The sequence below is a fragment of the Neophocaena asiaeorientalis genome, unplaced genomic scaffold, assembly GCF_003031525.2.
Source record: "Neophocaena asiaeorientalis asiaeorientalis breed wild unplaced genomic scaffold, Neophocaena_asiaeorientalis_V1.1 scaffold236, whole genome shotgun sequence".
Classification (NCBI taxonomy): domain Eukaryota; kingdom Metazoa; phylum Chordata; class Mammalia; order Artiodactyla; family Phocoenidae; genus Neophocaena; species Neophocaena asiaeorientalis.
The window spans coordinates 228129-300217 of NW_020173418.1; the positions used below are offsets into that span (position 1 = coordinate 228129).

At 42.6% G+C, this 72089-nt stretch overlaps 2 protein-coding genes across 2 annotated transcripts; one reads left to right on the plus strand and one right to left on the minus strand.

The window, feature by feature from the left end:
• The first annotated feature begins 10066 nt into the window (after positions 1-10066).
• LOC112401201 (PRAME family member 27-like) lies at positions 10067-22797 on the plus strand. Its single transcript, XM_024747296.1, is given in 5 exon segments — positions 10067-10078; positions 20070-20209; positions 20648-20730; positions 22383-22412; positions 22415-22797. Coding segments are annotated over 5 exon segments (648 nt in total).
• A 21010-nt stretch (positions 22798-43807) lies between these two features.
• On the minus strand, positions 43808-45331 carry LOC112401202 (tripartite motif-containing protein 49C-like). Its single transcript, XM_024747297.1, has 3 exons — positions 45248-45331; positions 44759-44781; positions 43808-43916 (listed from the first exon to the last, which is right to left on the minus strand). Exons 1-3 carry the CDS (start codon positions 45329-45331, stop codon positions 43808-43810), a joined length of 216 nt encoding a protein of 71 aa, XP_024603065.1.
• Positions 45332-72089: the final 26758 nt, after the last annotated feature.

Here is a 72089-nt window from a genome sequence, read left to right on the forward strand (position 1 = left end):
TTATGACTTCAGAGTGGGGCAGCCTCCCTACCCCCAGCCAGGATGCTGGCTAAACCGAGGGGTTCAGAGCTGTGCTCACCCCAGCCCTGGACCGGGGGGTTGGGGAGGGAGGGCTCTTCTCTGTGTGATGCTCCCTCCTGCAGAGAGCACACAAGAGACCCCACAGACATATCATTCCTTCCTTATGACCTGAGCCTCCCACGTCTGCATCAGGAGGGCCCTGACCCGTGGGGACCGCAGCCCACAGGAGCACACATGGGCGGGTGTGCCCATGACTGAGAGGCCAGTACCCCCCAATTAAGGACCCCCAGTGCCCAGACAATCACATCCTGGAATTGAGGGGAGACCCGGGGTCAGGGAACCAATTCCGGCCTTAAAGGGCAAGCTGTTGTCATTCAGGGGCTGATGGGTGTTTTTTATTAAATTACACATTTGCAATCCCATACAGTAGTCAACCCCCTTTCTCAGCAGCCCTGTAGCCCTCAGCCTGGCAGCTTTTATTTCTCTCTGGGACCACGTTGTTAACCTCAAATTGAGTCCCATTGTGGACATAAATACTGTCCCTTTCCTGTCCCTTCAGTATGAGGCCACCCCAAACTCCCCCTCCCTTCCCCTTGTCAAGGCCTCCACACAGGTGAGCATGGCTCTTTTAATGCCGTTCTGCAGATTTGTGAGCGAAGGATTTAGAATAATAAGGCGAGGAATGGCTGCCCCACGTGGCAGGGCGAGTGGGCAGGTGGTGATAAGTCACCTGTAAAATCTCAGCCGACTGAAGCGTCAGCAGCAGCCGAACAGCAGCCAGGGGCTGAGCGTGTGCAGAAAAGTGGATTAAGTGTGTTCATCCAGCAGCCTCTGGGGTGGTGGGCCCTGGAGCACGACTCTAAGTGTGGAAGAGGGAGGGTCCCCAGTGCCTGGATCCCCACCTTCTAGAAACTGGGGTTGAGATGTGGCTTTGAAATCAGAACACTAGGGTTCAAAGCTGGCTCCACCCCTTAGTTATAAAAGCAAAACGAGCCTCCGTTTTTCTCATCTGTAAAATGGGAGTACTGAAGTCTCTCCCTCTCAGGGTGGGGAGGGGTTTAAATGAGGCGGCAGGTAGAGCACAGGGGCTGGCTGGGCCGAGCACGCACCCAGGCACGCTGTTACGACCACTGTATTCCGGGGCAGAGCCTGCACACTTTCCCCATAAAGGGCTGTTTTAGGCTTTAAGAGACCTGCGGCCTCTGTCACAACTACCGCTCTCTGCTGTTGTAGAGCAAACGCAGCTTCGGCAATAGGTCGTCCATGCTCCCACCCCTGCTTACTGAGATGCAGATTATTGGATATGATGGTCACATAACACTGTTGGTTTTAGGTGTCCAGCGTCATGGTTTGATACATGTACATATTGTGAAGTGATCACCCACAGTAAGTTTAGTCACCATCCATCACCACACACAGCTACGGATTTTCTTGTGATGAGAACTATGAAGGTCTACTCTCTGAGCAACCTTCATATACACAGCACAGTGTTAACCGCAGTCACCATGCTGTACATACAAGCCCAGGGCTTGTGTATCTCACAGCTGGAAGTTTGTACCTTTTGACCATCTTCACCCACTTCACCCGCTCCCCTCAAAACCCCGCCTCTGGTAATCACCACCCTGTTTTCTGTTTCTATGAGTTCAGTTTATGTCTTCGATTCCACATGTGAGGTAGTAAGTATCTGTCTCCCTCTGACTTATTTCACTGAGCATAACACCCTCAATGTCCATCCATGTTGTTGCAAATGACAAGATTTCCTTCTTTTTTATGGCTAAGATTCCATTTTATATGTATATATGCATATAACATATACGTCGCATTTCCTTTATCCATTCTTCTGTCGATGGACACATAGGTTGTTTCCATGTTACTGAACACAAGTTCATGTGCCCAATGCAGTGAGACCAAACAAACTGAACCAGCAGAGTTTGGAGCAGAGAAAGTTATTGCAGGGGCAGCAAGGAGATGGGTGGCTCATGCCTCCAAAACTCCAAACTCCCCGGAGTGTTTCAGCAAAGCATTTTTAAAGGCCAGGTGAGGGAAGAGATGGTCTCAGGTGTGTGATCAGCTTGCGCACGATTATCTGATTGGTTGATGGTGATGTCACAGGGGTTAACTTTATCAATGCTTAGGTGGGCGCCAGTAGGTCTGGAAGCTCATGATCAAGTAGTTAACTTTTTCCACTTGGTGCGGGATTTTAGCATCTGAAAAACTCAGGAAACATGCATGAGATACTATTATCTGTCTACTTCAGAGAGGAGTTACAGCAGGGGATATGGGGGAGGGGTCTGTCCCATAGGGTCCTTCTCAGTTACATTCATATCTTGGTTATTGTAAATAATGCTGCCGTGAACTGCTTTCCACATCCATTCCGGGCTTGCAGCCCTGCTGTCAGCATAGAGCTGGCAGCAAGGACACTGGCTGTGGGTCCTGGGTGGTAGCAGGGCATGCCTGCCCCTTCTCTGTGTCTCAGAATCCTCATCTGTAATGGAGAACTGGTAACAGGCCCCCCAGGAAAACTCACCAAGACCCTGCTGTGTGACCTTGGGTATTTTTCTCCATGGAGCATATCACCACCTGACTTTCCATGTATTTTACTTATTTTTCTGTCTCCCCCCACCCCAGGGTGTTTGCTGCGTGAGAATGGAGACCCCCTTGCTTCACTCCCCACTGTGCCCAGTGTCTGGAGCCTGCCCAGTACACAGTAGGGCCTCAGTGAAAGTGCACTGGCTGTGTGGATGCTGAGGTCACGGATAAGGACGTTCCAGGCAGCGATGGTAAGAGTCGTTGACTCACTACTTACTGAGCCTCCTGTGTGCCTAGCACTGACTTGGACGGCAGACCTGGCACTGAACGAGATGCACGGTGAGCACATGGCCTGTTAGGAGGACACGTGCTGTGAGGACACGCAGGGCTCGGGGAAGTCAGGAGTGCAGGGTGTGGGGGAGAGGGCTGAGGGGGGACAGTGGTGGGAGAGGAGACAGGAGAGTTGGGGGCCAAGGTCGTGCAGGGCCTGTGGCCCCTGTGAGGACTTTTCCTCTGGTGGTGGGAGCTATGGCTGGGTGCGCAGCACGGGGCTGGCCCTGAATGCTGTGCAGGAGTGAAGCGGGCGAGGGCGCTGGGGAGCCTGTCCCTGTAGACCATGCAGGCAGGGAAGGCTCCTCTGAGAAGGTGACATTTGAGCTGAGCCTTTTATGGATGCTGTTTCTACCTTCTGTAAACTTGGTTCTTTACATATGCAAGACACTCCCTGTTCTGAGTCACCTTGACTTGGCCTCCTGCTCCCAGGAGGAGTCCTTCTAGTGCCCAATTTTGTTTTGTTTGGTTTTTTTGCAAGTCACTCGGCTTGTGGGATCTTAGTTCCCGGACCAGGGATCGAACCCGGGCCCCTGGCAGTGAGTCCGCTGTGTCCTAACCACTGGACCACCAGGGAACTCGCCCAGGGCCCACTTTTCAAATACAAACCAACCACCTCCTCTGTTGGGGACTCGCATTCTGAGGCACTGTCCACCTGCCCTGCTCCCCCAGGGTCAGGTCCCAGGCTGCTTGGGACCACACAGCCCAGGGCCCATGAAGTCACTCAGCCCGGCCGGCCTTAAGCCTGCTCACCCAGCCTGCCGCTGCCTCCACAGAAACACGTTGAAGGCTCCCATCCATCCCCAGCTGCGGGCTTCGCCGCCTCCTGCCCTCCCCGTGTGCCCCCATGTGGGGAGGCCCTGCCTGCTGTTCCATCCCCTCTCCCGGGAGTGTGAGTACAGATGCTCTTTTCAGTGGCAGTTTTCTCCTGATCTGCTGGCCTTAGTGAATCTCAAATTTTCTACTAAACATTCTATTTTAAACCAGCCTAGGAGACACTTTGCAGACACAGAGTAAACAATTGAAGAACAAATAAACTGTATGCCTTTTTACAATATCGTCAACAAGTTTAATAATTTAATATGTATTAGAATTCCTTTTCCCATAAAATCGCAGACTGCATCAGGGTGGAGGGCGTATAAAAATCACATGAACAGGACCAGACACCTGTGAGGTCCTTACTTTCCATCTCCTCAGACTGAGGGCCCAAGGCCAAGCTTGACCAAGTCCCAGTCTCTGCCTTCACACTGTGAGTGAAATTTGGTTGGTTTTTCAAATTAAACTTTTACACTTGTCAGCATAGCAGGGAGATTGTTGGTTCAAAACTCATCTTTCCAGCAATAATCAAGTTATACCACACATGAGACAGCCTGTTCCCTGGGTTATTTGACTAGAATCTGCAGATATCAACAGGGATAGAGTCAGGGAAGCATATTTCAAAACGAGCTGCATCTCTGGGAGAGAGTGGGGCTGGTGCCCCTGGAAGGTAGCAGCTCCTCAGTCGGGAGCATCTGTCTTCCCACATTAGATTTCCAGAGAAACGCCCGGAGAGGACAGCGGGCTGGAACTGAGCTTTGCTGCCACCCATGGAAGGGAGGGCTGGAAATGTCAGTTAACTGCAGTCCTGGGAGCAGCCAGACCGAAGGGAACCACAAGAAATGTGCCTTCCAGGACTGCTGTCCTACTTAGGAAAAGGCTCCGCGGCTATAACAAAGGGCCCACTGCAGAGTGGCAAACAGAAGCTGGCATCCCTCATGCTGGGTCTGGAGGCAGACAGTCCAGGGGTGGTCCAGGGAGCTCCTGTCCCTGTCTCCGTGTCATCCCAGAGGAGTTGCCTCGTCCATATGGGCAGGACTGAGCTCCAACCTCAGAGCTCACATTCCCAGCGGCAGGACAGAGGGAGAAGAAGAAAGGGCCTGCTTCTCTCTCCTAGGACATATTCTAGAAGTTGTGCAAATCTCTTCCTTTCCCGTCCTGGAGGGAGAGTTTGGTCATACGAGCAGCCTCGCTGCAGGTGGGAACTCTATAGTCATGGGCGGCCGCGTGGCCAGCTAAAGGTCGGTGCTCTGGGAAATGGACAAGGCTATTGGGAGCCACCTGGACGCCTCAGCCCCACCCCTTCTAATGTTCCATCCCACCACCTGACCACTCTTGACCCTAAGGTCATGTTTTATGAGAGATTGTCCGTTAGACAAATTGCATTAAGCAATTCATAATTCAGGAACCAGTTGAAAATCATGGGCTGGTGGGTGTTTTCATGAGTTTTGCTGGCAAATTGCCGGTGGGGCTCCGACACCGACCCTGAAGCTCTCTCCCACCCAGAGCCCACTGGGCACCAGAAGCCAGAGGCATCTTGTCCGGTGGAAGGCGACCATGTCACTCCCTGCTCATGGATCCCCTGCTCTTCAGAACAAAACCCACAGCCCTCCCTGTGGGACTGAGCTTGGACTAATGAGGGCGACCAGAGGCAGCCGTGGCCCAGTCATCCCAGGCCCAAGGCTCACAGAAGAGGAGACAGTCTCGTGAACACAGAGTTCCATCATCGGAGCTGACTGCTTTCCAGGCCTGAGCTGGGGGATGTTTCAGTTTGGAGATGCAGAGCACAGTGCACCAATGGGGGTGGTCCTGGAAGCAGGGGTTGGGGGGCCGATCCAACCCCCCACTCCCCAGCCTCATTCCCGACCTCTGTCCTGTGTGTGCCTGACACTCCAGCTTCCTCCTGCCAGGGTGCCTGCCCTCTAGTCCCTGTGGTCAAACCCACGCATCAGGGCCCCACCCCACAGGGGAAAGGGAGAGCCTGACTCCTGCATGAGAGTCAGGAAACTCAGCTGCACAGGGACCTGACCACACCATACACAGGCTGGTTCACAGGACCTTGTTATCCTATTATGGGCATCTCGGTCATAATTCACACATGGCTCAGGACCAAAAGTTCTGCTCGGGCCGTCTAAAAATGTTCGGTAATGTTAGTGCAGGAAGGTAATACACACTTTCTGCATTTCTGCCCTGCAGTGCAGCAATTGTTGCTGTTGGAAGTCGTCGTGCTAATTCTCTTAGGTCATTTTTCCATTTAGTTGTTCTGAGTAACTCCAAGTACTACATGACTATGTGCGTCTCAAACTGGAAAATTCACAACCCCAATTCTGTGCAGGGAGGATGCAAAACAGAGTGTGATACATCTTTCTGGAGCATCAAGCTTAATAACAAGACTTGGAAGAACCAAGGAGTTGATGAGAACTATCCCCCTCCCCCACCAACATGGAAGACAGAAGAGTGGGGGAGGGGAGAAGTGCCCAGGAACGGCAGTCCAGTCTCTGAAGTTTCACCCAAGTCGGGGTCAAGGGGCAGACCTGCAGCCAGGGTGGCCTCTCTTCTGGTCTCCCAGGCCGCTCTAGACCATCCTCTGAGCTGGCCACGTGTTTGAATACAATGCTTCTGAAGGCCGTGGAGGTTCTTGATCCCAGGTCCCAGGTCCCAGGGAGCACGGCCTGACCTTCCTGCTTCAGTCATCCATGGGGTGTTACACTGGGCTCACTTTGTGGTGATGCTTCTTGCTGGGCAGCCTTCAACGCAGGTGTTTTAAAATAAAGTTACAGGTTCTCCCAGCCACCCACTGCTGTGCCTGGCTGTGGCCAGAGGGAGTGGCTGGGAACACACTCTCAGGCTGCCCAGCATGGGAGGAATTTCCAAGGTTGGACACACCTGGAGCGCAGCAGGTTCCCTCTGGGGCTCCAGTCCTGCTGCTGGTGCTGCTGGTAGAGGTGGAGGCTGCAGGGCCACACTGGGGGCTGGGCTGGAGGTAACGGTCCTCGCCTCCAGTCTGGTCGGGGATTGGCAGTCTTGCTGGTCTTCTGCCCTGGCTTCTGGTCCTCCTGCAGCTGCTCACTTTCTTCCTGGTAGAGCCACGTGGGGAGGAGTGGTTCACTCTGTGTGGACACCTCAGGGCTTGGGGAAGGCTCAACTTCATGGCTGTTGAGGTCAGCAGAAAGGGAGGGCCTCACACTGATGGTGCAGCCCCCCGCCTTGGGTTCCTCAGAGCTCACACTGTCGTGCCTCCTGCCTGCTCCTGAGTCTTGGATCTGGTTCCAGCTTGAGCCCAGAGTCCTTATCACAGGACAGCTCACAGTATGGCCTGAGTGGCTCCTCCTACCCCATGTTCACCCATGGATGCCTCATTAGGTCAGTGAATGTGCTTCTGTCACTAGGGTTGAGGGTCACCTTATCTTTTAAGAGATTTTTTTTTATCTCTGAGGAGAAATACAGTGGGATGGGGTATTGCCCTTTTAGGATTCACTGCCACAGCTCCCAGAAGTCCCAACACCCAAAAGGCAGGGATCCGGTGACCATAGAGTAGATAACTATTCCCAGACTCCGTACATCCATTGCAGGGCCGTCATAGCTCTGCCCCAGGAAGAGTTCCAGGGCAGCGTAAGCGGGGCTGCTGCAGAAGGTATCAAGTTTGCCACTCTCTTTACATTCATTGCTGAAGGCCAAAGTACATAATTTTGATGTTTATCTCGGCATCAGAGAGGAGGTTCCTTGGCTTCAGGTCCCGGAAAATGACGCCCCTCTGGTGACAGGGCTGCAGGGCGGAGACCACCTGCTGGAATGGGCCTCAGGCCTCCACCTCTGTCATGTGGCCGTGGTCCTCCAAATGGCTGGACATGTCCCCCCCATTGAGGTACTCCATCACCAGGAACATTGTCTCCTCCGTGTCAATCACCTCCAGTAGCTTTACAATATTGGGGTGATTCAGAGCCTTCATACTGTTCACTTCCCGGAAAAGTTCCTGGAGGCTGGAGGAGCTCTGCTACCTTTTCTTAATGACCTTGACAGCCACCTCCCAGTCAGAATGTGCCAGGCCAGCTTCACCTTGGCGAACCTACATTCGTCGATGGTGTGGAGGATCTCATAGTTGTCAATATGAGTCTCCTTGTCAGTAGAGAGGGTCGTGAGGCCCTGCATCATGGTGACCTGCTGACTACACTGACAGATAGCACTAACTAGCACTGTTAATTATGCTAACTAACAATGCTAACTATACTAACAGTGCTAAGTACGCTGACTATACTAGCAGTGATGACTAATACGAATGATACTAACTAGGCTAGTAACCTGTTAACTTTACCAGTTACACTAACTATACCAACGGTACAAACAATGCTAACTTTATTAATACTAGCAATACTAACTAAAAAAATAATTTAAGATAAAATGAGAGAAAGAACAAAGGAAAAAAAGAAAGCAGAATGAAAAAATTTAAAAATTGAGAAGAAACAATTTTTAAATAAAAGAAAAAATGATAAAAAAGACAAAAATAAAAATGAGAAAAAGGCAAGAAAAAAGAAAAATGAGAAAAATAAAAAGAGTAGAGAGAAAAGGAAAATATCAACAAAATGAAAAAAACATGGAAAAAGCAAGCTAACTGTGGGTCCAAGTCCGTCAGGTCACCAAAAGCAGCTTCCTGGGCTCTAAGGACCAAAAACCTGGGCCCAGCTGGGGACATATATAGGTACTTTTGTGAATTTAATCGCAGTGGTGCCCTGTGAGTTCAGAGCAAGTAACACCAATCACAGCTGGGGACAAACCACCGTGGTTTTCTCACTTTTTGGGTTCAAGACTCCTTTACACTAGGAAAAAGGATGCCAAAGAGATTTTTCTTCATGTGCATTATTAGAGATTGGTATTCACTTTGTTAGGATTTAGAATCTGTAGGATGCTTCCATGACATTTTCATTTCTAGTTTGAAAATCTGTAATAATTTTAAAGACCTCATAATGTCTACACTTGAAATAGACAATTCCTTTTCCTTAAACTCTGGTCTCAAAATAATGTTACCACTTAACTGACTTCACGATACTATAGGAAAATGCTCTGTTGCATAAGACATGATAAGGTACATTATGAATGTCTATGAAGCTGAGAGAAGATTTGCCAGGAAGATCATGAGCAGATGTCTTATCAGGACCCTCAGAGGCCAGATGGCATGGGTTGATGTATTTGAAGTGTTGAAGGAAAGAAGCTGTCAACGAATCATCTTATATCTAGCAAAACTGGCCTTCAAAAATGAGGGAGAAATTAAGACATTCCCAGTTAATCGAGAGTTGAGAGAGTTCTTAACTACCAGACCTGCCTGCAGCAGGGAGTCCTTCAGGTTTGAGTGAAGGACCCTGGACAGTAACTCAAAGTTTTATGAAGAAATAAAGATCTCTGGTAAAAGTAGATAGTTGGGTGATTAGAAAAGCTAGTACCATTGTAGCTCCACTTTTTGTTTTCTATTTGATTTAAGAGACTAATCTATAATAAAAAAAACTCCACAATTATTAGTCTGGTTTTGGACACACAGTGCATAAAGATGCAATTTTATGACATCAGTAACTGAAAGGGGGTGGAGTCAGAGCTGTATACGAGCAGGGGTTTTATATGTTATTGAAATTAAGCTGGTTTAGAAATTGAGCTATTTGTAATGAGGTGGATAGACCTAGAGGCTGTCATACAAGAAATTAAGCTGGTTTAAATTGGCATTAGAGTGTTATAACTTTAGGATGTTATTTGTAATCTCATGGTAACCACAAAGAAAATAGCTATAGAACATCCACAAAAGGAAATGAGAAGGGAATTAAAATGTTTCACTACAAAAAATCAACTAAATGTAAAAGAAGATGGTCATGAAGGAAATGAGGGACAAAAAAGTCATAAAGCATATAGAAAACAAAGAGCAAAATGACAGAGGTACCTCTTTCCTTATCAGTCATTACTTTAAATGTAAATGGGTTAAACTCTTCAGGTGAAAGATTGACAGAATGGATAAAAACATATAATGCAACTGTTTGCTACCTATAAGAGACTCACTTTAGATCCAAAAAATGGAGAAAAGTTGAACTCGAAAGGATAGAAAAAGATAGTCCATGCAAATAGTAACCAAAAGAGAGCGGGGGTGGCTGTACTAATATCAGACAAAATAGACTTTAAATCAGAAAAGGTTACAAGGGACAAAGAAGGGCATTATATGTTAATAAGAAGTTCAATACAGCAAGAAGATAAAATCATAAACATTTACACACCTAATGACACCACCAAAACACATGAAGCAAAAGCGGACACAACTGAGGGGAGAAATAGTTCTACATAATAGTTGGAACCCTCAATACCTCACTCTCAATGATGGATAGAACAACTAGACAAGATGAGTGAGGAGGTAGGGAATTTGAACAACACGATCAACCAGTTAGGTCTAACAGACACACACACCAACACAACACACATTCTTCTCAAGGGCACATGAGGCTTTCTCCAGGACAGACCATGTGTTAGGCCACAATTAAGTCTCAGTAGATTTTACAAGATATCATACAAAGTATCTTCTCCAAGCACAATGGGATAAAGTTAGAAGTCAGCAAGAGAAGGAAAAGTGGAAAATTCACAAATTTGTGGAAATTAAACACACCTTAAAGAAACTTTGTGTCAAAGAAGAAAGCACAAAAGGAATTAGAAAATATTTAGAGATGAAGGAAAAGGAAACACAAACTTATGAGAAACAACAAAGCAGTGCTAAGGGTAATATTATAGCCATAAACACACTACAATAATCTCAAACCAATAACCTAACCTCATGCAACTTAGGAAACTAGAAAGGGAAGAACAAACTAAACCCAAAGCTAGAAGAAGGAAGTTAATAAAGATTAGAGCAAAGACAAAGTAGAGAATAGAAAAACAGAGAAAATCAACGAAACCCAAAGTTGGTTTTCTGGAAAAATTAACAAAGCTGACAAGCTGTTAGCTAGACTAACTAAGAAAAAAAAAGGAAGACAAATTATTAAAATCAGAAGTAAACATGGGGCAAAAAAAAAAAAAAATGATTATAGAGAGTACTATAAATAATTGTTCTCTAACAAATTGGACAACTAGATAACATGGACAAAGTCCTAGAACTACAAACCCTCCCAAGACTGAGTCACAAAGAACAGAGAATCTGAATAGATTCATAACTAGTAAGGTAATTGGATCAGTAATCAAAAACGCCTCTACAGAAAAAGCTCTGTGCCCAATTGATGGCTTCACTGGTGAATCCTACCAGACATTTAGTGAAGAACTAACACCAATCCTTCTCCAAATTATCCAAAAAATTCAGGAGAAAGAACACTTCCTAACTCCTTCTATGAGTTATAAAAAAACTGGTTCCCTGAGCTCTGTTAGCTGCTCTAGAAAATTAATCAAACCCAAGGAGAGGGCTGTGGGAACCTCTGATTTATAGCCTGTTGGTCAGAAGTACAGGTAAGAACCTAGGCTTGCAGTTGGCATCTCAAGTGGAGGCCATCTCATGGGACAGAGCCCTTAACTATCTCCAGGTAGACAGTGTCAGGACTGAGCTGAATTGTAGGCACCCAGCTGGTGTGGAAGAGTCACTTGGTGGTGTAGCAAACATCTGCCACCACACACACACACACACACACACACGCACACACACGTTGGAATTGGGTACTAGAATCATTACCAGGTGAACTCACCTTGTGAAACAGATCCTGCCACACACTTAGTACACAAGCACTTTTCAGTACGTGTGCTGGTCTATAAAAAATTTGAAAAAAATATGAAAGTGGGGAAGGTGGAAGTGGGATAGTATTATGAGACCAGCTATGAGCTGATAACTGTTGAAGTTGGGTACGTTGGGATGGGGGTCATTATACTGATTTGCCTACTTTTGTGTATGTTCAAAGTTGTCCACAAGAAAAAGTCGAAGAAACAAAACACAAGAGTAAAGTGAATGTGTTGCCTGCATCACTGGACGCCTGCTAATTTAGGTGGTGAGTGGGGCGTGTGATAAACCGTGGCTTCTCTGAGGTGGGCTCACAGGGCTGGACACACTGTCCACCCTCCACAGCCACAACACAGAGAGGGGTTCACATCAGATCCATCGTCATGGTCATGCACCCTCTCCTGGGTGAGAGACCTCTCAGAGAATCTGATCATAGCCAAGCACCTCACTCGTGGTCAGCAGGCACACACTCAACTGCAGCTCCAGTCATGGAGCCCGTGTGCACTGGCCACAAAGGAACCGGCCACAGATGAGGGCATTTGGGAAAGCTGGCTCTGACTTTACAGCTCTTGTGTTCTCCAGCCTGGTGTCTTTTAACCATCTGGGGCTGTGCTGGCTTGGGGAAAGAGCTGGCCAACGTGCACTTCAAGGCCAAGAAGATAGGGCTTCCCTGGTGGGGCAGCGGTTGAGAGTCCGCCTGCCGATGCAAGGGACATGAGTTCGTGCCCCGGTCTGGGAAGATCCCACATGCCGCGGAGCGGCTGGGCCCGTGAGCCATGGCCGCTGAGCCTGCACGTCCGGAGCCTGTGCTCCACAACGGGAGAGGCCACAACAGTGAGAGGCCCACGTACCGAAAAAAAAAAAAAAAGAAGATAAATAGGCCAGGAGATGTGCTGTGTTTCCTGCAGCGCATGGCTGAGAGAAGACGAGGTCCATGTGTCACTGAGGGTGGTGTGGGAGAAATGGGGAGAGGTTGGTCAAAGGGTGAAAGTCACAGTTCTGTAGGCTGAGTGAATCTAGAGATGCAACGCACAGCACGTTGACAGCAGTTAATGACACCACGTCATGTAGGGAAAACTTGCCGGGAGAGTAGACTTGAGGTGCTCAGACCACACCAAAAAGGGACAGTTATCTGAGGAGATGGACATATTAATTAGCTCGCCTGTGGTATCATTCCACTGTGTACATAGACATCAAAACGTCATGTTGTACACCTGAAATTCATGCAAGTTTTATTAACAGTGAGGTCTGTGACATGAGTGGCCAGCAGCTGTACCTGGACACTGTGACTTCACCAATGGCAGAAATGACATTCCTGCCAGGGTGGGCCCAACCTGCAAAGGGACAGGTGGGTGTTGCTTCCTGGCTCTAGGAAACCAGCCCCCAAGCTGTGAAGAAGCCCGGCAGCCACACAGAGGAGGACGAGGCCCAGCCACCAGCCCAGCTGAGCCCCGGATAGCGGCCACTGTGAGTGAGGCCTCAGCAGCACTCACATGTGGCAGAGAGGAGCCGTCCCCCGGGCCATGCCCAAAGCATGAAATCCCGTGAGAATAAATGATGATTATTTTAAACCACTGCGTTTAGGGGCAGTTGGTTTCACAGCGGAAGGTACCAAAACGCTGCCTCCCCCTACCCCACGCCCGCTCCAGGCCCTCCACCTCCTCTCACCCCTGTTACAGACGGACTGTTCCTGGCCCCCAGTTTCATATGTTGGGGTCCCAACCCCCACAGTGTGGCAGTGTTTGTAGATGGGGCCTGTGCAGAGGCGCACCCTTGAACACAGTTCTAAGGGTGGAACATAAGCCAGTAGAGCCAAGGTCCTGACATAAGGGGAAGGGGCTGCAGGGCTCCCCCCACCACACGAGGATACAATGAGGAGGCCGCCGTCTGCTGGCCACGTGGAGAGTCCACACCAGACACTGACCCCGCCAGACTGCGATCTGGGACTTCCAACCTCCAGAGCTGTGGGAAGACACACTTCTGTTCAAGCTGCTCAGGCTGTGACCCGTGTCGTGGCAGCCACAGCACATTAATCATACACCCTCCAGCCTCGAAGCCTCTGCACACACCCTCCCTCCTGCCTGGATGCTTCACGCAGCTCACACCTCCTGGCCACGGTCGCTCTCAGCAACTGTGCTCCTAACTCAGGGATGGGCTGGGAGGCGGGGGTCATCAGCCAGGCCTCCGTCCCTGTTCACCCCTCTCAAAGCAGCCTGCCCTCCCCTCCAGCATGGGTCGGTCTGCAGCTACAGCTTCGATTTCTTTGAATAATGGTTTGATGGATGTTCCCCCTCCTCCCAGGTCTGCACAGGGTCTGTCACACATACCTGCCCCATATTTAGAAAAGATACTGGCCTTGACCGAGAAGGTAAAGCACCCTTTGACCCAGCCGTTCTGGTCCTGGATGTAAATGCTAGTGAAACGTGGGACATGGCTGGGAGGTGTGTCTCAGGGCCCTGGGCCAGAACAGGCCTTGCCTGTCCCATCAGGAGAGTGGATGCATGTGGCCCATCCAGATGAGTGACACTGGGCAGCCATGGGAACGCTCAAGCCCGGCCACCCTGAGCAGCAGGGGAGAGTTGCCCAGACAACCAGTCCCCAAAGAGGGCACGTGTCACAGTCCATCTGAATGAAATAACACAGAAAATACCAGTGCAGCCTGGGAGTCAGACAATGAGGCCGAGCAGGGACAACATAGTCACAAATGTCAGGGCACCAGTCACCCCAGGGAGAGGGTTGTTTTCAAGGCGGGATGCGATGGAAACACCCATTTACTGACTTGGGTGGTGAATACCCTTGTCTAAACTACAGTGGAGCTTTAAACTATATGCAACACACACGTACACGTGTGTGTAGATAAGTTTTGTATGTCTTCTGTGTGTACACCAACAAGTTTTTGTGTTTTTTTAATAAATTTATTTATTTTATTTTTGGCTGCATTTGGTCTTCATTGTTGCATGTGGGCTTTCTCTAGTTGCTGCGAGCGGGGGCTACTCTTCGTTGCGGTGCATGGGCTTCTCATTGCGGTGGCTTCTCTTGTTGCAGAGCACAGGCTCTAGGTGTGCGGGCTTCAGTAGTTGTGGCACATAGGCTCAGCAGTTGTGGCTCATGGGCTCTAGAGCGTGGGCTCAGTAGTTGTGGTGTACGGGCATAGTTACTCCATGGCATGTGGGATCTTCCCGGACCAGGGCTTGAACCCATGTCCCCTGCATTAGCAGGTGGATTCTTAACCACTGTGCCACCAGGGAAGTCCCACACCAACAAGTGTTAATGGAAAAAATGAACAATTGTTTGACAAAGTGGCGAACTGTTATTTTTAAAAGGGGGCAGAGTTCCCAATTGCTCCTCAAACACCCAGGTCCAATGTCACAGGTGGATGAACCTGGGCTCCCCTGGCAGCACCCACCCACCTCGATCTCACCAGTAGCAAATGAGTGACCAGTTGCCTAAGTGTAAACCCATTTTCCAGAAAGACTCTGGACTCCCTGCCCAGCATTGCCAGGTGGGCCTCTGTGCCCACCAGCACAGCATCAGCGCCTGGACGCTGGCAGGTGACAAAGACCAGATGACCAGCAGATCCTGTGCTCTCTGCCTGGGGCAGCAACAAGGCCAGACCAGCCCCCTGTCAGCTGGAGACTCTCTACAGCCATTCTCAGGACAGCTTCCCCACCCCTCAGGGTCTTGGAAGTGACCCTGTCTATGTCTGTTTACTGCCCTGTCTTCTTCCATGAGGACAAGAGGTGTGTTAGGTGCACTGCAAGGTCTCTGGTGCTAAGACTGGCAGAGGCTCCCGACTAAATGGCTGAGGGGCAGTGACAGAGCAATGCCAGGAGTCCCGTGGTCCTGGGATATCCTGTGTCTGAGAGGCAGGGACACACCAGGAAACAAGAAGGGACCCTGAGCAGATCTTCCTGGTCCCTTCCCAGCCCCACCTCTTACTGTCTGCCAAGCGCCCCCAGAATGTCACTCAACCTCCAGGAGCCTCATCTGTGGATTAGAGATGTCAGGAATGATTAGCCCCAAGAATGTGGAAGGAGATAAGGCAGACACCCAGCCTGGGGGTGCTGATGGGTAAAGCTGCTTCTCTCACCAGCTGCCTGAAGGTGTAGCTGAGGATGTGAGCTCTGTGCCACGGGGTGTTGCTCATGGGCAGCCCTGAGGGCCATGGAGGGAAGGGTGACTTCTGTGGTGGGTGATGCAGGGCCTGGTGCCACGTTGGCTCCAGGGAAGTGTTTGTTGCCTGAATCTATGAAGGAGATGGACAAACCTCACATGCTAACAGCAGAGTCACATTTAAAACAAGGACTGCATGTTCAGAGGCCACTCTTGCCGGTCCTAGGGCAGAAGGAACAATGCATGACATGGAGAGGGGGTGGGCAGAACTCGAGCGGTTGACGCCTGCATGTGCATGGACAGGGCAGCAGGTGGTGGGAGCATCCCAGAGCCCTCTGCTTTCCTGCCCATGAGGATGAAAACCAGAAGAGGGTGACTTCAAACTGGTATGAATGGATGCGGGGTCACAGAAGCAGCCTCACAGGCCTTAACCCACCCCCAGGGGACTGTCCCCAGAAGGTCTTTCAGAGCCAGGATGCGGCTTTACATGTGCATGTGCACAGGCCAGAGATGTTTTAGTTTGAGCTGCCCAGACACACCTGGAGATAAGGATTCTGGCACAAGGAGTTTATTTGGGAGGTGAAGGCAAGGGTGTAGGGAAGTGAGAAGAGGAAGGGAAGGTGACAAATTATACCTGTTATCAAGCTGTTTCCACTGCGGAGCCCCCATTACAGGATTCCCCCTAATACATGATGCCCCCCACTACAGGATCCTCCCACTGCAGAATGCCCTGATTACAGGATGCCCCCATTGTGAGCAACAGGAATCGGCACACCAGGGAGCCTGGGAGCCAGCGCAGAGAGGTGGCTGGGGTCCTGGCTGAGTCTGCTCCTGGGGACGCTAAGCCTGCCCCAAGGAGGCCAAGGGGTCTCCGGCAGCAGGGTAAGCCCCAGGCAGAGAGGTGCTGGCATTTGGAAGTGAGAGGAGGCCAGGGTGAGGGGCTCTGGCCTCCAGCCCTCACTGGACTGAGAGAGTCTCCTGCTGTCCTTATCAGAAGACCATGGGTAACTGAGCCGCCATGTGGACTTCAGAAGGTCAAGGGTACGTGTTATAGTTTTGTCACCCTTGTCTCACGTCTGTGGTGGATCCTGCAGACTGACTCACTCAGCATGTATGCCATCCCCTCTTTCCATGCCTTGTATCTCTAGAAAACCTGAAATCTACGTTTCCTAGACACCTGTGCTGTTAGGCTTCTGCAGGTGGCTTCAGCTCCTCTGCACAGGTGCCTGCCTGAGATCTAAAAGGTGGAAGTGAGCAACACAGGGAGGTGGAGAGATGGGGCTGCAGGCTGGCAGGAAACAGAGGGGTCTGGTTCTTTGACAGCAGCAGCATCACAGACAGTGGGGTTTCCATGGCAACAGTCTTGGGTGGAGTCAGGTGATTGTCTAGGCTGTGTTGTCCCTGGCTATGGGGCCTCTACTCTTGGTTCCCTTGTGGTCCTGGAATCTCAGTCTTAACACCCAGGAATAAGACCCCTCTGCCCAAACCACAAAAGAGTGGATTCTGCCACCTGCATCTAATCACTGTGACCAGTACAAATTCAGATTCTGAAATCACCTCCATTGTTTTTCCTGTGCAGAAGAAATACAGAAAACTTAAGAAAAACAAGTAAGAATCATCTGTAATCCCACCATCTGGAGGTAATCTCTGGAGTCTTTTTGCATGTTTTCTATTTTTTTCTATAGTCAAAATGACACAGTTTGTATTATTCTCTGCCAGCCTTGCTCACTTAATGTGGATTATAAATGTGTCCCAGTGGCTTTGTCCATGAGGCCTTCAGCTCCCTAGACCAAATCAGGTTCTATTCACTTTTATAAACCACTGTATTGATGTACAATTGACACAGAAAAAGCTGTACCTATTTAGTGTATACAACCCGATGACTTTGGATATAAGTATACATCTGTGAAACCATCACCAGTCTATGCCGTAAATCCATCCATCACGACCAAGTTTCCTCAACCCTCTTTATTTACTATTGTGATAAGAACACTTAACAGAAGATCTACCCTCTTAGCCAAGTTCTAAGTACATAATATGGCTTTATGAACTATAGGCACGATGCCGTGCAGATCTCTAGAACTTACTCATCTTGCATACCTGACACTTTGTACCCTTTGACCATCACCTCCCCATTTCCCTCTCCCCAGGCCCTGATGACTACCCTTCTACTCTCTTCTAAGGGTTTCGCTATCTTAGATTCCTCATATAAGTGGTATTATGTAGCATTTGTCCTGTGTCTGGCTTACTTGACTTAGCATAATGTCCTCCAGGTTCATCCATGTTGTTGCAAATGGCAGGATTTCCTTCCTTTTTTAAAAGCTGAGTAATATCCTATTTTGTGTATATACCACGTTTTCTTTAGCCATTAATCAGGCAATGTGCATTTAGGTTGCTTCCATGTTTTGACTATTGTGAACAATGCTGCAGTGAACAGGGAGTGCAGATACCTCTTTGAGGTCCTGATTTCAACTCCTTTGTGTATGTAGGTAAGATTGCTGGATCATATGGTAGCTCTATTTCTGACTTTTTTGTCTGGCTTTGGTGTCAGGGTAATGCTAGCTTCATAAAATGAGTTTGGAAGTGTTCTTTCTTTCATTTTTGGAAGAGTTTAAGAAGGATTGGTACTAATTCTTCTTTAAATGTTTAGTAGAATGGTAGAATTGCCTGTGAAGACCTGGCCCTAAGTTTTTCTTTGTTTAGAGGTGTTTGGTTAATGATTCAATCTCCTTATTTATTATTGGCCTGTTCAAACTTTCAAAATCTTTTTGGTTCGGTCTTGGTAGGTTATATGTTTCTAAGAATTTATCCGTTTCTTCTCAGTTGTCCAGTTTATTGGTATATAATTGTTCATAACAGTTTCTAATAATTTTTTTTATTTCTGTGGCATCTGCTGTAATGTCTTGTCTTTCATTTATGATTTTATTTATTTGAGTCTTCTTTTCTTCCTTAATCTTGCTAAGGGTTTGTCGATTTTGTTTTATCTTTTCGAAAACCACCTCTTAGTTGCATCTATGTTTTCTGTTTTTCTATTTTTTAATTTTATTTATGATCTGATCTTTTTTTTTTTTTTTTCCTTCTGCTAACTTGTGCCTTAGCTTGTTCTTTTTCTAGTTCCTTGGGGTATAAATTTAGGTTATTTGGGATTTTTCTTTTATGATGTAGATATTTATTGGTATCTCTTGGTACTTTCCATTTGTCTCAAAATATTTCTAATTTCCCTTTAAGTTTCTTCTTTGATCCAACATTATATTGTTTAATTTCTATGTATTTATGAATGTCTCCATTTTCCTTCTGTTATTGATTTGTAATTTCATTCTATTGTGGTCAGAAAAGACATTTGGGATGATTTCAATCTCCTTAAATTTGTTAAGACTTGTTTAGTGATCTGGTGATCTATAAGGTGATTTATCCTGGAGAATCCACCTGTGCTTGAGAAGAAGGTGCATTCTGCTGCTGTTGGATGTTCACTACATATCTGTTTGGTCCATTAGTTTATAGTGATGTTCAATTCTGCTGTTTCCTTACTGATTTTTGTCTGGATGTTCCATCCAGTATCGAAATTAGAGTATTCAAGTCTCCTACTATCATTTTATGGCCATCTATTTCCCCTGTTATATCTGTAGATGTTTGCTTTATATATTTAGGAGTTCTGATGTTGGATACATATATTTTTTATTTATTTATTTTTATATACATTAAAAAAATTGAAGTATAGTTAATTTACAATGTTGTGTTAGTTTCAGGTTTACAGCAAAGTGATACATATATCACATATACATATGTATAGGTGCTATATGTATATATACACATATATGTATATGTATATATACATATATATATGCTTTTTCAGATTCTTTTCCATTATAGGTTATTACAAGATATTGAATATAGTTACCCATGCTATACAGTAAGTCCTTGTTGTTTATCTATTTTATATATGGTACTATGTATATGTTAATCCCAAACTTCTTATTTTATTTGTTTGTATTAAAATTTTTTAAAGGTTACTTTACATTTTTAGTTGTTACAAAATATTGACTATATTCCCCATATTGTACAATACATCCTTGAACATATCTTACAACCAGTAGTTTGTACCTCCCACAGTCCTACCCCAATATTTCCCCTCCCCCCAATGGTAACCACTAGTTTGTTCTCTGTAACTGTGAGTCTGCTCCTTTTTTGTTATATTCACTAGTATGTTGTATTTTATAGATTCCACATATAAGTGATTTCTTACAGTATTTGCCTTTATCTGTCTGACTTATTTCTCTTAGCATAATGGCCTCCAAGTTCATCCATGTAGCTGTTGCAAATTTCATTTTTTTGGCAGAGTAGTAGTTCATTGTGTGTATACACACACACACACACACACACACACACATACATATATATACCACACTTTCTTTATCCACTCATCTGTTAATGAATACTTAGGTTGCTTCCATATCTTGGCAATAATAATGCTGCTATGAACACTGGGGTGCATGTATCTTTTTGAATTAGTGTTTTAGCTTTTTTTCAGGCATACACCTAGGAGTGGAATGGGTGTACAGATAATTGGTATATCTTTGTCCACCTGCCTCTGGGGAGCCTGATAGACATGCCTCATGTGGGGCCCCTACAAGCAGAACTGGAAACACTTGATATCCTTTTTGCTCAGAAGCTTTGCCCCAGGTTAGTCAGACTCACGTAGCCTGGTAAAATCCTTGGCATCCTGGAGGAGACAGCTGTGGTGAGGGAAAATGGATGGAAAAAGGATGGATCAGAGGATTCTGAAGATGGCAGCGAAGAAGCTCAGAGGACGTGGCTCACTATGGGAAATGCTTTCCAAAGCTTATGAGTGCTTACGATGCAGGGGAACCTGAAAAAAAAAAATCATGCCCCACCTCCTCTCAGTGATGCTTAAAGTTACCAGAAGTGGAGAATCAGAAAGGAGGGGTGGGGAAAGGGAGATGGAGGAAAGTGAGGTGGAGAGGAAAGGAGACAAGGCAGCAGTTGATATCAGGAGTCTGAAGTTCAGTATAGATGGGCAGTCTGTTGTCACATTTTGAGGCTGTTGCTTCATTCTGTGTTGATTTTAATGCATTCCCACCAATCTCCTTTTCCCCATAGGAAGTGCAAACTTCAGGTGCAGGATTTACAGGATACTGGCCAGAACTTCTGGAGCATGTGGTCTGGAGCCAACACTCATGGATGCTGAAGCTCAGGAATAGCACCAATGGCTGAGCACAGTTCGAGGACAAAGCAGCCTTTGGCTCCCTTGAAAGCATTCATAAACTTTTGCAAAGAAAAGGACCCTGGTTAACTTCTTCACCTACCTCATGTGATGGGTGGAGCAGAGAAAAGTTTCCATACACCTGTGCTGTAAGAAACTGAAGTTCATTTCAATGCCCGTGAGAATATTATGAAGGTCCTGAATATGGTGCACCTGGACTGTATCCAGGAGGTGCAAGTGGACTGCACTTGACATCTCTCCACCCTGGCCATGTTTGCTCCTTTCTTGGGCCAGATGAGTAATTTGCAGAGACTCCTTCTTTCCCACATCCACATGCCTGGCTTTGAAGAGCAGGAACAGCATTAACTTGTCCAAATCACGTCTCAGTTTCTCAGGCTGCACCACCTCTGGGATCTTTATCTGGAATCTCCCTCCCTCCTTGAAGGCTGCCTAGACCAAATGCTCAGGTGAGAGTGCACCAGTGGCCAAGTACTTGTGAACACAACACTAGAATGTCACCTGGACCGCCTCCCTTGCTGCTCTATCCTGAGTGGTGGTACCCCACAGCCATACAAAACAAGGTAGGGGCTAAACTGGTACAGTGGCTCTTGAAAGGGACACCCTACTAGAGAGGTACAGATTACACACTCTGATGTTTGGATCTAGAAATGGAGGGTTTGTGATTTCTTCCTTTGGAAGAGGTGTATATGTTTGAATGACTTAAAAAAATAGGTAAGTAAAGAGGACATTGAAGTGGGGAAACCACATCAGACCAGAGCATTTCTGAAGAGAACCTCTATGCTCACAAGGTTTGTGACCACAGTGAGCCTGTCTTAAATTCCCTGTGTGTAATAGTTGTTGCGCCAGGTAAGGTAATTAATATATGGGAAAAGCATGATTCTGGAGATGGTGGTAATGGAGCAGAGCCCAAAGGACAATAAACAGTGATAGAAGGTTTGTAGATCATGCAGGGAAATAAGTGAGCCCCTGCAGACTGGCAACCCCCATTGATGTTGCAGGACCTTGTGCACATTGGTTCTTTATGCATATCTCCCTAGAGTCTCACCTGGCCAGGGATATAGGCATCTGGAGCCCAAGCAAGGACTGAAGGAGTCTGAGTTGAAATCATTTTTTATCTCATCTCTCGATACCAAAATTTAGTGATGTCCACACTTGATTGAGACTGTCTCAGGCTCTCCTCTTAACATGTTCTAGTACATTCCATTATCTTTGTTCATCCTCATAAGGAAGTGGAATATGTTGTACTCAGCTTGATGATGGAAAAGAGAAATTTCAAGGTATTGTGAAGTGACTCAGTCGCCAGGACTCAGCCTAGAATGAGACGGGGCAATCAGTATGTTGACCCTCATCAGATGGTCAGATTAACCTTGGCCCTGTAGAAATCATTCGTCTCTCACCTGGAGCTCACCCGCCACCTGAGTTTCCAAGAACTAATTGCTCGGTTTCTCTCCAGGTACCTGAGGGCCACCTTGGACAACCTCTCAAAAACGAACTGAAGGCTTACAGAATCAGATTTGACCCATCTGTCCCTATGCCCAAACATCAGTCAGCTAAAACGCCTGGATCTGAGGGGTGTCACTCTGACAAACGTTAGTCCTGAGCTTCTCCAAGTTCTGCTGGAGAAAGTTGCAACCGTGCTCCAGGATTGGACTTAGATTAGTGTGGGATCATGGACTTCCAATTTGAGGCCATCCTGCCTGCCCTGAGCCATTGCTCCCAGCTCAGTTCCTTCAGCCTGTGTGGGAGTCTCCTCTCCATGGCTGTCATGGAGAAGATGCTGCTACACACCACTGGGCTGCCCTGTTTAAGTCAAGAGTTTTATCCTGTCCCTCAGGAGAATGATAGCCCTCAGGGTGTTCTGCTCAAAGGGAGACTTGCGCAGCTTGGGGCTGAGCTGTTTGAGATTCTGAGAGACTTATCACAGCCCAGGACCATCTGCCTTAGCCTCAGCCCCTGTCCTCACTATGATGGTGACATATGCAATCGCATGGTGCCCATTATATACTGCTGTAATACTCATGTCTAGTTGGCTGCCTCTATCAAAAGCTTTCTTCTGGGCACACGGAAACTGAAATCTAGGACATAAGTACATTATGAAGGGAAACACACTCAAGGTTTCTGATACCTGCTCAGTGTGAATAGGTAAAGGAATGGTGATCCAGGATGGGTGCAGGATTGCACTGGAAATGTAGGCCCTGGGAGGTGATGGGACTTTCAGGAATATGTGCTTTTACAGTCAAATATGAACCTAAATTTTTGGAGGCGGGTATGGGGTTGAGACCTACATGTTAGAGTTACCCCTGGGTGGCTAGCTGTAAAGGAATAGTCAGAAATAAAGAGATCCACAGTGAAAACTGACTGCTGCCCTCCATAGTATATTATTCTGTTTTCTCAGTGTGTACCTCAGGAATCTCCAGTTATTGATGAAAAAATAAAAGGCACTGAGTTGTCTATGATCAACAACCTTACCATTGTTACAAGTTCCTTATTTTGTCTGGGGCATCTTACATCTTTGCTTATTTCTTCGGCTATTCAGAAGGTTAATACAAACAAAGGAGAACATATTCAGTGTCCAATGAACCACTGGAGTGAAGAGCTCTTGGCAAGGCTCTCATTGCTGACTCAGGCTATGACCCTGGCCATGAGTATTTTTCATGGTTCTACCAGTGGGTCTATACACTTCAGTTCCTGGCCTTTGCATGTGCTGAGAAAGGCTTCACTGCACAGAGCAAGGAGCCAGTTCTGGAAGGTGTCAACACTGCTAATAAGACCCTGGTCCTCACCATTCCATGACTGTCATGGGTGAGTAGAGGTCCTTATTGATTTAATGTAGTTTTGGCCAGACATCCAAATTCCTTTTAGCAAAATACTAAAAGAATACATGCATTTAACATGATTTTATTATTTCCATTCCACATTAAAAATTGTATCCTTTTGTGGGGTTGTTCACTTCAATAAGAGATGATATTATTCCCATTACAACTCCTGTTTCTCCATATCAGGGAAGACAAGGATAGCATGTTTGACATCAGTATTTCAAAATATATAACAAAATATCTGTTATGTATTGATTACATATAACTCATAGTTGGCCCTTATCATCATCCGTTCAGGTTCCTCAGATTCAACCAAGTACAGATGGTGTGGAACTATATTTACTATCGAAAAATATCCATGTGTAAGTGAACCTGAGCAGTTCAACCACATGTTGTTCAGTATTCACCTGTATATATAGACACACACGTATTATGAGAAGAGGCTTACAAGGTTACAGAGGCTGAGAAGTCCCACAGTCTACTGTTTGTTTGCTAGAGAACTAGGAAAGTCTGTGGTATAATTCAGACCTAAGCTTAAGGCTGAAAAGCAGTGGAACTGATGGTGTAGCTCCAAGTCAAGGCTCAAGGCCTGAGAACCAGGGAACCACTGGTGTATGTCCTGGAATTTCAAGGCTCAAGAGCCAGTAGCTCCAATATTCATGGCCAAGAAGATAGAGAGGGAGACAACTTGCCCTTGTTGTTACATTCAGGACCCCAAAAGATAGTATGATGGCCACCCACATTGGTGAGGGCTGATCTCTTCACTCAGTCTACTGATTCCAATGCTAATCTCTTTCCAGAATGCGCTTACAGATCCTCCCAGAATTAATGTTTGACCTGCACTCTGGGCATCTCTTCTCACAGTGAAATTGACACATAAATTTAATCATCACAGTGGGTCTAAAAAAAGTGCACTCAAATGAAGGCTCCCTGCTAAGGATTCAGATGATAGTATTGTTGACTCTGGGGAGGAAGGGGATATAGGGCTGGGCAGACATTAGGCAAGAGCTTCATTTTCCCCCTAAAATGAAGATAATGATGCATACCCAACTTATGGAATTTTTAGTAAGATCCAGTGAGATGGTGCTTGTTGAGGACTTCGCCCTGGAGCTGCTGAGTAAGAGCTCATTATTGACTAAGAGGTTATTTTTCCCTTCTAGTGGACATCACAAGTATCTCATCCCTCTAGCTTAGCCTCTATTCCTTACAACAGTGAGAACAGCAATACCCAGGGCCTGAAAGGGAGTCAGATTTTACATATGGCCACCAACGATTCATGATTCACCAAAGCTGCTGTAGCAGCCAGTGCAGGGAGAGGGAAGATGAGAGCATTGGAGAGATTAGATTCATCTCTACTGATAGACATTCTGAGCCTCAGGTCTCCTAGGCCACTCACTGGTCCATCAGACCAGAGGATATAAAGTAATTTTGTAAGCAGAACTGAACACTTCAGAATTTCAAAAACTTTTTCTGTCCTGCAAATGCTAGTTGAGCATATTTTCAGAGTGATTTATATAATATCAAATATACAAATTATAGAGGTAATTTAGTACTTTTAAAGAATACAAGTGGGTAATTTAAAAAATGTCTTACTTGGTTTGGAGCCTCAAAACAAAAGAAATTTTAAAACTTCTTTTAAAGATCAATGAACAAAAATTGTTTCTTTTTCTTTTTTTTCTTTTTAATGTTTATTTTTTATTTACTTTTCTTATTAGTCATCCATTTTATACACATCAGTGTATACATGTCTATCCCAAACTCCCAATTCATCCCACCACCACCACCACCCCTGCCGCTTTCACCCCTTAGTGTCCACATGTTTTTTTCTCCACTTCTTTGTCTCAATTTCTGCTCTGCAAACTGGTTCATCTGTACCATTTACTAGGTTCCACATATATGCATTAATAGATGATGTTTGTTTTTCTCTTTCTGGCTTACTTCACTCTGTATGACAGTCTCTAGATGCATCCATGTACCTACAAATGACCCAATTTCACTCCTGTTATGGCTGAGTAATATTCCATTGTATATGTGTACCGCATCTTCTTTATCCATTTGTCAGTCGATGGGCATTTAGGTTGCTCCCACGACCTGGCTATTGTAAATAGTGCTGCAATGAACATCGGGTTGCATGTGTCTTTTTGAATTACGGTTTTCTCTGGGTATACGCCAGGTAGTGGGACTGCTGGGTCATATGGTAATTACTTTGTTGTGCAAAAGCTTTTAAGTTTCATTAGGTCCCATTTGTTTATTTTTGTTTTTATTACCATTACCCTAGGAGGTGGATAAAAAAAGATTTTGCTGTGATTTATGTCAGACTGTTCTTCCCGTTTTCCTCTAAGAGTTTTATGGTGTCTGGTCTTACATTTAGGTCTCTAATCCATTTTGAGTTTATTTTTGTGTATGGTGTTAGAGAGTGTTCTAATTTAATTCTTTTACATGTAGCTGTCCAGTTTTCCGAGCACCACTTACTGAAGAGACTGTCTTTTCTCCATTGTATATTCTTGCCTGTTTGTCATAGATTAGGTGACCATATGTGCCTGGGTTTATCTCTGGGCTTTCTATCCTGTTCCATTGATCTATATTTCTGTTTTTGTGCCAGCACCATACTGTCTTGATTACTGTAACTTTGTAGTATAGTCTGAAGTCAGAGAGTCTGATTCCTCCAGCTCCATTTTTTCCCCTCAATATTATTTTAGCTATTCGGGGTCTTTTGTGTCTCTATACAAATTTTTAAGATATTTTTCTTCTAGTTCTGTAAAAATGCCATTGGTAGTTTGATAGGGATTGCATTGAATCTGTAGATTGCTTTGGGTAGTATAATCATTTTCACAATATTGTTTCTTCCATTCCAGGAACATGGTATATCTCTCCATCTGTTGGTATCATCTTTAATTTCTTTCATCAGTGTCTTATAGTTTTCTGCATACAGGTTTTTTTCTCCCTAGGTAGGTTTATTCCTAGGTACTTTATTATTTTTCTTGCAATGGTAAATGGGAGTGCTTCGTTAGTTTCTCTCAGATATTTCATCATTAGTGTATAGGAATGCAAGAGATTTCTGTGCATTAATTTTGTATCCTGCAACTTTAACAAATTCATTGATTAGCTCTAGTAGTTTTCTGGTAGCATCTTTAGGATTCTCTATGTATAGTATCATGTCATCTGCAAACAGTGACAGTTTTACTTCTTCTTTTCCAATTTCTATTCATTTAATTTCTTTTTCTTCTCTGATTGCCATGGCTGGAATTTCCAAAACTATGTTGAAAAAGACTGGCGAGAGTGGACATCCTTGTCTCGTTCCTGATCTTAGAGGAAATGCTTTCAGTTTTTCACCATTGAGAATGATGTTTGCTGTGGATTTGTCATATATGGCCTTTATTATGTTGAAGTAGGCTCCCTCTATGCCCAATTTCTGGAGAGTTTTATCATAAATCAGTGTTGAGTTTTGTCAAAAGCTTTTTCTGCATGTATTGAGATGATCATATGATTTTTCTTCTTAAGTTTGTTAATATGGTGTATCACATTGATTGATTTGCATATATTTAAGAATCCTTGCATCCCTGGGATAAATCCCACTTGATCATGGTATATGATCCTTTTAATGTGATGTTTTGTTCTGTTTCCTTGTAGTTTGTTGCAGATTTTTGCATTTTTATTCATCAGTGGTATTGGTTTGTAATTTTAAAAGTAGACTTTATTTTTTAGAGCAGATTTAGTGTAAGAGTAATACTAAATAGAATGTACAGAGTTTCCATCTAACTCCTCGAAATCAGGTGAGTGATAAAAAAGGCACAATCTAAAATTTGAGAAATATTTTATTTGGTGGTCTTACTGAGTATTATAGCCCAGGAATATGGCCTCTGAGATAGCTCTGAGGAACTGTTCCAAAGGGATATGGGAAGAGCCAGAGGATATAAGATCAGTTGCTGAAAAAAATTTAGGAAAACATCAAAAGGTTACTGCTTATGTCAAAAATGACACATCTTGAGTTAATGATTTTTATGCTTTACTATGTATGGAAAGATGCAAGAGTCTGGGCTTATCGAATTTATTCATTTGATATGCATCTTAACTAACTAGGGCCTCTAACTTGTTTTCTCCACCCATGAATTCCAGTCAGGGCACATTGTCTTGGGGGCCTGCAGTGACTGATGGCTTTTTGGCTGCAATATCGTTTGTTTAATGAAATGGCAGGCAGTGTACTTTGTCCACAGGCAAAAGCTTAGGAGAAGAACACAAGAGTAACTGAGAGAGAGAAAGTCTGTTGAGTCCCATCTGAGATGAACCTGCTCCCTGGATTGTGGAAATGAATCTGGGACTGGAGAGCAGTTGGCATCAGGATTGGTCTAAAGCTCTTCTCCAGGGCCTCTCATCAGACTGGCATATGTATCTATACAGGAGAGGATTCTGGGCCTGGTCTGGTCAGTTGTCAATGAATGTCCTGAGTGCTGGACTCTGAGTTACCTCCTTCCTGCAGGATCGTCTTGTCCATGGGCAGAGGCTGGGTATGAGGGGCTCCTGGAAAGGGGTGACCTCAGAATACCACACAGGGGCTTAGTGACACTAAGAGGACTGGGGGATGGGTGTGTGAGGCTGACTCAGTCCTCAGGACACATCACAGTGTCTCAGCCCACCCAACGTGTCCGCTTTTCCAAGGTCTAAAGAACTGTTTCCTGAAAACATGGAAATTCTGTAATAGGAAAAAAACCTTTGTATTATTCTGTTTCATAATAGCCCACGTCTGGAAGTTTTAATGAGCATTAAGCTAAAATACCTTTGTTTAGCTCACAGGAAACATCCTGACCAGGCCCACTGGTGAATGGCTGTAGGAAGGAAGAAATTAACACATCTTCTCTGGAGTCTGGCCAGAGCCAGAACTTTACCTCTTCCCCATTTATTATAAAAGAAGCCTGAATTCTAACTCAGGGAAGTTAGTTTTTAGAGACACTAGTCCACCATCTTATTGGTCTGCTGACTTTCCAAATAAACTCGCGATTCTTTTCCCCAGCAACTCGTCTCTCAATTTATTGGCATGCTGTGCAGTGAGCAGAACAAAGCTTGGGCTCAATATCAATTCCAGTTATAGAGTCAGGTGTGCTTCTATATATACATTCAGGGGACATCATTTGCTTTCCAAGACCACTATGACTTTTGTTGACTCTTTTTTTTTTTTTTTTTTGGTGGCTTTCCTGGAGGCAGTGTGTTGCAAGTATAAACCACAATAATGAAACTGCAGCACAGGTGACCATCAGAGGAACCACTAGGCTGGGTGTGCTGGCCTGGTTTGCAAAAAGTGATGGAATGCATTCTCTTGTGTTCCATGATTGAGAAGCTTCCAGGCAGAGCTACACATCCATCCCACCCTTGATATGTGACCACCCCAAATATCTGATCAAAATTCCTCACTTCATGCTCTTGGTATCTAGTCATCATTGGCTGCCTTCAGTTGGAATCCTGTTAAGTTGATTAAGCCAGAATCACCCACCCCCATCAGTCCCGATGTCCCCTCTTAGTAATATGCCAACCACAAATACCCCTGTTCTCTGGCTGTAAATCCCCACTTGTCCCTATTTTATTTGGAATGCAGCCCTGTTCCATACTGGGGTCTCTCTTACACTATTGCAACTGTCCTTCATAAAATTTGCCTTCACCACTTTACCACTGTCCATTTCGTGATTTCTTTGATAATTCTTTCATAGCTGGTTTCTCCTCAAGCAGACAGGCACCTCTGAATATCCCAAATAAAGAGAGTGACCAAACTTGGAGCCTTTCCAAAGGGGTTCCTTCATTTTCCTAAGAGAATTAGTAACAACTTGCCACTTTAAAAACTGATTCTTCCTGTTTGCTGTTTTAAATCTACAGCCTATGAGCTGTAGATCATCAATCACTGGGGTCTGTGTTACTGCATCAGCAGCCACTCAAGGAAAAATGCTTGTTGAATGTGTTAAGGCTGCAGCTCCCAGGTGAGAAAAATGGAGGGTTTGACCAGATCTTCCATGTGATAACCCAGGTGCAATGGGGCTGACCTCATTTGTGTGTTAGAATGTATGTAGACACACTTAGAAGTAGTCATGACCCTCTAGGATGGAATGCACTACATGACAGAGAAAACCAAACAGTCCTCAAATCCCTGCCTGGCCAATGCTAGGAAGGAGTGCAGGAAAAAAGGATTGGGATAGGAGAATATGACACAATTGGGTGAGAGCAGCCCTCATTTAGAGACTTGTTAAAAGTTGAAATTGACACATGGAAGACCTGCAACCCTCCCCCTCCACATAAGACCTTGGCTGAGCCTGGCCTGATTTCCTGGTGTGAGAATCCCTAAAGATCCTGGAGGGAAGGAAACCTGTTACAACTTCAGTGAATGGGGAAGGGGGAAGGGGGAAGTTCTTGTGGACATATCACCCCCATTCACAAGTTCCAGTGTCCCCCTTTATAAATCTTGGATCCAGGTGGATTCTGGGGCCCTCTCCTGCACAGCGTCAGGGCCAGGTGTCCTGCAGGTGAATCTTCTCCAGAGCAGGAACCAAAGAATATGTGAGGACCCCTAAGCCATCTGGTTCCTTACTCTGCACTTGATAATGGGAAATGGGTGACCTGCACTAGTGCACATGTGGTGTTTCCTAGTCTCACCTCCTCACCTTCCCTGAGTTCCAGAGTCCAGTGAGTGTGGCCTCAAACCTGCCCCAACCCCGTGGCTTCCCAGCTCAGAGATGAAGCTCCTTCCAACTCCCTGGTCCACCTGATTGCTGATCAATAGAGCCCTGTGAGTTTCTGCCCGGAAATAAAGAACAGTTCTCATCAGACACACCATACTAATACTGGTAGAAATGTCTCCCTCCTGCTCTTCCAGCCACTCGATTATCTGCACACTTTCTCCTTCAATGGAACTAACCTGCAAGGGGAGCCAATGTGGTGAGGAACCTCATGTGATTACAAATCATGTTAGGACTTCCCTGGTGGTGCAGTTGTTGGGAGTCCGCCTGCCGATGCAGGGGATGCGGGTTTGTGCCCTGGTCCAGGAGGATCCCACATGCCGTGGAGCGGCTGAGCCCGTGAGTCATGGCCGCTGAGCCTGTGTGTCCGGAGCCTGTGCTCCGCAACGGGAGAGGCCACAGCGGTGAGAGGCCCACGTACCGCAAAAAAAATAAAAAATAAAGCATGTCAATCCAGACTGTTCTTCCTCCATTTTCTTGCATGTGATCTTGAACTAGTCAAGGGTGACCTTCTCTCCATAGTCTCTGTTCCTCTCAGGCTCACATCCCTCTTCTCCCTGAAGTGCAGGAAGGAGGAAAGTGTGTGAAGAAAAGAATAAAGAAGCCCTAGAGGAAGTGACACAGTCTGGAAATTTCTGACTAACGAAACTCTGAGGGAACTTCATGACATCTGAAAGACAAAGGATCCAATACAGAAGGCTGATCCAAACTTAGAAAGGAGGATGACAATTTACAAAGCATAAAAAGATGTTGACTCTCTGTCATCAGTTATGCCATGAAAAGGCAGTCACTGTTCACACTACTCTTGATACGTTTACTGCAAAGAAATAAAATGATTGAATTCTCAATGTTTTAAAGCACACCTTTCTAAATAAATATTCCTTTTACTGTTTTTACATTTACCTATATATGTATAACCATGGCAAGGGAGTTCTTAACTGTTCAAAAAGTCACAGGATAATTATAGTTTTTTCCTTTAGATTATTAAGATTGTGTTTTAGTTTCATCTTGCACATTCATTTTTATCTGTCTTAGGGAGGAAAAAGTTTTCCTCTACCCTTCTATGATCTTCAACTAGCCTAATAATCAAATTGATATGAGACAGGGTAACAGGAGAAAAACAAATTTAAATGCAAGCATATGGGAATCCCACAAGTACGGTGAAACTCAAGGAGAAGCCAATTAATTGAAGCTTCCATGAGATCTCAGGACACGGAGATAAGGATAGGGGCTGCAGTCTTCAAAGAGGAAGAGGTGATTCACAGAAGAGCAAGTGTTTGGTAATAAGATGTTTGTCCTGCCACACAGATACATAATTCAGATAAAGTTATCTCTTGGTAATAGCTCTCTTTCAGGGTCAAGGTCCCATCTAAATTCTTTAAGGTAGTTCATGAAGAGGTAAAGGTTTCTTTTTGATTCTGCAGGGTCTTGATTGCCTTCAGCTAGAAATAGTTTGCAGCCAAAATTGTACACTCTGGGGAGGCTAGTTCTTAACGCATTGAGCTCCCTGCACCACTGTGGCCTAGAAAGACAAATACTATACGGTATCACTTATACACAGAAATTTAAAAAACAGTTTTATAGAATCAGAGAATATAATAGTGGTTGCTAGGGGTTGGAGAAGGGGGAAATGGGATGAGACAGTTTACAGGGTAGAAATTTTCAGTTATAAAAAAATAACTGTTCTTAAATGACCCAAGGAAAGAGGAGTGAGGGGGCCTTATTGGGTTTTGTGTATTGTGGGAATGTCATGTGTGCTGGAGACATCTAAGTGAACGTATCCACAGAGTCCCCACCCCCAAAGACTCCTGATGGTTCTCAGCCATGCATGTTAGAGGATTTCTACCACAAGGGGGAGACCAGTGCCCCCAAGGCCATGTGTGTCCCTGGGTTCCTCCTTCACTTGTGCCAGGCAGTCAGTGTGTCATGATTTGACTTTCACCTCCCATGACCATTCTTTGGCTTAAAATATCAATTTGGCATCTCTTGGGTGACAGGAACATGGTGCTAGACCTCATTCTTTCTCGTTTCCTCCTTAAAAAGACAATTATCAGAGTCTGGAGGCTATGATGAATTAGGAGACTAAACTGCAAAACTTGCAAAAAGCATCCCTTTTCTTGGGCTAAATGCCAAGGTGGGGACCTGTTCCTTCCCTCTTTACCTGCCCGTCATCTTTGCACCCAGAATGGATGCTCTCAACTCTCTCTCTCTCTCTAGAGTATCCATTGGCCAGACTTTGTGCCCTTCAGGTAGGAAGAATTCAACACTATGCTCACCAGGACCACGTAGATTCCAAGTTTCCATATCAAATATGGAGATCACTTTTGGACATCCTTCAGGCAAAATGACCCATGGTTTACAATTCTGTTATCAAAACCTCCAATTAGCGAATCTATCAATGAAAGCACAATAGGCGGAATTACCTCTGCTCCCTCAGATTTTTTTCTTCATATGTAGTATGGGAACCTACCCACCTTCCCAAGGGTAGGCACATGTATTTCTTAATAGATGGCAAGTAGAAGGTTTATGCTTATTGTGACATTATGTTACTTCATCATCTATGTATAAAAAGAGAGATGGACCTCCTTTTTCTCCCCATTACAGAGTCAAGGGATCCATGCTAACAGGATACTAAGATACCAGGTGGAAAATTCTTTTGGGTTTCTATGCTCTGAGCACATGAGTATATGTAAACAAGGATATGCTTAGAAATCTATCAGCCACCATTCTTCAAATGGCTGAAGAAACCACAAGAAGCATTGCAGCACAACAGAAATCCCTAAATTCCTTAGCTCAGGTAATATTAGATAATAGAATTGATTTATCTACTGGTCAAAAAAAAAGGCATTTGTAGGGGCTTCCCTGGTGGTGCACTGGTTGAGAGTCCACCTGCTGATGCAGGGGACACGGGTTCATGCCCCGGTCCGGGAGGATTCCACATGCTGTGGAGCAGCTGGGCCCATGAGCCATGGCTACTGGGCCTGCGCTTCCAGAGCCTGTGCTTTGCAATGGGAGAGGCCATAATGGTGAGAGGCCCGGGTACCGCAAAAAAAAAAAAAAAGGCGTTTGTAATGTCAGTCACAATACTTTTTGCATTTACATCAACACATCTGAAGAAGTTGAGACACACCTAGGAAAATTTTTCCTAAAGGTAAAATGGTTACAACATATAAGGAAACCTGGGGCTTCCCTGGTGGTGTAGTGGTTGAGAGTCTGCCTGCCGATGCAGGGGACATGGGTTCGTGCCCTGGTCCGGGAAGATCCCACATGCCGTGGAGAGGCTCGGCCTGTGAGCCATGGCCACTGAGCCTGCACATCCGGAGCCTGTGCTCCACAACAGGAGAGGCCACAACAGTGAGAGGCCCACGTACTGCAAAAATAAAACAGAAAAAGAAAACCTGGCCCTTTGAATGACTTGTTTAGTTGGTACCCCTTAGGACCAGGCATTTTCTGTGCTGCTTTAGACAATTGTTATTTTTATAATATGTGTTATTATCCATTTCTCATCTATCAACTTATTCATGATACGTACCCCTGCTTGTTTTAAGTCTGCTGCCAAAAGTACACATACAGTGATCCTATAGCAATCCAAGATGATTGAACTAATGTATAATCTATAAAACTTCTCTCTCTCTCACTAAATATATATAGTTTTTTCTATGCCTGCTTACTGCATTTAATTAATTGACTCATTCTAAGGTTCTGTGATGAGAAAAATAGTAATCCTTAAATAAATTGTAACTACTGATCACATCTATAGTTTTACAGAAGGTAAAGGACATGCATAACACACATAAATGTTAATATTAAATTAAATGCTGTTGGACATCCTAGAATTGACTATAAGCCTTTGCCAATCACTCTACTAGCATAACCTACTAAAAGGAAAGGAATAACTGGGCTATGAAGACCCAGCAACGAGGGACATAATGGATCCAAAGCAGATACACAACCACCCTGGCATTGAAGGACCAAATATATGATCACCTAATGCTTTTATCCACAGATTTATGATCAGAAGTGTGAAGGTGATGAAGAAAAATCATACGGCGGGACAATCAAACAAACACAGACAGAAAAATAATTAAATAACATGCCCCTTTTGTGGTAGACCTTTCCCAATGTGCAATGTGCATCTGCAGTATACATAAACCAGGCCTTCTGAAAACAGGAGGATATAATCAATGTTTAAGAAAAATGGACCCTTTCTTCAGATGCTAGTATTGTAATCTTAAGATTAATATTTCTTTTTCATGCCATATAGGGGGTCACATTGACCAGACTCTTACTCTGTATATGCATAAATTATCCAAAACATCTTTGATGAACTTTATATACAATGCTACTTTGGTAAATATGATACATAAATTCTCTGTCTCAAAAATGTATAAAACTGCATCTTTATCTCCTAACCAATGGAAGAGTTCTCAGAGCTTCTGAGAATCTCTTTTCCAGGTAGTAATCCTCAGTTTGTCTTGAATACAATATTCTTTTCTTTCTTCTTACCTTGATTGCTATTTGATTTTCTATTGACAACACCTAAAATGAATACAATATTACATGTCAATTATACCTCCACAAAACTGGAAAAAAAAGTATTCTGGCAAAACATGCCAAATAGAAAATGGAAAATAGTAGTAAACAGGACAAGATTTTTACAATGGAAATGACAGATACAAATATTTGCACTTTGCCAGCTGAGAAGGAGTAGAGTGACTGTGGCTGTTGCCCTGTGCTAATCCTCACCACTCAGAACATACCAGTCTTGCTTGAATGGTGTGTACAGGATTAAAACAAGATAAGGAGGAAAGTGCTGTCACCTAACTTTCTCACCAGTAGGGAAAAACCACTCCTCTTATTTTTGGTAAACTTTCTTCCTAGATCAGCATTCTCAAATTTGTGCTCTCAAAACTCCTTTGTAGGGCTTCCCTGGTGGCGCAGTGGTTGGGAGTCCGCCTGCCGATGCAGGGGACACGGGTTCGTGCCCCGGTCCGGGAAGATCCCACATGCCGCGGAGCGGCTGGGCCCGTGAGCCGTGGCCGCTGAGCCTGCGCGTCCAGAGCCTGTGCTCCGCAACGGGAGAGGCCACAACAGTGAGAGGCCCGCGTACTGCAAAAAAAAAAAAAAAAAAACTCCTTTGTATTTCTAAAATAAATCAAAGATCCTAAAGCACTTTTGTGTATGTGGGTTATGTATCTTAATATTTACCATTATAATTAATCTTTAAAATGAAAATGAGTATAAGTAATATATTTTTACCAAAAGTAGTTATGTTTCCAAAATTAAAAAACATTTTATGAAGTGTGTCATTAAAAATATAACAGCTCTGCAGAAGACATGATACTATTCATAGAAAATCCTAAAGATGCTAACAGAAAACTACTAGAGCTTGTCAATGAATTTGGTAAAATTGCAATATACAAAATTAACCCACAGAAATCTGTTGCACTTCTATACACTAAAAAAGAAAGATCAGAAAGAGAAATAAAGCAAACAGTCCTGTTTACCATCATGTCAAAAAGAATCAAATACCTAGGTATAAACTGACCTAAGAAGGCAAAAGACTTGTACTCTGAAAACTATAACACACTGATGAAAGAAATTGAAGAGGACACAAACGGGTGGAAAGCTATACTTTTTCTTGGATTGGAAGAACCAATATTGTTAAACAACTATACAATGCAAGGCTACTTCAGATTCAATGAAACCCCTATCAAATTACCAATGGCATTTTTCACAGAACTAGAACTAAAAAATTTTAAATAACTAAAACAACTTTGAGAAAGAAGAATGAAGCTGGAGGAATCAAGCTCCCTGACTTCAGACTATACTACAAAGCTACAGTGATCAAAATAGTATGGTACTGGCACAAAAACAGAAGTAGAGATCAATGGAACAGGATAGAAAACCCAGAGACAAACCCAGGCACCTATGGTCACCTAATCTATGACAAACAGGCAAGAATATACAATGGGTAAAAGACAGTCTCTTCAGTAAGTGGTGCTGGGGAAAAGTTGAGAGCTACATGTAAAAGAATAAAATTAGAACATTCTGTAACACAATATACAAAAATAAACACAAACTAGATTAAAGAACTAAACATAAGACCAGATATTCTAAAACTCCTAGAGGAAAACATAGGCAGAGCACTCTTTAGCATAAATTGCAGGAATGATTGTTTTGATCTATTTCATAGAGTAATGGAAATAAAAAAACAAAAATAAAGAAATGTTACCTAATTAAACTCAAAAGCTTTTGCACAGCAAAGGAAATCATAAACAAAATGAAAACACACCTTACAGACTGGGAGAAAATATTTGTAAACAATACAACCAATAAGAGATTAATTTCCAAAATATGCATACAGCTCAATAAAAAAATTTTTTAATGGGCAGAAGATCTAAATAGACATTTCTCCAAAAAAGACACACAAATGGCCAACAGGTACACGGAAAAAAGCTCAACATCACTAATTATTAGAGAAATGTAATTCAAAACTGTGATTAGGTATAACCTCAAACTGGTGAGAATGGCCATTGCTAAAAAGTATACAAATTATAAGTGCTGGAGAGGGAGTGGAGAAAGAGAGACCCTCCTACACTGCTGGTGGGAATGCAAATTGGTATAGTCCCTATGAAGAATGATATGGAGGTTCCTCAGGAAACTAAAAGCAGAGTTACCATATGATCCTGCAATCCCATTCCTGGGCATATATCCAGAGAAAACCACAATTTGAAAAGATACATGCACTCCAGTGTTCATTGCAGCACTATTTACAGTAGCCAAGATATGGAAGCAACTTAAATGTCCACAGACAGATGAATGAATAAAGATGTTGTATATAGAGAGACAATGAAATATTACTCAGCCTTCAGAAGAATGAAATAATGCCATTTGCAGCAACATGGCTGGGCCTGAAGATTATCATACTAAGTGATGTAAGCCAGACAAAGAAAGATAAATATCATATGATATCACTTATATGTGGAATCTTTAAAAAAAGATACAAATGAACTTATTTATAAAACAGAACTAGACCTACAGACATAGAAAATAAACTTATGGTTACCAAAGAGGAAACGGGAAGGAAAGATAGAATCCTATATGCTGGATTCCTTTCTAGTTATTCTGCCAGGTCTGTCCAGGAGTCGAGTGGATCTGAGTCCTCTGGGATTGCAGGCACTGGAGGTGAGGGGTGTAGACTCTGTGTGTAAAAAAAAGGGAAGAGGAGCAGCTCTGGGACCCACTAGCCCCTCCCTCCTGAACATCCACCAAGGGTGACTTCTGGGTTGAGCAGAGAATTGCTCCGTGCTTTCCCTGCCAATTCTCCAAGTATGGGAGCTGGCATGTGTCCTCATAGAAAAGCTTCCTCTCTGGAGAAAAACCATGTGGAGTTCTCAAAGTCTGAGCACCTGCAGAGGCAGGGAAGGGAATAGGGATCCAAGGGTCACCACTGGGAAGGTCTGCAGGGTCACCACCTACTCAGAAAGAAGGTCCTACAGGCACCCTTGAGTCCAGGGCTGAGGCTCCAGGGCTGTGCACCCACTGCAGACAGATTGTCTTTATGTGGACACTCAGCTCACCTACCTCCTGTGTCCAGTCCCTTAAGAAACTGTCAGGATTCCTTTGTACAGCCAGGTACTTCTGCAGCCTGGGGCGTTTTGTGAGCTCATGGAGAACCACACATTTTAAGCCACAAATTCCCTTCTGGTACCCGCGTCTTGGCTACTCGTGTGGTTTTTCCAGAGCTAATGGAGCAGAAGGTTTTCCTCAGGCCCTGTTGAGATCCAGTCCTTGGGAAATTGGAGCTTTCTCTTACAACCAGTCCCTGTAAGCACATGTCTGAGGCACTGCAGCTAAAAGAGCTGGGTTCCCAGTCCCATGGTTCCTCCTACCTGTAACCCTGTGCTGTCCAGGCTGCTTCAGTAAAATGGGAGTCTCCACTGTTTGCCCCAGGAAGACAGAGGGTCCTTATTACCATTGAGCCTAGAGCTGGAATTTTTGGAACTAGGCTCCCTCAGGTAGCTGGATAATGGAACCAGGAACAGAACTTAACCTTCCTTGGAAGTTGGCCTTCACCTGCCCTGGACCTGCATGACACTTACTTCTGTGTCAGATTATGGAGGTGCATTTTCCCTTGCATGGTTCCTGTTAGTTCCAGGGACCAACTCTAAATATACTCAATGTTTTTCTATAGATTGGCTTGTAAATGTAGTTAAGTATTTTTCCAAAGAAAATGTCATAAAGCTCAATGAGGTCAATATGATTTACAGTTTTCAACCTAACACATAAAATCAGTGAAATCCGTGTGTCTAAATAAACAATACCATAAAAATGAGACAATAAAATACAAATACATTTAATAAAATTTTGACAATGAATATCAGACTACAAAATTTTGAAAAGGGTTGGAGGTATTTTGACTCAGGCCATATAATAATTTATTTTAGATATATATTTATTTCTGTTATTTCTTATTTCTTTAAACAACAGCTACTGCATTGGATGCAGAAATAAGCTCTTGTTAAGCAACCAATTGTCAATTTTCTCACAGGTAGATACTAATGCATTTTTGAAGAAGAGGTCAAATTTTTATGCCAAAGATAAACAACTTGAAATATTAACATTCTCATGAGATATGCAATAAAAAAACAATTAACTTTATTCTACAAGATATAGAATAATATAAATAATAATTCTAAGTAATAAAAATACAATAATACAGATTAACTTCCTTTTTTAACTGAGTGACAATTTACATATTATCTGTAAATTCTGCTGACAGCCATTAAAACTCTCCAGCCACAGACAGTGTCAGCCCCCTAACAGCTTTTCAGTAACCTCCAGGGTCTCTGTTTGTTCTCAGGTTAGGCTGATGGGACCCTAAGAGAGCATACAAGTAGCAGATGACAATGCAGGAAAGTCCAGGCCACAGACTAGGTCACAAGAATTTTTTGTGGCTCCATTGGCCTCAGAAGCCAAGACCCTGCAGGTTCACTTACCACATGGTTCCATGCTTCTGCTGCAACCAGGAGAAGAATCTAGAATCACATCCATAAAAATGCTCTGTGTGTGTGGGGGGGTGGGGGGAGTCAAGCACACTGGGGAAGACTGATTGGAATCACCACAAAACTATTAATACACTGGATATAAAATTAAAGGTTAAAAGCACTGATATCTGTCAAGCTCTCATAAGGTGATTTGAAATAACAAAATTTCAGTATTATCATTATTAGTGTTACCATATTATTAGCACTGCAATAAGAAATGTTTACTAAAATGATGCATTTATTGAGAAACAGAGTGAATATTCAGGTCATTCTCTGGGTAGGTAATCCTGTGTAGTAAGCCTAAAATGAGAGAGCTTTTTTTTTGCGGTACGCGGGCCTCTCACTGCTGTGGCCCCTCCCGTGGTGCACAGGCTCCGGACGCGCAGGCTCAGTGGCCATGGCTCAGGGGTCCAGCCGCTCTGCGGCATGTGGGATCCTCCCGGACCGGGGCACGAGCCCACGTCCCCTGAATCGACAGGCGGACTCTCAACCACTGCGCCACCAGGGAAGCCCGAGAGAACTTTTATATTTTTTATACTTTTTAATGCTAAATGGCATATGTCCTTGTAATGGATTTCTAGTGTGTCAACATGGCTAGGCTGAACTACAGGGATTTAAGGGAGTGCACCAGCCACTTTCTAGCACGCTCACATCTCTTGCAGTTATTTAAGCAAATATTAATCTAGGTGCTGTTGTAAAGAGATTGTATCCATGTAGCTTTTCCAGTTTGTCCTTTTGATTTCTTCTAATAAATATCCAGAAGTGAAATTAATGGATCATGTGGTAGTTATGGATCATATGAATCATGGTAGGAATGTACTATTACATTGACTTTTAAGATTTTATTAACTTTAGAAACCTTTTAAATGCAATTTTTTTCTTGAATATTCTTCATTTTACACAGCAAAAACGTTACTGTCCTTTGAGATAGGTGAGAATTCAAGATTTGTGACCACAGGTTTCTTCATTAAAATTTCTGAAACTTCTGAGGTATGCAGTCTTATTTTTTCTATCAATTTCATTCTGTTAAGATATGTGTGCATTTATATTTAGTGTGTCTGTAATAGAGAATTTATCTAGCCTATTTTTACAGGTAGCCTATTTTGTATACTCGGTAAATTACAGCCTCCATTTTTCCATCTGATTTTTGTTACATTTAACAAGATTTTAAATAGTCGTAGATCACGTTTTCATTTATGACCTTGTACCTCTATTAACTTACTCAGACAGATGTATTTAAGGCAGGTAGGTGTGTTCTACTTGCCTGTAACTTATCCGTACATATTGCAGACGTAAACCTTCTTCTAGCAGGTAAATTAGAGGGGAAAGCCAGTATTAGGCTGTGAGTTTTATGAAGAAAAATATAAGATTTGCAGAGTCTTTCCAACAAGATGCTCTCATTTAGTCTGGAAGCTTTAAAAATAAATCCCTGAGGGCTTCCCTGGTGGCGCAGTGGTTGAGAGTCTGCCTGCCGATGCAAGGGACATGGGTTCGTGGCCCGGTCCAGAAAGATTCCACATGCCGTGGAGCGGCTGCACCTGTGAGCCATGGCTACTGAGCCTGTGCGTCCGGAGCCTCTGCTCCCCGGCGGGAGAGGCCGCAACAGTGAGAGGCCCGCCTACTGCAAAAAAAAAAATAAATAAATAAATCCCTGAAAAAAATATTTAAAAACTGAGATTTGATGAAGGAACATGATTTAGCAGATGCATAGCAGGGAGAAGAGAATTCCAAGTCTGCCAGTGAGAAGAACACTGTGCTCTTGCTTTAACCTACTAAACTGGATAAACAGGCCAAGTATTGTTGACCTCCGCTACCTTAGAAATCAAGTGAACAGACCAAGACATAGAATAATGAATGCACAGCATTCCAAGAGAGATTATTTTTATTTAAAGAAAACAGAAACAAATGTATACCCTTAACATATCCAACCTTTTAAGAAAATCAATTAATACATTTCATAATGGAAGAAGTTACAGAAAATCAAGTGGGCACTAAATTAACAATCTCAGTTATTGATATTCTTGACACCTGTGGTCAGATTTTTGATCTGTTGATGATCAGGGGTGTCCAGAGCAAAGAAAAGGTTTGAGAGGAGAAGAGAAGGAGCAGGAGAGGAAACGACAAATGAGGGAACTATTGGCTACATTGAAAAAGCTCAGGAAACCACCATCATAATCCAGGAACAACCCCACCCGGCCTAGAGGCCTTTTGACGTATTGAGGTGATAGTGGGGAGGAGGTAAAGAGACTGCACTGGTTGTTCTCTTTGATACAAAGAAGTAGAAAAATTCCCTCCGAGTCAAGTACCATGTCATTCTTTCTTGCCCAAGAATCATTACAAAATCCAATTGCCCAGCTGCAACAGCCCGCTACATCCACCTCCCAGTAATGTTGACCGGAAGTGAATGACTCAGCTCCCCAGGCAAGAAGATATTTAGATCCTGGTGGAGTGTTGTTGACAACAGGATGATCAGGACCAGCCAGCAGACATCTCAGATCTTCAAACACAGGGACATGACCAGTGACTATTTCATTATCCAAGGCAATGTGCACTGCAGGAAGAAGGAAAAAAATTATATTAACAAACAGTGTTATAAATTCCTGATGGGGGCTTCCCCGGTGGCGCAGTGGTTGAGAGTCCGCCTGCTGATGCAGGGGACACGGGTTCGTGCCCCGGTCCGGGAGGATCCCACATGCCGCGGAGCGGCTGGGCCCGTGAGCCATGGCCGCTGAGCCTGCCTGTCCGGAGCCTGTGCTCCGCAACGGGAGAGGCCACAACAGTGAGAGGCCCACGTACAGCAAAAAATAAAATAAATAAATAAATAAATAAATTCCTGATGGACAAGAGCTTTATATAGTGTCTGGGTTTCCCAGCTTATTATTAGAAATAGGTGGCAAGACAGAAGAGAGCTTTAGAAATCTTTTGCAGTCCAAGGTCTACTGGTCTGTCTTCATAATAAGATTTTAGCCAGACAAAAATGGAAGAAATCATAATTTAAAAATAAATATATATGACATATTGCTAAGTTTTAGCCATTATTTTACCTGGAACATTTGAAATTTGCAATTAACTGTCAGAAATAAAAGTAGCTTGCCCATCTCCTAGAAAATGTACAATAATAAAATTAATAGGGCTTCCCTGGTGGCGCAATGGTTGAGAATTTGCCTGCTAATGCAGGGGACATGGGCTCGAGCCCTGGTCTGGGAGGATCCCACATGCCGTGGAGCAACTAGGCCCGTGAGCCACAACTACTGAGCCTGTGCGTCTGGAGTCTGTGCTCTGCAACAACAGAGGCCGCAATAGTGAGAGGCCTGTGCACCGCGATGAAGAGAGGCCCCCGCTTGCCACAACTAGAGATAGCCCTCGCACAGAAACGAAGACCCAACACAGCAACAATAAATTAATTAATTAATAAACTCCTACCCCCAACATCTTAAAAAAAATTAATACTTATGATAACTGCTACAGAGTGAGCACTTTTCCTGACATGAGGAGTTTTCACTAAAGCATGCAAAGTTAACATAAAACGAAAGAAAAATTCATACTTTTGAAGTGTTTTTTTTTGTGAGAATTGTTGGCCAGCATACCTTGAAAAAAAGGGACAAATTTAATGAAACAAATTATCAGTTTACCTTGCCAATGTGCACAAAATTTCATTTTATGTTTGTAGTAAAATTGATTATACCGTATTTTTGTGTGATGTGAATAAAATATCTTTTGTATTTATTATAAACAGTTTTTTTAAAAAAACTAGATCCTTACTCTATCTACAATTTCCCCTTTCTTCTTTGCCTTTAACATTTATTTATTTATTTATGGCTGTGTTGGGTCTTCATTTCTGTGTGAGGGCTTTCTCTAGTTGTGGCAAGTGGGGGCCACTCTTCATCGCAGTGTGCAGGCCTCTCACTGTCACGGCCTCTTTGTTGTGCAGCGCAGGCTCAGTACTTGTGGCTCACGGGCCTAGTTGCTCCACAGGCATGTGGGATATTCCCAGACCAGGGCTCGAGCCCATGTCCCCTGCATTGGCAGGCAGATTCTCAACCACTGCACCACCAGGGAAGCCCCTATTACAAACAGTTTTATAAACCAAGTTAAAACTCTCTGAGCATCTCACAACCACTGATAGCCCCACTTTCCTAAGATTTGTAATGTACTGAATGTACATGCAGAGTTACATGTTTCATGTGAACAGTCAACACCATACCTCAACCTACTGCAGGCCATCAATTATCCTTTCCTATTTTTTTACCCTCCAGATAGCTTACTACAACTCATCATAAATGGCTTTTGTTTTTCCAGATACCAATTTGTTTTTTTTTTCCATATATGTTATTCTTCTATAAGGGTAAATTTGGTGATAAAAGTTCCCAGCAAAAAATCCACAGATTGAGAAATGGAGAAGGTCACCCACAGGACACTAACAAAGGGGAATGTACAACTCTCCCACCAGAGGGCTACCTGTTACCTTGGAATTGGTTGAGCCAGTCTACCAGTCCAGGAATGGGCCATGAACTGAGCTGTGGGACTACAGGCTGGGGCACGTGCAGCTGTGCTGACTCACTTCTGCAAGGAACAACATGTGTTTGCTCTTTTGAGCTCAGAGTTTTCATCACAGTGATTATATCTACATCCCTCTGAATACACTTTATTTAAATCCCAATAATTAGGTTCAGGGGCCGTGAAAGTAAATCCCCAAACTAGGGAATGCAGCAAATGACAATTTGTTTCATGACAATCAAAGAAAATCCTATCCCATCTGCTAAGACTGCAATCCTAGGATCCAATTCAAATTAATCATGACGGGGTCCTCTCAGCAAATCACAGAGCTATGCAACATGGCTCAAAATTGTGGACATTCAAGAAAGGCATTATGAATTTTAATCCACAGTAGTTACCACTGAAATGCTCAGTGTCTGTATAAACAAACTAGTGGTTGAGGAGCTTAGCTAAGGCAGCAATTTTGCTTCCTAGGACTCAGTTTCACTAAGTGCGTTGTACAGCCTTTCCATTTGAAGTTGCCTTGTGCTACACATGGAAAGCCAATACCCTGATGAACCTCTTTAAGCACATTCTCTCCTTGCTTCTACATTAGGTTTCTCTGAAACCCTTATTTTTTGCACATAATCCTGTCCTGGCTTTGGGCACATTCCCCCTGTGTTTTTATATTTCTAAAAAATGGTAGTTGTCTTCATGTAACCTTTGCACAGAACCTTGTAAATAAACCCTCTACCCAGCTCCACCTTAGGCAAAACAAACAAGGACACTCTTTCTACCTTTGGAGAAAGGGAAATATAAATACTTTATGAAAGAAGTTATAGTGTCATGATAACTTATGCTCCTATTTCAGCATCAAATGGCTGATCACAGTTACAGTTCTTAAAACTTGAAAAGGAGGGAAAACTTACCTTTTCAACATGTTGTCATAATGCTGTAAAGAGGAAAACAGAAAAGATGGTCTTAGTCACTTCACAAGATTCAGAGCGAAGACCTAGTTTCTTATTCTCTGGGGTGGATGAACCCAATTTTCAGCAAATTTTATCATGGGCAAAGAAACAGAAAGGGGAAATGAGTTGTCAAGATTCTCAAATTTTTCAATATTGCCTGGTCCAGATATAAATTCATATATCTTCCAACAAGCTTCTCTGTTGCAGTTGTTCAGTAATTGAATGTCTGTTAGGAGAATTGAAAAAGAATGACTCTACGATTTCTTTCACTTACCTTTCCACAAACCTTTGTTATTCTTGTGTATGGCAAGAATGGCCTTTGGTCATTAGCATTACCTGGACAGCATCTTATCACAGCATCAGAAAGCATGATAAGAAAGCACATGATGGACCAAGGAAAGGTGGATATTATCCAAGCAACACCATGAATCTCCAGTCCTCAGTCCTTACCTGGAGCAGCTCCATGTCTGGTTTATGGCACAATTCCTTGAGTTCCTCATATATCTGACTTAAGAGTTTCCCCTTTAGATACATATTGTGTTGACTTCCTTTGAGTTGCTGAAAAATCTCATCGCTTTCCTCTTCTATTTTCCTTAAATAATGTTTCTCTTCATGGTGGACAAAGGGGCAAACCTTCCAGTATTCAGGCCGGATCATATTCCTACACAGTGTCACATAACCCTAGAGTGACAATGAACTAATTAGGTCATATATTTTAGCAGATTTCATTCCTCTCAGTTATCAATAATTTGTCTTCTGATAGTTAGAAATTTGGTACTTTCATTAAGAACAGCTTTTTTGGGACTTTCTTTTTTTGTTCAACTCACTTTTTAATTTCATTGAACCTGAAGTCAGTATCTTGATTCTAAACACTTTGCCTCAAATATCCACACTTTCTTAAAAACAGGTACTTGTGATTTAATAATTGTGTTATATAATACACACAGTACTCTAATGACTAAATCAATTTAGTCTCTTAACCTCAGGTATTTCCTCTGTTTTTAGGAAATAATAGCAAATATTACTTCATACAGTTAGATAAGACCTTTCTAAAGTATTAACATCTAGTACCACAAACGTCATGCAGGCCAGAACCTTGTGTGCATGGATGCAGCTTGACTCCTCCTGCCTGAGGCTATACACTCCACTTCCTAGCTGACCTCCACCCAACCCTTAGAGATGTTGGTCCACAGACAACCACATTTTGGTCCTAATTCCCATCTTCTCTCTCTCTCTCTCTTTTTTTTTTTTTTTTCACTTTCTCTTTTCCTTCTTTCCTCTCAACTTTTAAAAAATATTTGACTCACATTGTTTTAAGCAAAACAAAACATGGACCATTGACCCAACATCTTCATTTGGTTCTTGGGCTGTCATTTTTACCTCCAAGAAAGCAAAATTTTTGATCACAGGTGTACATTCACTGTGCACATTAATGAAGCTCAATCTTCCATCAAAGCAATGAACTCTCTTCAATTCACAGCTCTTGTGTGAAACCACATATCACCAAGAACCTCCTTTGTTGAATCCACATAATTCTTCCTATGCATGTTACTAAGAACCTCTTCCTATTAACACCAATCTTTCATTCCATAAAACCTATAAACCTTGGGCTTCAAACAAATCCCTCTCTCTGTATGTCCCTCCCTCAATTTACATTGACCAGCTCCTCTTTCCCTGCTGGACCCATTAATACAGAGATCCCTCCAGTTATCTTTTCATGTAAAAATTTTATTCTTTTCATTCTTAAAACTCTCCTGTGGTATCCATCTAATGCTTAGAAAATAGAGACAATTGTGAAATGTCCCTGTCCAGACAAAATCTTTCATGTAAGCTCCAACCTCATTCATTCGATTCCTTACGACTTATTTCTGTGAGGATAGCTCCCCAAAATTCAAAGTGCAACATTTCTCGAACTAAAATTTTCTTAACCCAAAGCAGCATTTCTTCCTTTGTTTCCATCTTCAGTGATGTTTCAACTTCAGAGAAGAAACTGGTTCTCAGTTTTTAAATTTTATCTTCTTAACATTACAATCAAATCAATCCTATTTTCTCATGTTTCTCTACCATAAAGAATATCTCTTGAGTCCTACAGTTTCCCATTATCTGTGGCCAAGTTATTCCTGTACACTCTTTTAAGGATTCTCCAACTTTAAGGTTAGACTTCCAATTTCACTACTCTTTCTCATTCTCCTTCATATCTAGCTTACACAATGGAGAAATAAAGGCAAGTGTGGTGTGAGAAAAGGATAGGTTAAGTCTGAGATGTGTTGAGTTTAGTTATCTCTTCCTAAAAAGCTCTTTCCCCAAATAGCCACCCACCTAGACACCTCACGCAGATGTCAGCCCAAATGTAATCTTCCACTGTAACATTTTTGTGATCATATGTAAAATTTAATTTTATCAAAATTACTATTCTTATTTACCTTTACTGCTAAATTTTTCTCAAAAACACTTAGCACAAAGGATCATGCCATAAAGGTTATATTTTGAATTGTTAATTGGCTCTCTCCACTACTCCATTAGTTCCTTGAGTACAAGGAAATCTGTTCTTTTTGTCTATTTCTATAGTGACTTAGAAGAGTTATTATGACATGGCACTCAACATTTCAAAGGGAAAATATTGTAACTGATAACTTTGATTATATCACCTTTAAATAATTGAGTTAATTTTCCTATATCTCCTTGTCATACACACAGCCCCATTTAAATTTCCTTTGTAATGGTGAGTATATTTTAATATTGCTTTTTTATATGTTTCCATCATGAAATCATTACTTCCTTGAGAATCTATATGTACTGTTATTTCACCACTCCTATTAGTGGTGCTCAATTCATATTTTTGAATCAACAAACGGTAGATCCAAATTTCTCAGCCATGCATTTAGGTCACATTTTGAACTGACCTATCCTCCATTTCCAGCCATATCTCTCAGCACTGCCTCTCTAATAGTATAGGTAGCAACAAATATGAACTTTGTAGAATCTCAATATCCACATGATCCTCTAGTTTCTAGTCGTCAGCTTGCACACATTTACATGCCTGCCATCCTCATGAATTTCCTACTTCAAATTGTTCTTTACCATCCAAATAGTCTGAGAAGGTCTCCCTGAATTTTCAAAGATTTTCCTTCTAAGAAACCCTGAGTTTATCTCATTCACTAATTATGGTATACCTTGTTGATTGTGATTTTTCTATATATGTTGATGTGTTATGGTGTTGCCCAGGAAATAAGATCTTTTACTTCGATATTTTGATTTTAGAAAGAAATCCTATAAGGGGGCATACTTCTTTCTACATGAGTAGATGAAAGCCTTTTGCTATTGGATAGTCACCCATAGAGAAACATAAATATTATGATTATTAGTTCAAGATCTTATTGAATAACCACCAAGTGTCCCAAACTGGTGCTGAATGAAACAGAATTTCTTGTTTACCTCCCATGTCCTGAGTTTGCTGACTTCTCTCTTTAGATTTCTTTTATTTTCTTGTATCTTTTGCCACATAGACCTCATTTGCTTCAGAAGCTTTTGCTGCAAAAAAACCAACAGTGTGAATATCAGAGAAGCTGATATTGAAAATTTCAGATCCTAATGGATGAAGAATGGCAGGGAATATCTTATTAGTGATCACTCAAGAAGACAAAGGGAGATTTTATTTTCACTGTTAAGCCAAATTATCTAATATGTAGGACATTTATAACCACAGTATAGGTCGGTAGTTGGAAAGGGTGTTTCTCCATAGAGGAAACTTGCCCCAAAACTTTATTTCACCTAACCCATTTTCATTATGTAAATCCTGTGTCAGATTTTAGTTGTCCTGCTGATAGTTCTTGTCTCCTACTACTCTATTATTTTAGCTAAAGGACAATGTTTCTAAATAGACTCTATGAGATTAGGCTTGTTGAAATCATGGCTATAGTGACCAATAACCACTGAAATTAACAGATTTGTCCATCTTGGTTTTACACTGACTAATCACAGTTCCAAACATGATCAACCTCATTATAACCAAGAACTCAGGTTGTAAGATTTTAAAAAGTAAAAAATTTAAGCACTTAAGATTGAGAACATATTTTCTTCAATAGTTTATCCTAGGACCAGGCACATAATACTAGTTAGTATCTGCTTTATATTTTACATGAATGGAGAATAATTAACTTCACTTTCTTTTGCATTCTCTCTCAGGTAAAGTGCCCCCCAGGTTCAAACTTCTCTCTCAGCCATTGCTTACCCGGTATTCCTCAGCCATCCACTCAATGGAACAATGTCTGTGAGCCCCATGCTCCTCAGACTTACAGCAAGGTAAACAAAGCACGTCTTTGGTGACCTCACAGAAGAAGTTTTTTGTTTTCATGTGTATCTCACATATCTCTTCTGCATAGCTTGATAAGTCATAGGGTCCTGTCCGTCTGGCAAGGAATACCCTTGTCTTCAAAACGATATTGGTTTTCAAGTTCATGTGATGGGATGGTTCCCTGCACACAGGGCAGCAAGGAGGACGTTGGGTTTCCTCCCAGCAGAGACAGAGACATGGCATGCAAAAGCTGTGCTGACAGATTAGAGTGACCGGGTCTATGAAATACTTCGCACATAGGAAACAGGTGAATTCATTCCAGAAGATGACGGAACCCATGTTTCTGAGGAGAGAAAAGTAAAGAAAGGGAACATTATGTTGTCATGAGCCTTAAAAGAAGTGCCTTTTCAAAGCCATTAACAATACCAAGGAGTATAAGAATTATTTACTTCCAACTCATACCAATAAGGTAGTGTATATAGTTGTACTGCATGTAACATATATGTATTGCATATAACAGAAAGAGGATGCTGAGTAACAGAGTGTCTTCATTTTATTCAGACAGCATATTGATGTGTCAAACACAGCTTTTCCATCAGGATTTCAGCTTTCTAATACAATTCCAGTACAATCCCCTGCCAAAGAGTATTCCACCTAGAGCAACCACCATTATCCCTCTTCCAGTGATAGGTTATATGGTCATTTGACCCTATTAGGTCAATGAAATTTGAAGAAAATGTTATTAGGAGGGTTTGGTTAATATTTCTTTTTGCTCATGCAAAGAAACATAAGGAAGAGTCAACTGTTTTAGGTTCATCTGGACAGTGTTTGAAGGTGATGCATGGGGCTGTCTTTTTGTGACCACAAAATGCATTTGCCTAGAGACCAAAGCATACAACCTGAGGGCGACAGAGAAATGGAAGACATGGTTTTGGACAATGTCATCGAGGCAATAAATTAACCAACTCTGAGATTGCCAATCATAAATGTAACAGGAATCAAAGAAATAGAAAAATCATTTCACAACCATCAGAATTAATATATTCAGACCAGAATCATCAATGGATGTGAAAACCATTTGGAAAAACAGTATCAGCCCCAAAATTGTTTGTTAATAAGTTCCTCACTTTATTACCATCATGTCGTATTAAACTGGTTATTCAAATTAAAGAAGATATACTTTCAGTTATCATACATTGTGACTAAATATTTGGTTTATCTATATATGAGTGCTGTTATCTTCCCTGTCTATAAGAAGTTGAATGAAGGAGGCTACTTCTTTCCAAGGCTGAGAATTTTGTTCTGGTCAAAAAGAGACAGAAAGTAAACAATTGCTTAGCTGAACAACTACAACATCAGCTTTAAGATGCCTTTTGAAAAATGATGAGCAGTGAAGCAATGGTGCACAGATCTATTTATAAGTAAAAATTCTTGACAGGGAAGTTATGGACTTCTGATCGATGACCACACAATTATCAGTGGTATAGAACAGGGGTCCCCAACCCCCAATCCGGGGCCTGTTAGGAACTGGACCTCACAGCAAGAGGTGAGTGGCGGGTGAGCGAGCGATGCTTCCTCTGCCGCTCCCATTACCGCCTGAACCATCCCCCACCACGTCCGTGGAAAACTTGTCTTCTACAAAACCAGTCCCTGGTGCCAAAAGTTGGGGACCATTGGTATGGAACATAAAGCCATTGACTCAAACATGGGTCAAATGAGGAGATAGTTTGATGAAGAGTGAGAAAATATAGATAAGCCCTGTGTAGAGTGGGCTAGAACCTGGATAAGAATTCATTATGAATATAATCATTTCTAGATTGATAACATAAATGATCATTTTAATATTAAAATGATAATAGGAAAACCTAATATGTGTGTGTTTACTATTTCTAGGCATTGGATTAACTCCTTTTATATGGATTAGCTATTTTAATCCTCTTAACAATATTAACTAATTTTCTATTTTATAATGAGGTTAATTAACATAGTGTAGGTAAAATAAGTTACTTGTCTACAAATCACATATGGAATAAATGCTGGATACAGTACTCACATACAGATATTTCTGATAGAAAAAACAACTTAGCTTTCATGCTCACGATTACTATTAAAGTCTCATTTTTAAGTGAACATACTGGAAATTCATTGTACCTTGATCAGAACTCACCTTTGGGTATAGTTAATGAACTGTTCCACTCTTGTTCAGTAAATAACTCTTAAAAATTCAGTTCAGGGATTAGGTGCTCACCTCCTGGTGGCAGTAACTTTCAAAAGTCTCCACAGCCCAGCCAACTCCAAACACAACAGTTCTGGGTTCTGGGGAAGAAAGAGCTTGGCTCTTTGCTGGAGGTTTTATATATTCTCTGAAGACCACACCCATTTCCTCTAAGTGATAGTGTTATCAAACCTTAGAAAATGTATAAGTGCATGTGATTAGATTTTGGCAGAGTTGAAAACACACCCTGATGCCAATGAATGAAGTCAAACCTTTTGAAATCTACTTAATCCAATTGCCACAATCCAATCTCTGGTAAAAAGTCACACCTTAAATTCACACTTGTAATCCATGAAGTTGTCGTTTGGAAAATAAATGCACTCCCCAAATACCAATTTCTTATCTGCATTTAAGGAACTATATTTTAGTCCTAACTGCAGCGACCCATTATTACCCACTCTATTTGGTTACCTGTCTGAATCTGTCTGCATTACTTCCTTGATATTTCTTCAGAAAGAGGAGTCCTTCACATTCCATTTTTCAACCCAATTCACTCAAGCTCCCCAATAATACCACTTACTTCTCTGGCAGAGATAGCCTTCTAATGTTTGATGTTTCACCTCATCTGAACTAAAATCCTCTGAAATTTTATACTTTTCACTCAGTTCTCTATGAAATTCTTCCCTCTGAGTGTTTACTGTTTGTTTTATTTTTATCTATTTTTTATTTTCTGGTAACACACTATTGCTATTTTTCTTTCCATCTATAACTGTACACACAATAGCTGTTAATGGTTCTTCTCTAAGACTCTGTCCCTTTTTCTTGTTCCCTACATATCTCTCATATCCTCTCATTCTATTATTCAATATGTATGCACAATTGAAATATTGATGTTATGTTGTGGATTTAATGATTATATGATATTTGTATAATACACGATTGACTAAAATGAATCATAGACATTTTGTGAAAGAAATATGATACTGTCTGTTAAATTTGGGCAACTATCTTTAAGGTTTTCTTTATCTTGGTTTTCTTTATCTTGACTGGATTTGAATTCTACTTCTCAAAGCATTTTCCTATCTAATCAATGATGGGCCCTGGTTCTTCACTCAAAGAAGGATACTTGACAGAAAATTTTATTTATATATTTATTTATTTTAAAATTTGTATTGGTGTACAGTTGACTTACAATGTTGTGTGTGTTTCAGATGTACAGCAAAGTGAATCAGTTATACATATACATATGTCCACTCTTTTTTAAGGATTCTTTTCCCATTTAGGCCATTACAGAGTATTGAGTAGAGTTCCCTGTGCTATACAGTAGGTCCTTATTAGTTATATTTTTATATATAGTAGTGTGTATATGTCAATCCCAATCTCCCAATTTATCCCCCACACCTTACTCCCTGGTAACCATAAGTTTGTTTTCTACATCTGTGACTCTGCTTTGTAAATAACTTCATTTGTACCACTTTTTTAGATTCCACATATGAGCAACATCATATGATATTTGTCTTTATCTATCTGACTTGACTTCATTCAGTATGACAGTTGCTAGGTCCATCCATGTTTCTGCAAATTGCATTTTTTTGTTCTTTTTTATGGGTGGGTAATATTTCATTGTATATATGTATCACATCTTTATCCATTCACCTGTCAGGAGTGGGGTTGCTAAAGAATATGGTAGCTCATTTTTAGATTCTTAAGGAACCTCCATACTGTTATCCCTAGTAGCTGTATCAATTTACATTCCCACCAACAGTATAGGAGGGTTCCCTTTTCTCCACACCCTCTCCGGCCTTTATTGTTTGTAGACTTTTTGATGATGGCCATTCTGACTGGTGTGAGGTAATATCTCATTGTAGTTTTGATTTGCATTTCTCCAATAATTCGCAATGTTAATCTTTTCATGTGCCTCTTGGTCATCTGTATGTCTTCTTTGGAGAGATGTTTATTTAGTTCTTCTGCCCATTTTTTGATTGGGTTGTTTGTTTGTTCGTTTGATACTGAGCCACATGAGTTCTTTGTAAATTTTGGAGACTAAGTCCTTGTTGGTCACATTTTTTGCTTATATTTTCTCCCAATCTGTGTGTTGTCTTTTCTCTTTTTTTTTTTTTTGCGGTACGCGGGCCTCTCACTGCTGTGGCCTCTCCAGTTGCGGAGCACAGGCTCCGGACGCACAGGCCCAGTGGCCATGGCTCACGGGCCCAGCCGCTCCACGGCATGTGGGATCTTCCCAGACCGGGGCACGAACCTGTGTCCCCTGCATCGGCAGGCGGACTCTCAACCACTGCGCCACCAGGGAAGCCCTGTCTTTTCATTTTGATTATGGTTTCCTTTTGCTGTGCAAAAGCTTTTGAGTTTAATTAGTTCCCATTTATTTATTTTTCTATTTCCATTACTTTAGGAGAAGGCTCGAAAAAGATATTTCTGCAATTTATGTCAGACTGTTCTGCCTGTGTTTTACTCTAAGAGTTTTATAGTATCCGGTCTGACATTTAGGTCTTTAATCCATTTTGAGTTTATTTTTGTGTATGGTATTAAAGAATGTTCTAATTTCATTTTTTTACTTGTAGTTGTCCACTTTCCCCAACAACATTTATTGAAGAGACTGTCTTTCCTCACTTGTATAGAAAAGAAGATATGGGTGGCATGCACAGAGAAAATGGCCATCTGCAACCCAAGACAAGAGCTCTCACCAGAGACCAATCCTGCTGGCCCAGGGGTCTTGGACTTCCTGTCTCCAGAACTGTGAGAAGATATTTCATAGAAATGGAATCATAGGAGGAACCAAGATGGCGGAGTAGAAGGGTGTGCTCTCACTCCCTCTTGTGAGAACACCAGAATTACAACTAGCTGCTGGACAATCATCAACAGGAAGACACTGGAACTCACCAAAAAAGGTACCCCATATCCAAAGACAAAGGAGAAGCGACAATGAGATGGTATGAGGGGCGCAAACACATTAAAATCAAATCCCATAACTGGTGGCTGGGTGACTCACAGGCTGGAGAACACTTATACCACAGAAGTCCACCCACTGGTGTGAAGGTTCTGAGCCCCATGTCAGGCTTCCCAACCTGGGGGTCCAGCAATGGGAGGAGGAATTCCTAGAGAATCAGACTTTGATGCCTAGTGGGAATAGATTGCAAGACTTTGACAGGACTGGGAGAAACAAAGACTCCACTCTTGGGGGGCACACACAAAGTAGTGTGTGCACTGGGACCCAGGGGAAGGAGCAGTGGCCCCAGGGGAGACTGAACCAGACCTACCTGCTAGTGTTTGAGGGTCTTCTGCAGAGGTGGGGGGGTGGGTCTGTTTCACTGTGGGGACAAGGACACTGGCAGCAGAATTTCTGCGAAGTACTCCTTGGCATGAGCCCTCCCAGAATCTGTCATTAGCCCCATCAAAGAGCCCAGGTAGGCTCCAGTGTTGGGTTGCCTCAGGCCAAACAACCAACAAGGAGGGAACCCAGCCCCACCCATCAACAGTCAAGTGGATTAAAGTTTTACTGAGCTCTGCCCACCAGAGCAACAGTCAGCTCTACCCACCACCAGTCCCTCCCATCAAGCCTCTTAGATAGTCTCATCCACCAGAGGGCAGACAGCAGAAGCAAGAACTACAATCCAGCAGCCTGTGGAATAAAAACCACATTCACAGAAAGATAGACAAAATGAAAAGGCAGAGAGCTATATACCAGATGAAGGAACAAGATAAAACCCCAGAAAAACAACTAAGTGAAATGGAGATAGGCAACCTTCCAGTAAAACAATTCAGAATAATGATAGTGAAGATGATCCAGGACCTCAGAAAAAGAATGGAGGCAAAGATCGAGAAGATGCAAGAAATGTTTAACAAATATCTAGAAGAATTAAAGAACAAAAAAACAGAGATGAACAATACAATAACTGAAATGAAAACTACACTAGAAGGAATCAATAGCAGAATAACTGAGGCAGAAGAACGGATAACTGATCTGGAAGACAGAATGGTGGAATTCACTGCTGCAGAACCGAATAAAGAAAAGAGACTGAAAAGAAATGAAGGCAGCCTAAGAGACCTCTGGGACAACATTAAAAGAAACAACATTCGCATAATAGGGGTCCCAGAAGGAGAAGAGAGAGAGAAAAGACCTGAGAAAATCTTTGAAGAGATTATAGTCAAAAATCTCCCTAACATGGGAAAGGAAATAGCCACCCAAGTCCAGGAAGCACAGAGAGTCCCATACAGGATAAACCCAAGGAGAAACACGCCGAGACACATAGTAATCAAATTGGCAAAAATTAAAGACAAAGAAAAATTATTGAAAGCAGCAAGGGAAAAATGACAAATAACACACAAAGGAACTCCCATAAGGTTAACAGCTGATTTCTCAGCAGAAACTCTACAAGCCAGAAGGGAGTGGCATGATATACTTAAAGTAATGAAAGGGAAGAACCTACAACCAAGATTACTCTACCCAGCAAGGATCTCATTCAGATTTGATGGAGAAATCAAAAGCTTTACAGACAAGCAAAAGCTAAGAGAATTCAGCACCACCAGATCAGTTTTTCAACAAATGGTAAAAGAACTTCTCTAGGCAGGAAACACAGTAGAAGAAAAAGACCTACACAAACAAACCCAAAACAATTAAGAAAATGGTAATAGGAACATACGTATCAATAATTACCTTAAATATAAATGGATTAAATGATCCAACCAAAAGACACAGACTGGATGAAGGACATAAAAACAAGACCTGTATATATGTTGTCTACAAGAGACCCATTTCAGACCTAGGGACAAGTACAGACTGAAAGTGAGGGGATGAAAAAAGATATTCCATGTGAATGGAAATCAAAAGAAAGCTGGAGTAGCTATACTCATATCAGATAAAATAGACTTTAAAATAAAGAATGTTACAAGAGACAAGGAAGGACACTACATAATGATGAAGGGATCAATCCAAGAAGATATAACAATTATAAATATATATGCACCCAACATAGGAGCACCTCAATACATAAGCAACTGCTAACAGCTATAAGAGAGGAAATTGACAGTAACACAATAATAGTGGGGGACTTTAACACTGCACTTACACCTATGGACAGATCATCAAAAATGAAAATAAATAAGGAAACAGAAGCTTTAAATGACACAATAGACCAGATAGATTTAATTGATATTTATAGGACATTCCATCCCAAAACAGAAGATTACACTTTCTTCTCAAGTGTGCACAGAACATTCTCCAGGATAGATCACATCTTGGGTCACAAATCAAGCCTCAGTAAACTTAAGAAAATTGAAATCATATCAGGCATCTTTTCTGACAACAGCACTATGAGACTAGAAATGAATCACATGGAAAAAAATGTAAAAAACACAAACACATGGAAGCTAAACAATATGTTACTAAATAACCAAGAGATCACTGAAGAAATCAAAGAGGAAATGAAAAATACCTAGAGACAAATGACAATGAAAACACGATGATCCAAAATATATGGGATGCAGCAAAAGCAGTTCTAAGAGGGAAGTTTATAGCTATCCAAGGCTTCCGCAAGAAACAAGAAAAATCTCAAGTAAACAAGGTAACCCTACACCTAAAGGAACTAGAGAAAGAAGAACAAACAAAACCCAAAGTTAGCAGAAGGAAAGAAATCATCAAGATCAGAGCAGAAATAAATGAAATAGAAAGAAAGAAAATAATAGCAAAGATCAATAAAACTAAAAGCTGGTTCTTTGAGAAGGTAAACAAAATTGATAAACCATTAGCCAGACTCATCAAGAAAAAGAGGGAGAGGACTCAATAAAATTAGAAATGAAAAAGGAGAAGTTACAGAAAATACTGCAGAAATACAAAGCATCTTAAAAGACTACTACAAGGAACTCTCTGCCAATAAAATGGACAACCTGGAAGAAATGCACAAATTCTTAGAAAGGTATAACCGTCTGACACTGAACCAGGAAGAAATAGAAAATATGAACAGACAACAAACAAATCAATGGACAAAGGATTAATGTCCAAAATATATAAACAGCTCATGCTGCTCAATATTAAAGAAACAACAACCCAATCCAAAAATGGGTAGAAGATCTAAACAGACATTTCTCCAAAGACATACAGATGGCCAAGAAGCACATGAAAAGCTGCTCAACATCACTAATTATTAGAGAAATGCAAATCAAAACTACAATGAAGTATCACCTCACACCAGTTAGAATGGGCATCATCAGAAAATCTACAAACAACAAATGCTGGAGAGGGTGTGGAGAAAAGGGAACCCTCTTGCACTGTTGGTGGGAATGTAAATTGATAGAGCCACTATGGAGAACAGTATGCAGGTTCCTTAAAAAACTAAAAATAGGATTACCATATGATCCAGCCTCCCACTACTGGGCATATACCCAGAGAAAACCATAATTCAAAAAGACACATGCAGGCTTCCCTGGTGGCCCAGTGGTTGAGAGTCCGCCTGCCGATGAAGGGGACAGGGGCTTGTGCCCTGGTCCGGGAAGATCCCACATACCGCGGAGCGGCTGGGCCCGTAAGCCATGGCCGCTGAGCCTGCGCGTCTGGAGCCTGTGCTCCGCAACGGAAGAGGCCACAGCAGTGAGAGGCTCACGTACCGCAAACAAACAAACAAACAAAAAAACACATGCAACCCAATGTTCACTGCAGCACTATTCACAATAGCCAGGTCATGGAAGCAACCTAAATGCCCATCTACAGACGAATGGATAAAGAAGATGTGGTACATATATACAATGCAATATTACTCAGCCATAAAAAGGAATGAAATTGAATCATTTGTTGAGACATGGATGGATCTAGAGACTGTCATACAGAGTGAAGGAAGTCAGAAAGAGAAAAACAAATATCATATATTAACGCATGTATGTGGAACCTAGAAAAATGTTACAGATGAACCGGTTTGCAGGACAGAAGTTGAGACACAGATGTAGAGAACAAACGCATGGACATCAAGGGAGGAAAATTGCGGTGGGGTGGGGATGGTGGTGTGCTGAATTGGGCAATTGGGATTGACATGTATACACTGGTGTGTATAAAATTGATGACTAATAAGAACCTGCAATATAAAAGAACGAACAAACAAATAAACAAAACAACTAATACTAAACTTTCTTTGTGTTACTTGTATGGAAATATGTTAATATAAATGTTTCAGACATTACATGAAATTTCTAAAAATCTTATATGTTTTGTTATAATGTTATAAGTCGTAATTCTAGTTGTTACTTTAAAATGTATATCTCAGAAATAAAAAAAAGACAAAGGAAAAGAAGATATTTTACAATAATGATTTAGGATGTGATATGTTTTGCGTGTGTGTGTCTGTGTGTGTTAGCTAAGTGATTTATTTTTTTTTTTAAACACGATTCATTGAATGTAAAGCTGAGACCCGTGACAACAACGATCACCAGTAAACAATTCATACACTGAAGAGTATAAAATTAAAGATTAAAAGTCACTGATATAAGTCAAGCTCACTTAAGGTGATTTAAGATAACAAGATTTCAGTTATTATCATTATTAGCATTACCATTTATTAGCATTGAAATAAGAAATGTTTACTAAAATGATGCATTTATTGAGAAACAGAGTTTATATACAGGTCCTTCTCTGGGTAGGCAATCCTGTGTAGTAAGCCTAAAATAAGAGAATTTTTATATTTTTTATGCTAAATGGCATGTGGCTTTGTAATGGATTTCTAGTGTGTCAAACTGGCTAGGCTGAACTACAGGGATTTAAGGGAGCACAGCAGGCACTTAGTAGTACACTCACATCTCCTGCAATTATTCAAGAAAATACCAACCTAGGTGCTGCTGTGAAGGGAGTTTGTGGATATAAATTCCCTGATACTGACCCTAAGCTAGGGAGACTATCCAGGTGCACCTGATTTAATCAACAGGAGGTCTTAAGAGGAATATTTAGAGACTCCCTGAATAAAATCCCAAACAGCATGTGGATCTACATTACTTCCTTTGCTCCAACTGCCTGTTGGCAAAAACTTTTTCCTGAACAAGTTAGGTTCCAGCCTGCTTGTGTTTTCCCTCCCCAAGTAACTGCCCTACTGTTCTCAGACTTGCTTAGCCAGTTTCCATAACCATCGTATGAAGTAATCCCTTATAAATGTGAAATCTTTCTCCTTCTCTCTCTCTCCCCTACTTTTTCTGCTTCTCTAGTGGAACCCTGACTGATACAAACCTGATAGATTTACCAACACTATTAGGATAAGTTTGACCATAAATCATATAGCCCATTGGCTAACAACTCTTCTGGAAATATCAGGATAGTCACTCCCCAAATTTTCCTCTTTATGAATTTTCCTATAAAGACACAAACCTTTGGCATACAGAGAAAAATAGGTGTAGTATATATATGGAAATATATATATGAAAGATATATACATCTACATTCATATATATATGAGAGGAATTTGTATGCATATGAGACTCATGAGATTTGAACCATGCTGGCTCCTCTCCTCTCTTCCTCCAACAATCCCACTGTCTGATACAGGTTCCTGCTTGTCCCATTCCTAACACCAAGCAGGGCAGGTTATCCAGGAATTTACAGCTCTTTAATGGAAAGATTTAAGAGATTTTTCTTTTGATTCCCAAATTTTATTTCACTTAATATCTTCCCATTTTACCACAAACTCTTTAGAGTTGAGCCTTGCAAGTTAATAGGCTATATTGGGCTCAAAATCTTATTACCTTGGAAGAGTTTAGGAAATTTTAGAACGTTTCTCAAAAACTCAGTTTATAGTTTGGAATGAAGTCTAATAAAAAAAGAAAAAAACCTAAATGACATATTTGGGGGAGACCAGGAGAGGGCGCTGTCATGTCCTGTGACCAGAGCAGAGCCCAACAAGAAGAAAGACTACTTTCCTGGAAACAGTTAAGCCAATAAAAAGTCAAAGAATCTTTGTTTACCATAGCCTTCCCCCTTCTTTTTCCCCTCTCTAGAAGAGTTTTTCTTAAAAGATAATAAAATATTACGTATTTGCTTCAGCTAAGAACGACAACTTCAGATATGGAGTTCCCAGGCAACCAGTCAGGTGCCTGATTAATCCCTCATCATTTGTGTCCAGTATAAAAGAAAGGTCTGGGATTTCCCTGGTGGCACAATGGTTAAGAATCCTCCTGCTAATGTGGGGGACATGGGTTCGAGCCCTGGTCTGGGAAGATCCCACATGCCGAGGAGCAATACAACCCGTGTGCCACTACTGAGCCTGTGCTCTAGAGCCCGCGAGCCACAACTACTGAGCCCACGCGCCTCAATTACTGAAGCCTGCGCACCTAGAGCCCATGCTCTGCAGCAAGAGAAGCTTCTGCAGTAAAAAGCCCGAGAACCACAACTAAGAGTAGCCCCCGCTTGCCGCAACCAGAAAAATGCAACAATGAAGACCCAACGCAGCCAAAAAAAAAAAAAGGAAGGTCTGACAGGGAAACTGAAGGACTCCTCTGAGTATGAGGGAATTCTTTTTTTTTTTTTAACATCTTTATTGGAGTATAATTGCTTTACAATGGTGTGTTATTTTCTGCTTTTTAACAAAGTGAATCAGTTATACATATGTTCCCATATCTCTTCTGAGGGAATTCTTGGAAGCATTCAAGAAGCCAACACCTCTACTTTCAACCTCAAGGAACACACCAACTCTGCCCAGAAGTTTCTCTGTGTAAGGACAAAAGATTGGAAGGGTGGTTCAAAGACTATGAGGAATGGCCTTTTTCACACATAAGAAATATATCTTTGGATTCAATCAGTGTGCTATCTTTCTTATCCAGGAATCCTTACACAAGGCTGGACCTCAGTCCCAGGAACCCACTACATCCTGCTCCCAGTAATGTTTGTATAGAAGTGAAGGTCTTGGCTCCTCCTACAGCAAACTAGTTAGATCTTTCAGAATTCAAAGATGCATCCTGATGGTCATGTCTACATCTCTAACTTATCACATTGTCAAACAGCCTGTGTTTGTAGTTGGATATTTTATTATGTTAGGAACTTTACACTGTGGAAACAAGAGTCCAGTAAAAATCAATATTAAATATAAAATCGTCTTTGACAGAAGAGGGTCTAATTAGAATCTTCCTGGAAAGAACAAAAAAAGCAGGCTTAGACTTCACGGACAGTTCTGGCTGGAAAAATATCAGACTCAAGCCCTATCAGCAAAACTGCAATAGAAACAATAACCACAGAGAACATACTTCCTAAAATTTGGAGATTAATAAGGGGAGGGAGATTATGGCTACTTCTCTCTGTTTACTTTTCCTGCTGAAAAATGGTGATCTTTGCATTGCTGCATGTTCTTAGTAATATAACTTACTCTCACTGCTTCTTCTTGGGTCAAAGAAGAAGGGGACCATTGTTAGATCTAATTAAGTGGTGACTACCTTGCCAGGGTTATTATGAGATGCTAGTTGAGAAAGTTTACACTTAAGAAGATCTAAATGTGCCTTATTAGAAGAGATTTCTCATTAGCAATTTTCTGTCTTTTTCTCCTGGTTGCATATGATGTGTAGTTTTCCTCTGCCTTCTAGTTGCCCTCCAGTTTTGGATCTATGTACTCTTTCATCAACTTGCATTATTTTGTTGTTCATAAAAAAATTGCTTTTTACACTTATTTTATTTGATTCATGTATTTTTATGATTGTTATCAACTATAGTGCTCATTGTAACAAATTTAATTGCTAAGAAGTTTTTAAAGGAAAAATTTTACAAAGTAAAGCACCAATCATAATTATTAATTGCACTTAATTTGAATGTCCTGAATTAATTTGTAGTTTTCTGTGACTCATTGAGTCAATCTAAGAATGATTGATTCTAGGTTTCAAGCAACGCTTTTTCAAAGAATTTATTTTTTTCTCATTATAGAATAAATGTATTATAGATTTGAATCTCATTATCATTTCATTACCTTTCATGGGAATGTCCATGTTGCCATAGTGAAATATGTCTATAAATGCCTATTCACAGGTTGCTCTCCTCTTCTAAACTGAAGATCAATAAAGAGGGAAAGATTGTCAATGTAGAACCATTATTGATGGACATGGAAGTGTGGTTCCACCAATGGGCTACACTCATCTTGGAAGTGGTTGACCCTGTCCATCAGTCCAGTGGTGACTCCTGGACTGGGTTCTGGGTTCACAGACTGGTGCACGGACAGAAACACTGACTCCTTACTTCAAAGAGATTCCTGCAAGAGTTCCTCTTTGGAGTGCCAAGACTTCATCATAGTGTTTATGAATGACATACACATCTACCTGACAATGTTTCATCAAAACTTTTTTCTCATATTGTATTATACATGCTCAAACATCAGATAGGTTTGTATCATTCTTAGAGAATCTATCAACTTTTCTCTTTGCTTGTCTGCTTCCACTCTCCTGTCTCTCAGAGGTACTTGCCTCTCTCACCTACTACTGAAACAGAGCAGGACCTATGGTCCTTCCCACCCCCACCCTCCCACCCCCAGTGTCCTCAGCCTGACTTTTGTCTATAGAAAAACTTTAGTCAAAGAATAAATTTAATCAAAGAAGTGAGAAAACCCAGAAACAAAGGAAAAGCAATCAAACAGGACAAAATAATAGTTTAGTCATTAAGCAGAGTCAAGGACATCTAGTTCCCCTTCAAAGGCTATAGATCAGATTCTGAGCCATATGCTTTGAGCTGTTTTGTAGAAACTGAAACCCCCACCAGATGGCAGCAGTTAACTACATGATGACCAGGCTGTAGCCATGACATATGCTGCCACAGTTCTGAGAACAGACCTCAAAGAAATGGGAACAAACTGACCCTGGATCTGAAGATTAACTCTACTTAAGACAATCAAGATGAAGCTGATCAGATTCCTTTCTAGTTATCTAGGTTTCAGAAAACAAATGCCTTCCTGAAATCAGGTGTCATCAAGGAAGAAAAGAAAAGTCAATTCCTGGGACCAAATTTACACAGGATTTTTGATTAGGGTGAAATGCAGCCAACGACTGCAAATCAGAATGATTGCCATGTATAGCATGTCACATAAGTGTCTGGTAGAGGAGACACATCTGGTACTCAATGTCCAATCCCAAAACTTGAGAAGGTATCTCAGACTTGGGATGGCTGCAGTTGCAGCAACTGTCGAGGAATCTGCTAGGACAGTTGTCCCCACAGGGCCAGGAAGTTTTTGGTCTCTTTTGTACACAGGTATATCCCATGTGACAGAACAATACCTGGTGGGTGACAGTTATTCAATATTCATCCAGCAGGAAGTAAAAGAAGACACCATTAACAATTAAGGTAACCTAAGCTCTGGTAAATAAGATCACATTGGACTGGGATATGTGGTACAAAGAAAAGAAAATGGGTAACAGGGAGAAAGTGAGGTGGGTATGTTGATTCTCATTTGGGTGGGATGACAAGGAACAGTCTTTCTGAGAGAGATAGCTGAGGTGAGAAGGAGGGAGCCATTCAGGAACTGGGGGGGAAGAGTATTCCAGGGAGGGCATAGCAAGTGAAAAAGCTGCAAGGCATGGGTAGAGGAAGTCCACTTAGGGGCTCATAGACCACAATAAGGAGTGTGGATTTTGTCTTTCCCACACTAACAAGACTTTGAACAGAGTTACCAGGAGGGTGCCTTGATCTGATTTACATTTCAAGCTACCCCTATTGTTTGCACTTATTTTTTGCATTGTACCCTTCAAGGGGAAGAGACATAGGGCAGAGAGGGAGCTGCTTTTCACAATGCATTTCTTTTGCAAGAGTTTTTCCTGCAGATCACTCTCACAAGCTCCTGCTCTTCCCTTCCTTACTGGGGTGGGACAGTTATTATCCAGGAGCTGATGGGGTCATACTCAATCAAGTCATGGAACTAACTTTTCCAAGGCCTCTGGCAATTTCTGGTCCCTCCTGAGTACACAAGGAGGGAGCCACACCCTGAAGCTCTCAGGGGTTGGCTGAACCATCACTCTCCTGCAAACCTCTCTCTCCCCTCTGGTGCACTGCCAGCCCAGATCCTTGGTACAGAAGCCTGGGAGAACCTCCAGGGTCCAACCATCCATTCTCCTGTCCCGTTGATGCTGGCCTCCTCCTCTAAGCCCTGTTCACCCAGAGACTGGTTTGTCTTGCAGTTCCCCCTACAAACTCCGGACTCCATTAGCGGTTGAAGCAAAGATGGCTCCCATCACCTGAGGTCATTCAGAGGGAGAGCATTTACACTTCCTCCTACCCTAGACCATCATCAGGTGCTATGTCCCAGCAGGTCAGCCTCCCCCTTGCCTGCATCTTTTTCCACACTTCTGAGAACTGCCACCCCATCACAGCACAGGTGGAGTCACCTGGAGACCCACTGCACCGTCAGACCTGCCAGACAGCAGGCGGCTGCAGACATACCCAGAGTTTTAAATCTGGCCCATCTGAGGGGTCTTTGGAATCATGGTCTGTGTTTTATGGTTCCCACTCCTCCTCCAAATGCTTTTTCAGCCCCCAAATAAAGCTCTTTTAACAAGGTGTCATGTATGTGCAGAAGACTTGAATTTCAGGAGAAACTGCAAGGACCCTTAAGTTCCACTCCCTCATTTCAAACAAGGGGAAACTGAGGACCAGAGAGGGAACATGACTCCAGATTCTCACAGCTTAGGACATTTCTTCCAGGAGTAATGTTTTTTGAATGAATGAGTGACAGGAGGAATGGGGAACAGAGCAAGGTTATGGTAGAAGACACAAGTAACAGCTGAGGTGGAGTCACCTGACCTCCTCACACCTCCTGCACCATTCATTCATCTCACAAACATCTGCTGAGCCATGGTCAATCCAGTCTCTGGCCTCAGAGCCTTTAGTGTAGCAGGAAAGCAATGCTAAATGAATACTTATAGTACAGCATGGTGTTAAGGGACAGGCTTAAAGAAGTGGGGACTTTGGGGGCCAATGGGTCATAAGGGAGATCCCTGGATGTATGCTGAAATAAAGGGGTGTGTGAAAGCAGTAATGGGGGCCATGAAGACATGAGTTAGTCAGGGTAAGCTTCCATGAGGAGGGGACATTTAGGCTGAGACTAAAATGCTGAGAGGGATGAGCCAGGTGCAGGGTCAGGTGGGGAGGGAGGACAGGGTGGCTCAGACTGCAGGGATGGCATGTGTGAGGCTCTGAGTTAGGAAGGAACTTCGCCTTGTTAAAGACCCAGAAAGATGGTATATTAAGTCCTATTGTGGCTGTAACAATTACAACAAACTCAGTGTCTTAAAGCAACACAAGTTTATTCCTTCACAGCTCTCGAGATGAGAAGTACACACTGGGTCCTTGGGGCTGTGCTCTGTCTGGAGGCTCTAAGGGTCCATTGTTTCTTTGCCTTTTCCAGCTCCCAGGGGGCACCTATATTCCTTGACCCCTGGCCCCTTCCTCCATTTCCAGAACCAGCAGTGTAGCATCTCCTTTCCTTTCTGTCTCCCACTCTAAGGACCCTGTGATTACATCAAGCCCACTAGATAATCCAGCATCATCCCCCATTTCAAAATCCTTCATCACAGGGAGCTTCCCTGGCGGTCCAATGGTTAAGACTCTGTGCTTCCACTTCAGGGGGCATGGGTTCAATCCCTGGTGTTGGAACTAAGATCCGGCATGCCATGTGGCAAGGCCAAAAATATAAATAAAAATTTAAAAAATCTGCCATCACAACTGCAAAATTATTCTTGAATATAAATGAACATATTAACATGTTCCAGGGATGAGAATGTGGACATTTTTTAGGGGGTGGGGGGGGACATTATTCATCTGCATTTCTCTGCATTCAATACATGTTCCATCACTTAAACCTCAATCCATCTAAGTCCTTTCTGGGCAGTTGAAAAGGTGGAGGGACACTGGTTGGGGGTGGAGGTGGGGCTGAGTGCCTATGGCTGCCCAGGGCTCCATGACCTCCTGCGTGCATATGTGTACACGTGCACATACTCTCAGACACAGACATACACAGAATCTAAAAAATGGTTGTTAACGCTGCAGTGACTAGAAGTACTTGAGCCAGAACACTAAGCATTCAAAGGTTAGAGGAAAACATTGCTACCAGATTAGCAATTGGGCTGCACAACCAATAGCAGTAGCCCAGTTGGTGGAGGAGTTCCCTAGCTTTTGTAAAGAGTGGAAAGGAAGAGGAATCCAGCCAGTGTGGTCTTTTTCCCACATCCCTGCTTCACCTGGACTCTCAAAGGTGTGGACGCTCAGCATCCCTGGCAGATGTGGTTGGGATTGGGGTAGGTGCTTATTAAACACCAATGTTGACCCCAACCTCTGAGTTTCTGGATCAGTAGCTCTAGGTGGGTCTGAGAAATCACGTTTCTAAAATTTTCTCAGGTGATGCTGTGTTGTTTGTCTTGGGACCCCACATTGGGAATCACTGCAGTAGGTGGGGCTACTTCACTTTTATTTTATCTAGGCAATTTCTTCAGAATAATAGATTCTGTAGTGAAAACAACATGGTAAGCCTGTGAACCTCATACTCTTTCATGCTTCCTCCTATAAGAGAGGAGCCTATGACTCCAGTAATTTATTACAAAGCTTAAAGTGGACAGGGCACTGCCAGGTGCTGGGACAGCATAATGCAGTATTCAAGAACACTGATGAACAGAATTTCCAATTCCACCACTTACAGGCTGTGTGCCTTGGAAGAAGTTACTTCCTCTCTCTGAATCTATCTATTCCTCTATTGACAGGGTACCATATAATCTCTAATTCAGATGAAAACACTGAGCCCAGAGGTTGACACAGAATAAATCCTGAATAAATGCCAGGGCTGTTGTTTCATATTCAAAGAATACAGGCATAATCAAGAAAACAGCCAAGGCCACAACTGATGACCCAGACCTGAGGCAGAATCTCACATGCCAACTCTTCCCTCTGCCAAGGTGTGATGCTTTGACTGTGGAAGCCAGCAACTTAGGAGAAAACCCTGGGTGCCCCTACCTGGAGTTCAGCTCATTGGCTGGGACAAGCCTGTTCTCTTGTGGCTAATTTGACAATTATTTAGTTGGCTGTAGTTTCAGTCTCAGGGTTTCTCTGATTGACACTAACTCCGGGATCAGATGTGAAAGTAAATCAAAATCAGATCTCCCCACCCAGTGATTTTCTGTTTTTCTTGGAAAACATCTGGTGCCTGTTGGTGATTGTAGGTGTATGGACACTCAGAGATGTCATGCCTGAATTGGAAAGCTAAGCCCCATTGACCTACAAACACTTCGGGGCTCACTCCAAGGTCCCAGTTCTGGCCAGAACTTACCATGCTGACAGCTCACTTCATGCTCTGGACCTTGGGTTCTTTGAGAAAGAAATTGTTTCTGAGGTTCCTGTGATGCTGTAGGTACCCCGGTTTACTCCTGAATCGGACTTTTATTCTGGGTTTGGGTTATCCTGGACTTGGACCCCCACAGCCACTAGAGAAGAAGCTTGACTGCATGTGGTTTCTGACCAAAACCTCCAAGTCCCACCTGGAGGTCTTTCTACCTATTGCCCACTGCAGTTTTGGGAGAACAGTCTCCTTTTCCCCCTGGGAAAAATTCCCAAACTCAGGTCAAATTGTCTGGCATCTTCCTACATGAGATAAGAACCCCACATCCCCCAGGGCAAGGTGGGAGTGAGTGAAGGATTGCAGGTGGAGACCAGGGAGACCTGGAGAACATGGAACCCCATGTTATGAAAGCTGCCGCTGAGTTCATGCCCAGTGAGGCTCTTTAGGGATGTGGGTTCTGTGTTGCTACTATTTCTTTTAATATTTTCCCCCAGAGGACATTGAACAGTAAATTGTGATATAAAACATGATTTTTATCCTATGGCCACAAATTTTATTTGTTGCAACATTGTCCTGAAAGCTGTGTGTGGAATATATTTCGCCACCATGTAAACTCTGTTAAGAGAAAACTGTTCAGCATGGCACTCTAATCTGATTCACAATGACCCTGATGATATCAGAATAGAAAATGCATGCCTTTGCTGTTCTGGACTTGAGACCTAAGTTGCTCAGTGGGCCTGGCTTCAATATTTTGCCGGGGCTGGAATTACCCTTGCACCCCACAACCCTGCCACAACAGGTGTAAAATATAAATTCCATGGGAGGCTCTAAAGAAACCACTTCAGACATAGAGACACATACAGACTGAAAGTGAGGGGATGGAAAAAGATATTCCATGCAAATTGAAACCAAAAAAAAGCTGGAGTAGCAATTCTCATATCAGACAAAATAGTCTTTAAAATAAAGACTATTACAAGAGACAAAGAAGGACACTACATAATGATCAAGGGATCGATCCAAGAAGAAGATATAACAATTGTAAATATTTATGCACCCAACCTAGGAGCACCTCAATACATAAGGAAAATACTAACAGCCATAAAAGGGGAAATCGACAGTAACACGTTCATAGTAGGGGAATTTAACACCCCACTTTCACCAAAGGACAGATCATCCAAAATGAAAATAAGTAAGGAAACACAAGCTATAAATGATACATTAAACAAGATGGACTTAATTGATATTTATATGACATTCCATCCAAAAACAACAGAATACACATTATTCTCAACTGCGCATGGAACATTCTCCAGGATAGATCATATCTTGGGTCACAAATCAAGCCTTGGTAAATTTAAGAAAATTGAAATTGTATCAAGTATCTCTTCCGACCACAATGCTATGAGACTAGATAACAATTACAGGAAAAGATCTGTAACAACTACAAACACATGGAGGCTAAACAATACACTACTTAATAACAAAGTGATCACTGAAGAAATCAAAGAGGAAATCAAAAAATACCTAGAAACAAATGACAATGGAGGCACGATGACCCAAAATCTATGAGATGCAGCAAAAGAAGTTCTAACAAGGAAGTTTATAGCAATACAATCCTACCTCAAGAAACAGGAAACATCTCGAATAAACAACCTAACCTTTCACCTAAAGCAATTAGAGAAGGAAGAACAAAAATACCCCAAACTTAGCAGAAGGAAGGAAATCATAAAGATAAGGTCAGAAATAAATGAAATAGAAATGATGGAAACGGTAGGAAAGATCAATAAAACTAAAAGCTTGTTCTTTGAGAAGACAAACAAAAGACCAGGAGCAGATGGCTTCACAGGCGAATTCTAACAAACATTTAAGGAAGAGCTAACACCTATCCTTCTCAAACTCTTCCAAATTAGAGCTGATGAAGGCACACTCCCAAACTCATTCTACGAGGCCACCATCACCAAGATGACATGATAATATACATAGAGAATCCTAAAGATGCCACCAGAAAACGACTATAGCTAATCAATGAATTTGGTTAAGTAGCAGGATACAAAATTACTGCACAGAAATCTCTGGTATTCTTATACACTAATGATGAAAATCTGAAAGTGAAATCAAGAAAACACTCCCATTTACCATTGCAACAAAAAGAATTAAATATCTAAGAATAAACCTACCTAAGAAGACAAAAAATCCATATGCAGAAAATTATAAGACACTGATGAAAGAAATTAAAGATGATACAAATAGATGGAGAGATATACCATGTTCTTGGATTGGAAGAATCAACATTGTGGAAATGACTCTACTACCCAAAGCAATCTACAGATTCAATGCAATCCCTATCAAACTACCATTGGCATTTTTCACAGAACTAGAACAAAAAATTGCACAATTTGTATGGAGACACAAAAGACCCCGAATAGCCAAAGCAATCTTGAGAACGAAAAATGGAGCCAGAGGAATCAGACTCCCAGACTTCAAACTATACTACGAAGCTACAGTAATCAAGACAGTATGAATATATATATGATTTTATATGAATAGAATTATGTTGCATGTGCTATTCTCTACTTGATATTTCATTTCACTCTATGTAATCATCTCAAATCTAACATGGCCCAGCAGACTCCTTACTTTCTTTTTCCATACCTGTTCCTTTCTCTTCCCTCCCAACCTTAGGAAGTCACGATCAAGTTCTAGGAGGTTCATCAAAACCTGCCTCATCCTTATGCCCCAAACAGAGCAAAGTGCTACTGTTTCTGCCTCCAGGACATCCCCAAAGCTGTCCTCAGGGCCATTCAAGTACAAGCCAGGATCCCCTGCCAGGAGTAGCCAAGGCTCTACTGTTGAAGTCCTGCTTCCTTGTTAACCCTCACAAAATGGTCCAACAGCAACCAAGGAGACTAGGAAATATGCGTCAGGTCACATCCCTATCTTACTCACAAACTTTCATTAGTGCCCTATTAAGCCTCTGCCTGGATGGTGTCGCCCCACCTCCCCGGCCTCCTTTCCCTGGTTTCCCACAAATTAAAGGCCGTGCAGGTTCTCTCCTTTTCCTCTGGGACCCTGCACAGCAGCCAATAGTAGACCCACATTGCCCCCTTGTGGCTAGAGACGCAATATTCTCAGGACAGCTGGGCAAGTGGTGAGGCCTCGCCTGGAGGAGGTCACGTGAGAGGACTGGACACTGGGTTTGAAAAAGGTCTTGGAAGGGGGAAAGCTTAAGAGAAGACCAAGAATGTTAGATTTAGGGAGGAAAGTCTAATTGAATCCACTCTGGGATGGCCCTGCTCGTTGGGTTATGGAAATGGAGCTGGAACCAGAGAGCAGTTGACCTCAGGGTGGACCTGAAGCTCAACTCCAGAAACTCCAATGAGAATTTTGACGATGTCTGTGCAGGAGAAGATGCTGAACATCCTGGGGCCTGGTCTCTGAGTCACTCCTTCCTGCAGGCTCCTCTCTTTTGTTCGCACAGGCCGGGTGGGAGGGGTTCCTGGAGAGAGATGTGGCATCAGAGCTACACAGGGGGTCAGTGTCTCTAACAGGAGGGGGAGATGGGAGTTTGGGGTGACTCAGCCCTGAGGACAACCTTGCAGCATCCCAGGCCTCTCCAAGTTTTTACTTTTCCAAGGTCTGAAGAACTGTGTCCTGAGAACATAGGTGGGAAGAGTTTGGAGGTGGCTTTAGTGACTGCACAGTAAGAACCAGAGCTGCTGGGGAGGAAATTCCAGTTAAAGAGATGAGGACTTGTGCTTCTGTTCAGAAGTTCAGGGGACATCATTTACTTCCCAAGATCCCTGTGACTTTTGATGACTTGTTTGTTTTTTTAGGGTTTTTTGGTGGTGCTCCAGGTGGCAATGTGCGTTCTAAGAGTAAAGCTCAATAATGGAACAGCAGCTCCAATGACCCGTTCAGGCACTGCTGGCAGGGTGTGTGGTTCAACATCAGAGCCAGGGGATGACACCAAATCTCTTAGGCCCCACCACGGAGAGCACTTCAAGGGAAGTTACTCCCCCACCCCAGATCCCAAGTCCTGTGCCTGGTTTGTCTTTTTCTACAGAAAACATACTTCAGTTTTACCTGTATCCTCTACATTCTGTCTATTTGCAGGGGATTGAATGTTTCTGACCTCACAATTCATACTAAGTATCTTTCTGGCAAAACAGTCATGCAGTGGCCAACAGGTACTGAAAAGATGCTCAGCATCACTAATCAGGGAAATGCAAATCAAACCCACAAGGACATATCACTTCACACATTTTAGAATGACTGTTTTCAAAAGGACAAGGGTTAACAAGTGTTGGGAGAAAAGGGAGACCTAGGACACTGCTGGTGGGAATATAAGTTACTGCAGCCACTGTGTAGAAGAGTACAGAGGTTCCTCCAAAGATTAAAAATAGAACTACCATAAGATCCAGCAATTCCAATTCTAGGTATATATTGAAGGAAATGAACACATGTTCTCAAAAGGATACCTGCAGCCCCAAGTTCACTGCAGCATTATCTGCA

Bases quoted from the DNA above. Each gene is read 5' to 3' on its own strand.
- LOC112401202 (XM_024747297.1), bottom strand. From the start codon at position 45,331: ATGTATCTAAAGGGGAAACTCTTAAGTCAGATATATGAGGAACTCAAG. The intron at 44,782-45,247 runs GTAAGGACTGAG...TCCTCTTTACAG, and splicing joins CAGACATGGAGCTGCTCCAG to CATTATGACAACATGTTGAA. The intron at 43,917-44,758 runs GTAAGTTTTCCC...TGTTCCTTGCAG, and splicing joins TATGACAACATGTTGAAAAG to AAGTGAGTCAGCACAGCTGC.